General features: G+C 48.1%; 1 protein-coding gene and 2 long non-coding RNA genes across 15 annotated transcripts; 2 read left to right on the top strand and 1 right to left on the bottom strand.

Annotated features, from left to right (window-relative positions):
* Nucleotides 1–39,489: 39,489 nt before the first annotated feature.
* TSKU (tsukushi, small leucine rich proteoglycan) lies at nt 39,490–59,025 on the top strand. 13 transcript variants are annotated; one of them, XM_030042960.2, is made up of 5 exons: nt 39,490–39,766; nt 41,193–41,665; nt 42,347–42,428; nt 55,622–56,656; nt 57,396–59,025. In XM_030042960.2, the coding sequence occupies exons 2-5, from the start codon at nt 41,635–41,637 to the stop codon at nt 57,496–57,498; spliced, it is 1,251 nt and encodes a 416-aa protein (XP_029898820.1). In that variant the 5' UTR covers nt 39,490–39,766; nt 41,193–41,634; the 3' UTR covers nt 57,499–59,025. The 13 variants fall into 13 exon arrangements, with proteins under 13 accessions (XP_029898820.1, XP_029898818.1, XP_029898817.1 ...); XM_030042958.2 differs by having other exon boundaries at nt 40,985–41,665; XM_030042957.2 differs by having other exon boundaries at nt 40,955–41,665.
* On the bottom strand, nt 40,829–42,333 carry LOC115353481. The gene is made up of 2 exons (XR_003927586.1): nt 41,883–42,333; nt 40,829–41,725 (listed from the first exon to the last, which is right to left on the bottom strand). It is a non-coding gene; the product is annotated as an uncharacterized LOC115353481 (long non-coding RNA).
* A 1,767-nt stretch (nt 59,026–60,792) lies between the features above and the next one.
* On the top strand, nt 60,793–62,778 carry LOC121232456. Its single transcript, XR_005930912.1, has 3 exons — nt 60,793–61,080; nt 62,072–62,246; nt 62,708–62,778. It is a non-coding gene; the product is annotated as an uncharacterized LOC121232456 (long non-coding RNA).
* Nucleotides 62,779–70,638: the final 7,860 nt, after the last annotated feature.

Raw genomic sequence — 70,638 nt, 5'->3', positions numbered from 1 at the left:
CAACCATCAGAGTGATTTGATTGCAGCGAGGACACAGAGCAGTGCAGCATGCTGGAAGTGTAGGGTAGTCAGAGCTTTCCTCTCTCCTTTGTGAGGCACAAGTCCCAGGAAGAACTCAGACTGAAAGCCCTTGGGGGTCATTTATATTTGCTTCCACATTTGCATGTTCTCGTAAAGTCTGCGATTAATCCCAGAGTGCAGGTCTGGATGCCAGTGCAATATGGTTTTCAGGATAAAACCAGGGAATTTGGGGATTTGGAGCAATCAATACCTGTGAATACTAACAGTGGCTGTTAAATTTTACAGGTGGGACTCAGGACAAGCTGTAAATTACCTTCCTGTTGATTGATTTGGGTGTGTTTATGCAAAAAAATGGTCAGTAGGAAGGATTGCATGAGCTGCTGATGGAGTCAGCCCATGATGCTGAAGGTGAAAGGGACATATTCAGAACTGCCCTTCCAGGCACCCAACTGGGCTTTCAGTCACTTTAGCGTCAAAGCCCAAGAGAGTGAGGACAGACTCAGACCTGCTGTCACCTAGCTGGTTTCTCTTCAGCCACATGTGATGTCCCTCAAGCTACCTGACGGTAGCTGGGCCGAATGCAGTACATTGTGCTTCAGAGGTCTCAGTGGGTTTGATGTAGAGCAGTAGGTGCACCTCCTCGGGCAGCAGCGTGCCCAATGTACTTGAAAAGCTTTGGCCCTGCTGCCTACATATCTGCCAGGATCCTGGAAAGCCAGGCATGCCACTACCAGCCAAGCATTTCCATCATCTCCAACAACTTTCTCAACAACCTTTGCTGCTGAGAGAAGACCAGGAGGCTACAGCTCCTCTATGGACCTCTGGGAGAAAAGGAGACAACAGCATTATTCATTGCTTCTGTCTCCCATCCTCTGACCCGTAAGTCTAGGTTTCTCTCACAACTTTCCATCCCAGCTTTTTGTCTTCTCCCTTCTCTCTCCAATGGAGTGAGCAGCCCAGCCCTTGCAGCAGTGATGTTTGTATCTGCTAAGAGGTCTGGAGTCAACCAAATTGTGCTCTTTCACAAGAAATACTTTGCCAAGTGCCTGAAGCCCAACACAATTCAGATCAGGTAAGGATTTCCTAGGGCATGTTGCTGGGGACCTCAAGGGATCACCAGCTGTTCAAGGATATCCTTCTCCCGTGATGCCGATATCAATGGATATTTTTCAGTGAAAAGATATAATATCAGTCAAACAAAAAGACGACAAAGAAAAAAGACTAAACGAAAGGTGTTCGCACTGGGACAAAGCAGTCTCTGCTCAACCAGGATAACTTCACAGGTGCAATCTACCCTCTTCCTCTCCCCTCCTTCCCATACACAAGACAAAGATTTCCTTATGGGATAAGACAGGAAATGGAGAAATTGCCCATTTGCACAAAATTCAGACCAATTGCTTCCTGCTCTGTGTTTGACCAAAGAGGTCCAAACACAACAGCTTTTCGGCACTTAATGCTGCAGCTCCTCACAGACACTTCTGCAAAGCCCAAGTGATGTTCTAACTGATGGAAAAGCCATTTCCAGCCCAGGAATTGCTCCTATTTGCTGGCCAACTTGCTAACGACCCAGATCTGTGAGCCACAGATCTTTCCACTGCTTTCCCAGAAGAAAAACCTCACTGGCAAATTAAAGCTACAGAATTGGCCCAGTGTAAGGGTTAAACTGAGGGATAGATCCAAGCCAGAATAACCACAGAGCTCTCTGGCCTCATTGATTAAACAAAAAAATTGCAGGAAAGGAGATGTTCACAAGGAAGAGGAAGTTAACCCTCATCTCCCTTTCCGTCTGTGAATGCCAAAAGATGTAGCAAGCGGCAACAACAGTTGGGAGGAGTGAGATCAGTGTCGGAAAGGGGGAAACATTATTGGCTTTGAGGAGAGACCAGAGGAGAAAAGCATTGGGTTTACTGGAGGAAGAAGAGGAGCAGGGAAAACGGTGGGAGAAGTGGGAAGGGTTGATGGTAGATGAATGGTTGGGGATCACCAGGAGAATGGAAGGGAGCAGGTCAAAGAGAGGGGAGTCCAAGGGGCTGAATATTCCCCCCATATAAATTGCAGCTAGGAGGAACACCAGTCTCTAGCAGAAAGGGCACTAACATACAGCAGCATGTCTCCTTTTGTGGAATAGACCCTGTATCATTCTCCTTCACATGCTCAGGATATTAAAGCAGGAAAATGGGCATGTTGGTATGATGCTGGTTGACACATTTTTATGCTTACATAGCTACACTGAAGAAGACCGCTAGAAACCTCAAAGAGCCTCTTAATTGGTGATTCTCAGCAATTTCAAACCAAGAAGCACCTAAATTGCAATAACAGCTGTCATGTGTGATGCCACACCATGTTTTCCCTTTGCAACGAGATTCTAATCTAAAATTGTCTAAACTAGCATCTAATCTGAGCTTCTTGCCAGCACAGACAAGAAGAAAATTGTATTTCTGCCTCTCTGCAGCAGCTTTGAGTGTCCTTTTCTCCCATCTCCTCATCAGCCCTGCTTCTTTAGGCTAGACAGCCTCCATTTTTCATGTTTTACCCCCAGAATGTGCTCTTAGATACCCCTCCAAATCATGTTTGCTTCAGCCCAGGTAGAGCCAAGTTCAATGCACATTCAGTCAATGCTGCATCAGATGGCAGCAGCACAGCCCAAAAACTCTCCTTTGGATGGTTGGCTTTCCTCTGAACAGGGCTTTCTGCTCATGCCAAGAGGGCAGGAGTGTGGAAAAACCCTGTCTGCCAGGCAGCACATGAAGAAAATCCTATCTAGTCTTCAGTTAGGACCACTGGGACAACACACAATCTCAGGCTCCCCCTTGTCTCTATGTGTATGAGAAACCAAGGCAGGAGAGATCGCTACGGTAAAACCACATGCCCAGGGAGAACTGCAGACTTGGATGCTTTTGCCAGGACCACATTGCAGATGAAGAAGACTAAGGCACCCTCGGAGATGATGGAGACAAGAGAGGAAAAGAGGAGGAAGGAGCAGAGGTCTGGTCTGACAATATCCCAGAACCGCTGATGAAAGACTGCAGGGACTCCACCCCACCAAAAAAAAAAAAAAAAAAAAGGCATCCCTTTTTTTGTAAATCAAGCTCTGATAACTTACTGCTCAGGTAAGACCCCTGAAGGCCAGCAGCTAGATTTCCTAATGGCAGGACACCAGCATGGGAAAAATCAGCACAGCTGTGAAGTGATAGCATGAGAAGGTGGTTTGTAAAGTGGATTCCTCTGTGCAATCCAGAGAAATGGGCCTCTGGAGCACTTACTGTGGCAAAGAGAACAATTTAATAGATTAAGAACCAAACACTACTCCCTTCCAGCAACCTTGATCAGAATTGATTCTACTTCTTCCATGAAACTAATCCAAGTTTGCACCAAAATCACCAAGGTAGACTTTGGCCCTAATCCTTTAAAAGCATTTCAAAACAAAACTAATGAATTATGTGCAGAACGTATTCACAAACATCACTTTGTGTAAATCAGATTATTTTCTGCCTTACAAGGAGCTATCGTCGAACTTGAGTGATTTGCTCCCCTTTGTCAACAAATTGCAAATTGCCAGAGAAATAATTTTACACTCAGAGCAGGAGGAAGATCAAGTTTGCCCCCCAATTAGGAAACGCTCTTGTTATACTTAAGTGATTTTAAATGAGATCCACCTGATAAAGAACTCTTTTCTCTGAATCTGCCTTTCCTCCAAGACCTGAGGTCAGAGATGCTCATGAACTAACTGCCAGAACAAGGCACTTTCTGATCCTTAGGATGGGTATTGAAATCATAAATCTGAACACAGTGAAAAAAATTTGCAGCCTAAACAAAACAAAACCCATCTTCCAAATGGAACGAGACTGTCGGATAGAGCAGCCCTTCAATTTCATGGTCTTAAGAATCAAAATTTCCCAGTCATGGTTTTGCTTAGTTATAACTGAAGATGAACACGTAAGTGAATCCCTCTTTGCAGCTGGGGAAGTCAAACCAAAAAGCAGCTGGTACATGGTTTGTTCAGGATGACACAAGGAGTCAGTAATGGAGCCTGGAGAGCCCAGACTCCTAAGATGATACGTGTTCCTATAGCAGTGTCCTTGGACAACTGGGCTGTATCACAGGCAAGGAAGCCTTTCACCAGTACAGTTGGCATTCATGAAATTCCTTAAATGCTTTGAAATGCCTTAGATACTTGCATATTGCTCCCTGTCCTTGTTTAACCACACGGTAAACAGGAAGATGGGCTCCTGTTGATATCTGGGCTTGATCTGGAAGGATATTGCAATAATAATCATCCAGGGCACTGGCCCAAAATATTATGCTGAGCCAAGCAAATTGGGATTTTTCCCATCCTGCAGCTATTCAGGCTGAATCAGCCCAACACTTCCCTGACCGTAGTGTTTTACCACATGCAGTGCGGGGACCGTTGTGCCAACATTGCTGATCTGGAGGAACCCTTCCCTGCATCCCCCCTTTCCCCAGGCTGGATAAAAAAGGAATCCAATTCAAGGAACTCTGGCCCCTTGGAATAAATGGGAAACGTTTTCTAAATATGGGAAATAGATGTATCAAAAGGAGGTCGGCTGGGTTAAATATTGTGCATGATGTGACAGTACAAGTGAGGCTGAGGAAAAGGAAGGGAAATAAGAGTTATTCATATGGAAGGAAAGTGCTTGCTGCCAGCAGGCGTATGTCAAAGGAACTCTGTGTTTAAAGGCATGAAGAGGCTGTGCAATTATAAGAGCCCTGTTCCTAACCAACACTGATAAAATGGGAAGGGTTTTTAGCATGAAAAAGAGGCATTTTTTCCTGCTTTTTCAACACCTCTCTAGACCTGGGCCATGCTTTGTAGTGCTCAGTTTTCCCCATGAGTGCAGGCTCCTCTCTGCAGGAGTATGGTACTTCCTGAGCTCCTGCCATCCCCACAATGTTCTCACAGTCACGTTCTTCTTTCCGTGTTTTTAGTACAGGATTATTAAATCACTCACTCAGAGGCTAGAAATCAATGACAGGGAGGGTCACACATTTGTAGGCTTGAGTCCAAGTTTCCAGCTAATGACTTGAACAGAGGTATGGCAGTTAGGGAAGGTCCCTTGGAGACGGATGCTGGAACAGCAATGGCATTTTTCTGGGAAACCAGAGGTGTGAGATTCAAGCTGAAATCCACTCTGGTCAACCCCAGTGAGCAGGCACTTAGCTGTAAAGCAAAGGAGCCAAAGGTGTTATATTGCCCATCCAGCCCCTCCATATGCTCTTGGCTACTTTTTTTCCTTAAGGGTATATCCTTTGGAATAGTGTTTGAGAAGGACTTTTAACTGCACAAGAAAGGTCTGCTGATCTAATAGGGAAGGGTGCACTGGCCTGAAGGTAGAGACAGAAATAACAGAGAAGTGATTAACTGTTGGAACATGTGATCTTTTTCTTTTGGAAATTAAAAGTTGGTATTTTCTCTGAAAACCTGCTTAGGCCAATTACAATTTACTGGGCTCAGTTCAGAAGTAAAAGTGCAGGGTATACCATTGCCTAATTAATTTCTCTGAGATGAACATGTAGGAAACCAGGGTCTTGTTTGTTTTCATTTCCCTGGTGTTTCACATTAAAGATCCAGGGAAGTGTCCGATCTTGCTCACCTGAAGGATGGGAACTGCCAGAGGATGGGGACGAATCTAGACGGTCATGAATGAAGATGGTCATGAGGAGAAAAGGGCCACCACCATCAGTTCCTTCTGACAGCACAGGGTGCAGGTTGGCTTTTTTTGGAGAGAAAAGGGCAGGTCAAGTTGAGTTCTGGGCCCTTTAATACAAGTTTCATCTGACCATGCCCAGCAGCCATCAGGGTTAAAACCTAAATACAGCTCCAAGTTCTTCCCACTGCATTTGCAACAAGTGGCTCTCACATCCCAGGGACGTGGCTACCCTGGGCCAGCACAATTCCCAGTCAGTTAGGGTTTGATTTTGCAAATCCTCCTCTAACCAGAGCTTTCTCACACAATGAATCCTTTGACCTCACTGGGCTCGATGACGTGCGTCTCAGCAATTTGCGAGGCCTCAGCCCCTGACCTGCCAAAAGCATAGGAAAGCAAACGTTCCCCTCAAGGGCATTTCTACATAGGAAGACCAAGGGACCTTGAATGCTACAAGAAGGCCACAATTTTAACGCCGTGAATAAAGTCTCTGTTGGCAGTCAGCAAAGAGCACTCTGACACCTCAGGGCTTTGTTGTCGTCAGTGTAAAATTAACAACTTCATCAGGACAGATAGTGTATATCTGTCCCTTTTTATTTCTTTTTTTTTTCCTCTCCAAGTCCCCACTGGGGAGATTTCATTAACGCAATGTTAGACCATGGGTGCTAGCTGCGTTTGCAGCATATAATTAGCTGGCAAGGCTGAAATAAGGTATCCGCTGTAACCTTGGCTTCTGGGCTGCAAGGCGCTGTGAGCAAATTTTAAGGGAGATGCCGCATGGGCTGTGGAAATAATGATTTTTCCCCTGAAAGCCTGTGGAAGCTGTTCTTTGCTTGCATGAGGACTTCTAGAAATTACGGGTCTTTAATGAGCGGATCCCAGGTAATAAATCAGAATGGGATATCTCCATTTCACAGTACCACAGGCAGCCTGCCTGCTGTATGACCAATGCTTAAGTAAAGGGAAAACAAGGGGCTGCCCCTGGGGACATTCCCACTGACCGCACGGGGAGGGCAGGATCCCTAACTGGAAGCTGAGAAGATTTAAGACCCGAGGGCATGAATGCCTCTGAGCTGTATCCAGGGTACACATTTTGTAATCTGACTATTCTTGACAGCCAGGGCTGATTCAGCCCAGACTATCTCAGTCAGCTGGGGAGAAGCTAGTGCCAGCCACGAACGCTTCGAAGGGCATTTATAGGGTATATCCACAGGCTTGTATCCATCCCTGCGTGGAGCAGCAGGTTGGACTGGTACCTCCTGATGTCCCTTCTAGCCCAAATTATCCTGTGATCCTATGAAAGGTGGGACCCTCAAGCTGAATTTCTCCCCTTCGGGCAGACAGTCGGTGGGAGCTAGGCATGTCCTGAAGGCACCAGGAATGGAGGGGGATTGGTGTCACCTGGTGCCAGCCCTATACGACGAGGCAGCAAGCCTGTTCAGGCTTTGATTGCTGTTACTGGCTGCAGACAGGGCATGAGATGACGGCTCTTCATGGCCTCAAAGGGAGTTTGGGTCCAATACTGCACGCACATCTGCATTGTACAGACCTGAGGGCAAATCCCTTTTGTGCTCCTCAGGCTCCTGAGTCTCTAGATGTGGGCTGCTGCAGGATCGGGACTTCTGTGGACATCCTCTGATGGTTCATTTAAGTCACATTCTAGGTACATCTTAGCTTAAGGATCTTCAAAACAGGATGCGATTATTTTGCAAAACGTTCCCTCTGATGTGCCTCATTTTCCTACATGAAACAGAAGCATTTTATATCAAAAGACACTCTGTAGGTTCATAAGTTCATTGCTGGTGGTTAAAGAGCTCTCGGTGTATTTGCATCACTAATTGCAAATGCGCTATTTGTCTTTAAATTGAAACTTGGTCTGAATTTTCCCTTCGGTTTCCAAAGGAGAGGAACACAGTTTGAACTCCGGTGATATGCTTTTGGTGAACTCTCCTGACACAGCAGCTGATGGTTAAACAAACAGGACTTCTCAGCGTGAACTTTGTAAAGGAAAAGGTCCTTGTCCCACCACTTCATCATCAGAGCTGTCTAGCAGAAAACACCCAGCACGTTCAGACCACTTGGAGCTCTGCAGCCTTGAGCAAAATGCTGTATTTACAACTGCTATCTTATCACCTTAACCTTTGCAATATGATCGTTTGATACTCAGACATGTGTCATTGGCCTGGCAATTTATTATCTCGTAGTCAGTAGAAAGTAATGGGTGCTTCTCAGCAAAGGGAAACAGCTGCTGTGCGTGCCAAGCAGCTGATAAAACTGATTTTTGCTGTTAGTTCAGAGATAGCTCCTTCTATTATCAAACCCTGCTTCTTTACCTCTTCCTAGGTGAGGAGGGAGGTGTTGCTCAGTGTGACTAACATGAACTAACCTTTAATGTGCTCAGATGTCACCAAGAGACATGCAAACTCTTGATCAGGATGGTGCTTTTCAAATAAAACTTTGATTTCATTTGTTTCCTGAACAAATTGAATGGGCATCTTCAGTGAGAGCATGTGTGCCCCGAGCCAGGTCACCCAACCTGGATGCTGGCAGGGGATGCTTGGACATGTGTCCCTTCTCCCAGAAAGCCCCAGTGCCCCCCAGTTAATGTTTTAAAGCCTCCCTCTCTGCTCTTTTCACTCAGAGTAGGACACTCTGGGGAATTTTCATCTAAATCCTGCTTGGCATCTTGGCATTTGAGGTCACAAGAGCAAAGGCTGAAGATTGACAGAGGTTAACCCAGGTTGTCTGAACACAGTTCAAGGCAAACAAAGGGCATGAAACACCAACTGAGCCAAAATGGGTTTGCAATAGAAGGAGTGTCTTATTACCCACCTGATATAGCTGGAGAAATTAAGCAAGATGTTGGGTACACCAGCTTCTCTAGGGCTAAAGTCAGAGCAGCAAACTTTGAGAACAAGTGTCTTGCATTTCATTAGACTTGTACCAGTTAGACCACCTCGTACCTGTAGGGTAGAGGTGATGCTAATAAAGGGGAAAAGTGCTTATTTCCAAGAGACAAGGAGAGAAAATGATATGTGGAGAGGAAGGCTGAGATCATGCTTGCGTCCCAGTTTAAAAATGCCTGTTGGACTGGTAGAGCAGCTGGTGCTGCATGAAGTAGCGTGATTGGACAAGATATATTTTTACTGGAAATCTCAAGAGTAAATCTTGCTCGCTCGTTACTTTATTTCCTTCATAAAAACTGGTTTGTCAAGAGCCGAGGATGTGATGCCAGTGCTTTCTTATCATATAGTTTTATAAACCAGTCAAAATGTTTTGTACATCTCCACACCTACTTTTTCTTCCCTCTCTCACGACTATCCAGGTACTTACATGGCCTTTATTCTTCTATTACATAAGTATTTTGCAAGCATGTACAAATTCACTGATAGTAAACTTTTATCTTGGCAAAGTGAGCGCAGCAGTGATTTTGCATTTTGCTTTTATCAGCTGACTTCAGCCTAGAAACTTCACAGCCCAGGGTTAATCTTCCATCTCGTGAACTTCATAATCTACAGGCAATGGGTCAGGAAAGTTCACAACCGTTTTCATCCGCGTTGCTAAATGCAAATTTCACTACCAGAAAAAAAGGGCGCTTAAATAGAGCAGATACAAGAAAACAAGGCTCCTGAAAAGGGCTCCTTCGGGAGTGTTTGGCTGCAGAGGGGATGCATTGGAAAGGGTAGGCAGCATTTTCACACCAGCTCTTCTGGTTTTACCTCATGTCTGATGAGCCTGGAGGATTCATTGCCACAGGACTCACTCAAGAATAACTACTGCATGGGGAAGACTAGCAGGGTTCAAAGTAGGATTAGGTATTTCTAAGGGGAATGGGAAATGACAGAACTACAAGAATTTAATAGGGCAAAGAGAGAGATCACAGGTGTGCAGAAACAAGATGAGATGGTGAAAATTTCACAAGCACCATAGATGCCGATATGCTTTGACCACCAATAGCAGCCTCTGTGCTGCAGGATCTACCCTCTGGGTAGACGGTTCTGGCATTACACCGTGGAGCAAAGTCCTGCACCTCCCCTGCTTTGCCTGAAGGCATCAGGGCTTTACATGTTATCCAGGACACAGGAGGAGGCTGAGCGTTAATCTGCTCTCATACGGCAACTGCTTTGTTAATACACGTGGGGCCAAACTTTACTCTGACACTAAGATCTTCAGAAGAGCCAAAAGAGCGAGGAGGAGCTTTGTCTCTGGCTATTGATTGGTGCAGATCTGCGGTGGTCTTCAACACTCGAAGGTCCCGACCTGCTGTTGGTACCTTGAAGATGTTCAAGACATACCCTTAACCCCAATAAAGGTCTTTAAGAGGAAACCCTGGAGAGGATCTGTGCTGTCTGCAGTGGTCTTCAGGACTGCAGCAGACCACCTGGCTTCTCCAGGAGATGGGGATGAATTCCCGCCCCCTGCCACAAGCAGCATCTTGCCCAGGGGCATCTCATCTGCCACGGGGGCCTCCAGACATTTTCCACGCTACAAGTAACACAGCTTCATGCTTGCAGATCCAATGCTGTCTAACTAGACCAAGTGATCTGTGTATTCCCGGTGCATCCACAAAGATGTGTAATTACCCTTGAGTAATTTTTCCTGAGGGCATTTGGGGAAGTAAAGCATGATCCCACCTAAAGCTTCCCTCCTTTGGGCAAATTCCCACATATTTCAAAGGCAGGAAAAAGAAATCAAAAAGAAAGATTATTATTTGTTTAATGAATCTGCAGAAGTGTATTTCTTTCTGGGAATCTTATTAAAAGTCCCTTCCTTGTGGATATGTGGTTGGTGAGTAGGTACTTTGTCAAGTCAAAAAGAAAAAAAACAGATCGGAAGTCTAATCACATTGAAACCATATGTGCAGCATATGTCATCAGTTACAGAGAGCTTTAGAAAAAACAACTACAAAACCTCGGCCTCTGACTTCAAAGGGGTTTTAAAAGGGCCAAAATTTTGATCACTAAATTTCTGCCCATTAGGGAAAAGTCATGGGGATTTTTTTTTTTCTTTTGTATGTGTCTCTTGTTGTGAATAGCTTTGCTACAGAAAACTAACCAGAGGTCCCTACCATACAGAAAAAATCCTACCAGAGCTGGCTTCCTCCCTGGGACCCTGCAGATCCCAGCACACACTGAGTCAGTCTTTTCACAAGCCACGGCTCTGTTTTTAAAGCCTGGTCCTGCCTTTGAAAAATGGCTTTATTCAAGAATGGCACCATGGGGCTCTGTGTTTCCTGCCTCCCCTGGTTTCAATATGACAAGCGCGTTGTTCGTCTTGCAAGGGCAAATGGTCTTTCCATCAGCAGTCGAGACCAAAAACTCATTGTGAGTTGGAGGAGTTAACACGGGCCCTTTCCCTTTTCATCGACAACCATCTCTTGCAACGCTTCAGCATGCAGGTTGGTCGTAACACCCCCTTCATGGCCTTAATTTTCTTCTTTTTTGATATGGAGTACCTTCATTGCAGGAAGGCACGAGTTCTCATCACAAACCAAAATTGTTGTAGTAGGTCCTGCACAAACACGGGTGAAATCCATAAGCCAAATGCTTGGAGACCTAAAGGCAATCTGTAAAGCAAGGTGGGGTCAAACTCTCCTTAGCTCCTGGCTTAGCGGTCAGCACACGCCAGCTGTGTCTGCAAGCAGTCCTTGGTGATAAGGGTCAGGGTTAAGTCCTCCGTGGAAGCCTTTGCAGTGCTAAAGCAGACACGCGACTTGTGATGGCTCAAGCAGAAGGAGGTGCACGGGGAGATCCCAGCTCTCCCATCAGCTACGAGCTTTCTCAAGGAGAAGACAAAGCCCCTTCCCAACAGGGTTTGGGGATAGCACAGACATGAGAGACACGGGGATGTGCCAACACGGAGGTGTTAAAAGCCCAGCAGGATGCGACTCATTGGGGAAACTGGTTCTACCAGGATGGTGCAATCTCAAACACAACCCTTTTTCCTCCCACTCGCTCCCACCATGAGGCTCCACTGGGCCAGTCGCATGTGTCTGTGAGCTGGAAAATAGTAATTAGAAACCTCTTGGAAAGGAGGTGGTGGAGAAATCAGTGTAGTGAAGGTGAGGCAGCTATGTGGAGTTTTTTAGAGGCTGCCTGTGTATGTGTGGGTATGTGTACTCTGCATCCTGGAGCCGTGGCAAAGGACACATTTGGGAGGGCACACTGGAGCAGATAGGATGGACAGGCAACAGAAACTGGCCTCTCAGCCAGTCCCAAGCCCACTGAGATGCTTGACTTACCCCATATCCCGACCCTGCTGCTGCTCTGTTGAGTAGAAGATGGAGACACAATTCAAGACAGGGTTCCTAAAGATGCCTGGTGTTGCAGGACATGACACGTTGAGAAGCAAAGCTCAAGGGCAGACTTAGGGAGCAACCTGAACATGTGGTCCCTGTACAGACACGGTGTACCTAGGACCTGGTCATAGCCAAAGATTACGGTGCAAAGGCTGGAGAGCGCTGACTGAGGGGAAGTTTCTATTAGAGATTGTAAATACCAATTGCATTTTTTGCAGTCCTTCTTAGTGGCAGAGGGTGCAGGGAGAGGTCATCTTCCCTCTCAGGGGCAGGGGCTGGGAGCAGAGCTCCTGCCCTTTCTCATGTGGCTGTTCTCCAGCAAGCCCCATGCACCATTCTCTCCTCATTCGATGTCTGTCAGATATGAATTCATCCTGATATCCCAGATAACTTCCCCTAGCACACATTCACCTTTTAAATTCCACACAGCACACACCATAGAACCCCATCTGATCCTTGCTTCACCTAGCCTTCAGCTTTGCTCCTCTCTAGCACCAAGCTCCAGCAGATACATCTAAGGGTCATGATCTTCTACAGTCCAAAATACAGACTTAGTAATTTTTTTATTTTCTCTGCTGCTGTTTTCAAGGCTCATGAGAAAGCCTTCAAGTTGAGAAGCTACATGGAAACGTCCCTGACATCTACTGACTCTCTGACGCAAGATGCCCCACCAAAAATGTTTGTAAATTCAAGCTGGTGTGAGACCAGAAGGGAACAAGGACTACCCTTTTGGTTTGTATTATGACTTGTCACTACTGTTATGCCCTTAAGCTTGCTGTGTTCCAGCAGTGCCAACTCACCTGGTAAAATACATGGCATTTTATTTAAAGATCCAGCTGCTTGATTATCTGCAAACATTACCTTCCATTTTGAAAATGAAGGATATATCGACCATTGAAAGCCGCTGAAAAAAAGCTTAAAGAAAACTCTTGAGGCTCAAGATCTAGGTGAAGTTTTAAAAAACTCTCTTTTGTTTTTACATTCCCTTTTTTTTTTTCAGGAAAAGCTGTTTTATGGTAGCCTGGTCCATGAGTTCAATGCACTTGGGAGCCAAACACACTTCAGTTTTGGACATGGTCTGCAAGATTGTAGAAAGAAGTCCAAACAAGCCCAAGGAAAATGAGTTAAGGATGATGGTTGTGACTCATGAAAATAATTTTGCATGTTTGACCTAAAGAAACAAGAGCAGATAATGCCATATAATCACTTCACGTATAGAACCGTAAGCAGAGGGAGAAGGACTGCACAGGTTTGCCGCGGTGGATTGAGCAAGGAAGGGGAGATTAAATTTAGCTGGCTATTAGGAACAATTTCCTGAGAGTGAAGACAATTAGGCAGTGGAACTGTTTTGCCTGGTGAGGTAATTACTGCACAAACACTAGATGGACGCAAGCCAAGATTTGATAAGTATAGTGGAAAATGTAGTACAAGGTCTCTTCTGATGAGCCCAGAGGGTCTGGCTTTGCTGGCAGCGCGCCCAGCCGAGCGGTTGGAGGAAACTTTCCCTGAAAAGTTCTCGAGACAACAAGGGCTTTGCTGGGCCAGGGACTGCAGGACCAGAGCCCGCTCTCTTGTCAGGGCAGAGAGTAATGCATCAAACCCCCCTGCCATAAAAGCTAGCAAAAGATCTGAGGCAGTTGTTAGGAAATTAAAGTAGAAGCAAAAAAAACCTATATAGTTGCTTTTTTGGGGAGATGACTCTTATTTAGGTTCCTTGAAGCCCCTTTTTGTTCCATATGGGGCTTGGGTGTTTCTACAGTTGTTGATTCTTGCTTTTTTCCTCTATTCACTGACACATGTGCAGTGTTTGCAGAGTCTGGACCCAGGATTGCTCCCAGAGCAAGGGGACAGATTTTTGGAAGGGGTCACAGCCTTGAGAGCTGAGCACTTGAAAATCTGGACTGCTGCAATATTTCCCAGAAGGAGGAAAGACAGCTAATCCATGCTATGGCTATTTCAGTGCTTTTCCCCACAGTGATGTAAGCACTAACTCATAAGGGACGGAGACTTTAAAATAATATTCACACCCACCATGGAGCCTGCCTGCCCATAACAACACCAGTACACTCCACCCCCCAACCTACATAATGAAACAAAATCTACAGCTCGCTTCATTTGTCCGTGCGATGCTTCACCTGTACAATAATAGATAAAACCAGGACAATAATAGATGTTTTTCTATGACAAAATGAAAATATTCATAAGAACAGGCTATTAGAGGGATTCCCTGGCAGGGCAGGGCTGCCTTTAATATCTCCATGCCCACCTTTTCCAGTAACTCATGGGACAGGGACAACACCGTTGTGCGAGGAACTCTGCCTGCTGGAGGAGTATCACTGACATTGATTCCCACCCTGAATCACTAGGTTTAAAGTCCTCTCCAAAATATATTTTTCTGGGCTATGACAATACACGGTAACTCCTTCTCCTGTAAGTAGGGTGAGGGGATGGGAGAAGGACCCTGTCCCACTGACAGACAAGGCTTCATCTCAGCAGAAAACCCCAAACATGACCCTGGACCATGGCTGAAGTCTGGAAGAAAAAGGCAGCCTGGAGAAAGGAGCAAGCGAATCACTTTGGGTTAGAAGTAGAACATCATGGAGGCACAGAGTGATGCTTTTGGGGTACCCAGGGAACCCTTCTGGGTCCCACACAGGGTAACCTAACCCTGGGGCCGAGCTCTCTCTCAGGTGTCCCTAGAAAGTCCCAGGAGGGCAGCAGTGACTCCTGTTCAGCAGCTACTCTGTTACTGGGACATCCCTGGACCTCACCCTGCTATAACCCAGTTAGAGGTTGTCCCAGCTCAAAGAACTGGCTGTGTAAGCAGGTACGAGAGACAGAGGAGAGCATGCAGGTGTAGGACACCCACCCATCATTGTACAGAAAGGATGGGAGCAGAGCAATGCCCAGTCTCAGCCCTGGGTTTTATCTGCCAGGTACTCTACTTAATGCAATATGTTGTCAGGTGCTTTACACTGGAAATTAGGCCACTTAATCCAACAGCTGTGTTGTCCAAAGGTTTTTATAGCAGCATATTTACCCACTATATCAGTAGGAAAACTCCTGTATTTATTTACCTGCCCCTTTAAATAGGTACAACCCTTTTCAGAGAGAGGGCAGAAGGCAACCATTCCCCGCCACTGTTTTTAGGGGAAGTCCTCCAAAGTGGGAAACTGAGCAAACATGATAAAGGATGCTGAGCGGCCCAGGAGGCAGGCAGCCTAACACCACCCTGCCTTTGTCCCTCCGTGTTTGACACGGAGTCGGGAAGCAGAGGAGCTGAAGCACGGAAGACGTGGCCGGAGTGATAATTACGCACGTGAGGTTGCAGCACAGCTGCCCCGCGGGGTTTTCCCCCAGAGGAGCAAAGTGAGGGCCGTGCCTGCCCATGGACCGTCCTCTCCTCTCCCTGCTGCAGCACCGTGCTGTGCCTGGGCTCTTCCTTCTGCTCCCCAGTTACCCCAGCCTGTTTTGCACAGCAGATGGGTCACGGAGGGTGAAGGAGGCAGGAGCACACAAACTCTCAATGTTGCTATACAGGTCAGGTTTTGCAGGCAGACCAAGGAGTAACAGAGCTGCTGTTGCCCACGCCAGTCTCTGGTGGTCAGCAGGGACCTTGCTTGTACCAGCTGGTCCTGCTCTCCACCAGGTCCCCGCAGGAACCATACCAGGGAAGGTGGTAAAAATCCTCCGGGAAGCACCAACACGCATCCTGAAGCCGCACAAGTGACATCTGTCAAGTACGGTTTGGCTCCTTATCTCAGTGCAGGACCTTCCTTGGCTTCCAGCTCTAGCAGAAGGACAGAGACCATACTTGCCCCATTCTGCTATGGTGTAAATCAGGGAGAGCCTCTACTCAATTCAGTGAAGTTGCTCCACTGACATGTTTTGGCAGGTTTTTGCATTAATTTATTTGAAGGAGAATCAACTGTGGGACCAGTCTCAGACTGAGACACTACACCACTACATTTTTTTTTGCAGTAGCATCCAAAGATTTGCACATGGGTACTATCAAGCCTGTGGACTGGAGCTGCATTTGGGCAACCTTCAGGTTAGCTTGCAGAAGACTGATGTCCCCCATCCCAGCAGTGCTGGTTAAAGCAGCAACAGGCTGTTGACCATGTCCAACTCCAGAAGATGCTCTCTCCCACAGTCCTGACACACCTCAAGCTCAGAAAAAGACGGAGGACTCCTGTCATGGCCTGTGGTGCAATCACACCAAAGTTCCTGGGATGTCGAATGGCTCCTCCAAGCAGGATTTAACCAGCACTGCCTAAAGCAGCTTGTACCAAGTATTTAATGTACACTGTGTTGCCCTAGGAATGTAACCCAGCCTCATCTCTGCTGCTGCTTCTGCTCCCTAACTATCGTCTGTTCAGACACTTCACAGATATTTTTACCATGATCCCAAATTCCTTTCCTGGCTAGTAGCCCACTTTTGACCTTCTTCCTGTAAAGCAGATGTTTCCCTCCCAAGTGCATTAGTCTCAGCTGTTTCAGGGGCTGGATTAATTCAGTTTGTCTGGGCTGGCTTTCTGTTGGCGTGCTTCTCTTGAAACCAGTGATGTTGGTCTTCTTTAAATTGTTCAAACAAGTAAGGGTTATGTGACTCCCGTGGAGTTAAATCAGGTTGAACACCCCAGTGTAAAGTGCCAGGACAACTAGAGATCAGCTCTCAGCCCCTCAAAACCCACGCTGAACCTCGTCCACACGCTAACCAGCCCTGGTGCCTCCCTCCTGCCCGTGACGCTGCCATCCCCTGCCTGGGGTACCCAGGAGGGGGCTGCACGAAAGGTCCGAAGGGCCTCCCCAGTCTCCTCCTTTCCGTGGCTCCTCCATTTCTCCTGTGCCCCAGCTCACCACGCAATTTATCATCCCACACAGAAGAAAGGGACCTGCCAGACCTGAGGCTGTTCTTTAATTATTGCCTCACAAACTTGTGTTTCATTTCACTCATACGACACTCATAATATAAGCCTAGCCCTTACGTACTCCTCTGGGACACGGTGATGCCTCAGCCAGGCACCACTGAGGCAAAAACAAGAAGGAAAGATCAGTCATGCTTCGAAACGCTGCAAAGTCATCCTGAAGCTGCTTACAGAAGGAAGCAAGAAGTGCCTGTTCATTGTGGCCACCGTTCATCAACGCTGCCTCGGCTCTTGCTAATTTACAACCCAGGAAGGCTAGATTGGGCAGGTTAGGGGAGTTCATGATGTGAACTGCTACCTAAGCAAATACAGGCCGTGTTGAATAATTAACAGGAGCTGTAATACTGAACTGTCCAATGAAGGGTGGGAAGGAGGAGGGAGAATAAAGAGAGAATATCAGGCTTATAAAAAAGCAGCATTACCTGACCTTAATTCTAAGACTGGACTCTAGCTGTTCTGCTCATCTCTGATCCAAGCAGAAGCCAAAGTTCTTCTCCCAGGGATATCATTAGAGGAGAGAGGCAGAAGGGGTTTTTTGTGACATGCTTTGCAAGGCACCCGGTGTGCTCTGCATATAGCCAGGTTTGCCTTGTGCAGAGAGGCACAAAGAGGGGGTGTAAGGATCCTCAGACATGAATTAGGCACCCAAGTTCCCATTTACCTACTGCTGGGGGGGCTGAATGCCCCCTTCGTTCCTCTAGAGAGCTTTTTCCCAGAGCTGAAGTTCCTGTCAAGATACGGCCAGGACATGCCTGCTAAAGCCAGCTCTGAAAGGCTATTGGCATGAAAAAAATGCTCTCTGCTCGAGCCAAAACCACCAAGTTTAATATTTTCCCATTGCGTGCATTTTGTCTTTGCTCTGTTGACTCAGAGCCACGTTTCCCACCCCAGTGGGAAGGAGCCAGTGTCCATCTACCACTTCAGAGCAGCCTGTGCATCCCTGGTGAGGTGCCTGCTAAGGTTTGGAGAGCCCCAAAACTTCCAGAGATGCTCATGCCAAGAGACCGGTGTGGTTGAAGGAGGCACCTACCCAGCAGACCAGCCTGGCTCCCTTGGTCCTAAACAGGAGCTCACACACTGACCCATTCTCGTTCAAACCGTGCAAGGGTGAGCATGCTTCCCACCTGGGGCTTCAAGGGTTGTGTCCTGGGGGCCTGAGAACAGGCAGGCTTTGCAGCTTGGTAATCAGAGACCCCAGCCTGCAGTTTGCTTTGCTTTTTTCATGCAAAGAGCTGCTCCTCCAGTTCACTCTAGGTACTTTCTGCAGCTGCTTATGGCCATTTTTACCTCTTAAGACACCTGCTTTTGCCTTGAGCAATGGGTTAAAAGTGAATCCAAAGCTTCTAGCAGCAGCACCAGCAGCAGCAGCTCATTTTCTCTGCCCAGAGAGTGCTGCTGATAGAATAGAACAGAATAGAATAGTAATAGAATAGAATAGAATAGAATAGAATAGAATAGAATAGAATAGAATACAACTAGACTATTTCAGTTGGAAATGACCTACAATGATCATCTAGTCCAACTGCCTGACCAGCTCAGGGCTGACCAAGTTAAAGCATGTTAAGGGCATTGTCCAAATACCTCTTAAACACTGACAGGCTTGGGGCATCAACCACCTCTCTAGGAAGCCTGTTCCAGGGTTTGACCACCGTCTCGGTAAAGAAATGCTTCCTAATGTCCAATCTAAACCTCCCCTTGTGCAACTTTGAACCATTCCCATGCATCCTATCACTGGATACCAGGGAGAAGAGCTCAGCACCTCCCTCTCCACTTCCCCTCCTCAGGAAGCTGTAGAGAGAAATAAGGTCACCCAATGTCACATGGATTAACCCTTCTCAGCTCCAGGGTAGCCATGCACACAACCAGAGCCCCTGTGGGGTGAAAGGTGGTTTCCATGTTCCTTTGATGCTTTAAAATCTGTGTATCAGCATAGCTGAGCAGCATGGTCCTTAGCTCATGCCTGCCCTAATACACCAGGTAAGTGTTTTCGGGCCGTCTGTGCCCAATTCAGCCTGCATTTCAGGGCATGCTCTCCAGGGCTGGTCTGCACAAGGTGCACCCTGAGATGGGATTTGCGGGAACCATGCTCATCAAAAGAAGGGGGTAAATGTAGTTTAGCATTTTGGCTAGGCTAGTCATTGCTGTAGCAATTAGCATTTGCTGGTGAAAAGCACAAGGCATCCAAAATACAGGAGGCAAGGAAGAGTTCTATACTTTCTTTGCAATGCTTTACCAAAGAGGCATATTTAACCTATTTATCTCCTTATTTCTTTCATAGGTTATTTCATTCCTTCAGGCTAAAAATCCTACACCTGCTCCAGCATTTGGTGGTGCATGTTTTCAGTTCAGGTATTTGAGTCTGTTCCACTGCCCAAACAAGACAGCTTTCCTTTTGGGCTGGAAAGGACAAACCATGGCTCTTAGATTTAAGAATTTAAGATTTACCTACAGTTTCTATAAAGAAAAACAAGACCCTGCTGTAAGAAGTTTCCAGTCTTTCTCATAACGCTTCTACACATGTGGAGCTGTATAGATCAGTGAAGTTTTTTGATCTTGTATAATTCAGAGTCTGGTTTCTGCAGTCACATACAAATGAAATCACAACTGCTTGTGCTTTCTCTCAGTTTCTCCTTCCCTCCCCCCCACCCCTCCTTCCATCTACCTCTGTGACTACGTATCATCTGTGCTGTCCTTGCAGTAACTGAATACCTTCCCCAGAAATTCCATGGCAATGGAGAGGTTCCCAGTGAGTTTCCTAGAGGCTGTGGAAGGGTTGACAGGGTTAAAATGCTTTCTGTGGTCAGGTTCAGGGCTTGGATATTGAGATTCAATTAATTAATTAATTTCAAGATTTAATTTTCTTCACTTCTTGATAGGTTTTTATTGGGTGAAATCAACCTACAGAGTACGGAGAGTTTTACAGAGAGTATGTGCCAGTCCTCACCATCGTATAGATTCCTGGGGGATTTTATCAGAGGTCCTGAACCAAACTCATTGCTGTTGGTTGGATGAAGCTCTGTCCGGTGGGAAGTCCTCCAGTCTTGTGTTGGACGATCGCCTCTCTGCGATCTTGTTCCCTGGGGAATTTCCACTGCTTTTCATATTTCTTTCTGGTCTGAATTTGTCAAATGTCAGTTTGGCAAACTAAACTCCTTAAGCAAGAGAAACAGCTTGCTGGGATTGGTATCAGTTTACATAGAGGTGCTGGGGCAGAAGACAGACATTGTTTGGAGTACTGGAAACAGCAAGGACTGGAGCATAAGAGGGGTCAAGGCAGGGTGTAGGAAGGAAAGATGAACACCGGCTTATTTTTCTTTCTCTCACTGAGCAATAGCACTGGAAGGAATCAGCGAGGGAAGATGTGACCCGATATGTGTGTGCAGAGAGCTGCACCAAACTTGGAAATGGAACTGAGGAGGCTCTGAGGTGCCCAAGTCTGAGGGATCTGGGCTCTGGCTGGGCTCTGTCTGTAACCAGTGCTTGGTTTTGGAGCTTGGTTTTGGGGTGGGATGCAGTTCTCACTTAGCCACCACTTAGGGCTGTATGGAGGGATGGGAACCACCAGAGAGACCCTCTAGCAGCTACCCTCCCAACCCAGCTAATCGCCCTCTCCTCTCTTCTGCTGTCCTGTTGGCATTGCAGCTTTTCCCACCTCAGATCTTCCGATCTCTTCCTAAATCTGGAGCAAAGGATGGAGAAGGTGGAGGAGAGCAATGGTGGGAATGCTGTCAGCACTGGGATGCAGTAGGGAGAGAGGGGAGTTGAAGAGCTAAAGATCTTTTAGCCCTCCCTAGCACACAGTGGTTTAAGAGATGCTTTACACCACTGGTAGTTCTGGAGCCAAGGCAGGAGTGGCCTGGATTGAATAATGTATAACCCCTGCCCACCTGGGCTTTTCTCCATGCATGTCCCCCAAAAGCCAATGTACACATCTGGCTTGCCTACAGGGCGCTGGGGTTTTGGTGGGGATATGTTTTGCTCCTGCTTTTTTCTCTGGGGCATGATGAGGGTAGGTCGGTAGGACAGGGAGAAGCACATGGTGAGCCAGGGAGGGGGTAAGAAGAGAAGAGGACAGGGAGTGCTAGGGGACATGCAGGGAATTCTTTGTAAACTGCAGAATTTTGTGGTTTCAAAAGCAAAACATCTTTGTTTGCATTTGTCTTGCAAACAAAATATGTGTGACTGTTTCTCCTTTATTCCTGATTCGGTGTATAGAGGCAGCTCCGGCTCCGTGAAAAGCCAGGAGCAGTATTAGTGCTCCTGGTATGCGAAGATGAACTTGTGGTCGAGGGCCAGGCCAAGGAATCTGGCTCCTCTGCCAAGCCCTGCAGCGGGCTGGCTGCCTCGGACACACAGCGTGGCAGCCAGCATCCCTGCGGCTCGAAACGCTTAACCATCAAGCAGCATCCAAGGGCATCTGGCTCCAAGGAGAGTGACAAGAGGGAAGGGACAGCTTGCCCCTGCCAGTTTGGAAAATGTTGAAGAGCGGCTGAAAAAAAGCGTTTTCCTGGTCAGTTGGACACCTTTTTATGACGAGGGTTCACAGCACCTTCCGATCAAAATCTTAACCAGAATATATGCTGAGACTTTGGGCATCACTGAATTTAAGAGAAGACCCGCTCTCTTTATGAAGGTCAGAGCCTAAGTGCAGTCAGACATCAAATACCTAATTCTCTTAGGCTCACCTATCATTCCCTAAACCCCGGCCAGGGTCTCCTGGCCACATCCTGGTGCTCCAGAGCTGAAGGAGATCTTCTGCCATGTGGTTCATGAGCTCTCACCTCCATCAGCTTCAGAGAGGAGCTGAGATGACAGCATATCTTGAGATCACAGGTCGTTAGTGTATTTTAGCTGGTGGCCCCTGTATTGTACTTTATGTATGTGTCTATGTGTCATGTTTTGTCACGTTAATGCTTGCAAAGCCCTTGAGACCCTTAGGAGTAAAAAGGATTTGGGGATCAGGTGATTGCACACATTGCTTACATCAATTTGCTGAGCAGGGAACAGACTTAAGGCCAGGTTTAAGGGAATTTTAGGCTTAAATGCACACTGAAGACATCCCAGTTTGTTGTTTTTATGCAGTTCTGCTATGACAGCACCTGCTGTAATATTATTCACTGCATTATTCACGCCAAAACTTAGGAGATCCCTATATCTGTAGAGTAATACAGGGTGGTATTTTCTTTCTGGTTTCTGTTTCGATTCCTCCCTCCTTACACAAGCTGTTACATGTGGGCTGTAAGCTGCAGGCTGCCTACTTTTCCCTCTTTCTGAAGGTATCACTGCTATTTCAGGTAGAGTTTTCCTTCCATACTCTCTGTTTTTATTCCATGTCAGCAGTTGGATTAATTTTGAAGGGTTTGATCTGCAGGGGGGTAAAAGCAAGCAGCCACACAGACAGGGAGATTTCTGAGCCTGGCAAGCCAAAGCGATCTCTTCTTTCTGTATGCCTTCCCATGGTTTTATTGTTTGCATCAGCCAGGCTCTTGGTTCCAGCTGCAAGTTTTTATTATTCCAAGAATAACTGTTTGGCTGACAGAGACCTCTCCCTGCAGACAGAGGGAAGGAACAACCCAAATTGATATTGCAGATGGAGGTTTGCTTGGATCTGCTCACAATACCACAGTAAAATAGAGAAAGCAAGGGGCTTTTAACAGAAGCATCCACTTTTTTTTTTCCCCTAGTTGGCATTTCTTTCTCCCTTTCTCTCTCAAAAAAAAGATAACTGGAAGAAAAGAAACATAAGTGGATAACTGCATAACTGGAAGAAAAGCAGGAGGGACAGACCTTCAGGTCCCCTAAAAGGCAGATTCAAATCCAGTGCCTTATAGCATATTTGGGTCAGGTCCTTTGGAAGAAATGGAAAAGATATCCAAGAGAGGCACCTACAGCATTCAGTTACTATGGGTTGTTGTGAGTCCTGGAACGGCTGAATGGCTCCTCACTCCTTGAACAGAGGCATGAGAAAAGGGGTTCTGAAAATGGCCCTTTTGCCCCAATTCCTCACCCATCAGGTGGGAGTCATCACCAACACAGCAACGGGCACAGGAGGTGGGGGGGCACCAGTTACTATGGCAGTCAGGGGGTATGGGTGCCCAGGACTGAAAATGAGAGCTGTCCTGGATAGGGAAACATTATTTGGTCATGTTTCTCTTTGGTTAAATGCCTGGGTTTGCTGACCAGGTTCATTCCCTTCTCTATGCAAGGTTAGCATTAATCCAGAGCAGCAGTGCTTCCCTCCAGCCAGACTTCTGTCATTGTACTGGGGAGCAGAATACATGTCCAAAGTGCAATGCCTGTCAGTCCCAAACAGGCTACTCTGCCTGCAAAAACACCCAAGACTTCACTTTTCCTAGAGCGGTCTATAGTGCTGAGGTCCCCAGTGCTCTATCCTGAGTTATTGTTGCTAATATGAACTCTACACTTAACCCACAGATCCCAGTTGCTCTCCACAAGGGATCCAGATGTATTCCTAGGCTCTGCAGACTTCACTTTTCCATAGTCACAGCTGCATGACTCAGTGCTGCGCAGCAGTTTTCATTTCCAAAGTGTTTTGCAAACACGAGCTGACTAAGCCTTGCCAAACCCCATCCTTTGCCAATTGGATTCAAAGGGCCTCTGAGGAGCACGGCTGCAGCTCAGCCCAGAGGTGCAATTTCATTTTCAATTGTATAAGTGTTTTGGGGGAGGTTGAGAGACAAAGGAAGTTGTTGTTCAGTCGCTGCTGAGATTTCATGCCTATTTCTGACATGCATTTGCCATGTCTACTTGTTCGAGAATGCAACGGCATCCTAGGTGCTGGTAACAAGCTGCCCTCAAAGCATGGGAAATTCTGGGCCCCACGCAAAGTCAAGAAAGGTGATATTTAATGCCTCTCCAGTTTTCAAATCTGTGACTATAAGAAAGCTGATATCCTGTTTCTAAATCTGTAATCCATCTTCCTCATTCCACCTCTACCCCTAAGGCTGGAGAGAATTAGAGCAGGGGTTGCAGTGTGTGCAGATTGACAATTCTGGCTGCAATAGATCCAATGGAAAAGCAAGCTCTGGTCTCTCGGACTTTTTATGCCATAGCCTCCTCCTCTCATCTTATACCACCTGGAGACCCTCCCCTTGTTGCACTGGTGGGGGCACCGCATAGACAGACCGGTGATGTACTGGGAACAGCACAGCATGGGGAGACCATCTCCATTACGTGCCTTCAGAGTTATTTAATGATTTTAGTCTTTTAATGACTAGTAGGATCCCAAGTCGGAATCAGCTGAACTTGCCACTGCGACAAGAGTTGGCCCGGTGGTTTAATGCATAGAAATGTGGGCCAGTTCTAGGGGCTCTGAGACTGAGATAGGAGATTTAAGTGCTCAAATCCCAGAGAAAGAAATTCCCTGTATGGCTTCAGACCGCTTGCTTTGCGTCTCTGCAAATAGCTGGGATTTTCTGAGCGGCCTTTGTATTTAGAGGTCTGTTTTAATAGGAAACACACATGCAGATGCCCACAGGCAGCTTGAAAAACCTCTCCTGTGAGTGTTAAGCTTTACAACTTTTAATGTGTTTTGATGGAAAAAGGAAGAAGAAAGTGTCACTGAAGTCATTTCCATTGGAAACCATGAACCTTCTTCTAATTGCCATCACAGACTTCACAGTATAGCATCAAGTAATGCTGAGCTATGCTGTGGCTTTCAATAACACTTGCTGTAATTTAATTAGGCATCCTCTGGGTATTGAAGTCTGTGGGCCAGTGCTTTGAATATGGAAGCCCCAATGGTCTAGATGCCATCACTACCTTCAGTTCTCTCCTGCATCTGTTGGGACGGTTCAGTTTTAGGGTCTGTGAACTGCAGCTCAGGAGAAAAAAAAGTCTCTGCTTAAAACACTGTCACAAGATGTGAATCTTTCTAGAAGAAAATCTCAGTTTCATCAGAGAAGACTTGGCCTGGGCAAGAGCAAGTCTAAGCAAACCATGGTCTGGTCTGTTCCATCTTGCAGTCTAAGTCAATGAATGCATTTGTATCTTGGCTGTGCAAGGTGTCACTCAGAAGCTCAAGCCACCCCTGAAGGTGGAAACAGAAAAGAACAATCAAGGAAATCACCAGAAGAGGAAATCACGTGTTGGCAGCTCTCTGGTCTGACCATGGGTTTACTGGTCATTATGTCCTGTAGAGTAGCTTTGGCAATTTGATACTTTTCATTGATTTTCCTAAATGCAGACTCTGAGCTATGTTTTTTTGAGAACTGTCTATCAGTTTCTTTCATAACTAAGCATATATTTCTATTTAGGTATTGACTGGTCCTGTAAGAGGCTGTGAGTCAAGAGTGGGGGTCTCCTGAGAAGATGTGCTCTGGCATAGTCAGTCCCGTATCAGTGGACTTCATAATGAGTAAAATTTTGTTGCTTTAATGATGCAGCAGGTCAACTTAGATGATCACGCTGGTTCCTTCCAGCCCTGGGATCTCTGAACCACTGTTGGGACTTTGGCTATGGCTGGTTAAGAAAAAATATCAGTTACAGATGGTTTTGTCCTTCATTGTCCTATTCCAGCCCTGGTTAGGCCCAGCTGTGCTGTATATTTTAGCTGTTAAAGAGGGAAGGTAATATGCAATCAATATACACATTGGCAGTAATGGCTCACAGAAGGGAACAAACTCTGTGATCACAGAAAGATCACAGCTGATCTATATTTGCACCACTCGCCTTAGATGTATTTCTCTTGAGAAACACCAGTTGCATGTCGCTTTTTCTGCACTGAATGCAATGAAACATGGACCAAGCTGCTCTGCTCATCACATTCCAGCTCTTCCCTCCATACGGTATTTTCGGGTATGCTCCAGTTGTTCAGAAATGCCATTACGGATCACTACTGTTTCTAGTTTACTGAGCATTTTGAACGCTACGGTCTAGGATCCCAAGGAATGTCTGTCTGCAGGATACCAGTTGTGGCTAGTAGGAAATTCCCAGTGAACCTCTTTGAAAATTGCCCTGGACTTACTCATTTGCACCCCACAAAATGAGTATCAAAGACCACCATTCGGGCCATATCTCTTACTACTTTGCAGTGGTTTAAGTCACAAAGCTGAGAGCAATGCAATGGTGATTTGGGCTTGGCTGTTTCTGGGAGGATTCTACAATGAACTACTGAAAAATTGCACTGAGTGTCCACTGTTAATCCAAACTCTGGATGTTTCAAGGTGGTAACAGAAGAGAGTTACTTTAAGCTGATGACATCATTCCTTGAGGTAGCTGACTTCCCTGTTGCACCTTGGTGAGGCACAGTAGCATAAGTGTCTCCATGGGCATCTGAGACTGCACCACAGTTGGCCGAGATTGGGTCTGCACAGTTGATGGGGCTGCAAAGGGATCCTGTTGCCTCTAAAACCCAACACCTGTGTTTGCTTAGCTGAATCTGGACTACTTTGACGGTGTTGACTACAGGTTCAGCTAGTGCAAATGAAAACCCCGACTGCCTTTTGAGGTGGCGTCGGGTATCTGACACGTCCACATGGTGCCGGATGATATGACACAAGACCTGTTCGCTCCTGGCCCCTAAGGGACTGACAGCTGTAGGGCAGCAGGAAAGCCCAGCCGGCATCTCACAACTGCATTTCTATTCACTGCTGTGGCAGCTTAGATGCATATCTCACATGCAGACACCTAATGCAGACACCTAAATGTAGGTAATTTAATTTCAAACTGAATCCCATCCTTTTATGTCCTCTCCGTTCACTATGTTTTCTACTTCAGAGTATTTTAATAAACATCTTACCACATATCCCAAAAATTAAAGGAAGACAGGTTGCTCCTTTGCCAGGATACAGACTCTTTGCAGCACCATATTGAGGTGACGGATGGGAATGACCCGGAAATGTCATGTCAAATATTACTAAATAAAATGTCATGAATTTGTCTAAGGCAAAAAAAAAAAAAATTTCATCTTCTACTAAAGCAGTTCACCTTGTCTGGGCAGTCTATGTAGGCAGAGGAAAACTCAAGATTTTAAGTCAAAGCAGTCCAAACTTCAGTTGCGGAAGGCAAGATATGAAGATGGCACTGATACCCATGCCACTGAGTCCTGCAAAGGACGGTGAGGTTTTCACAAAAACCAGACAGGCATAACCAGTCATTATATGCAGAACTTGTTGCAGGAAAGGTTTTGCAATTCAATCTGACTGATGACCCAAACACATGGAAACGGTCATGAAGGTTGGAGAATGGCTGAAGGCACCACACAGCTTCTGAGATGGGCTCCTGGACCTCCCTCTCACGCCAGACCAGTGAGCAGCACAGCTGAGCTACGCATCCACGGCTGCCAAACTGGAGACACCCTGGAGGCACAGGTAATTTGGATATTGTGCTGCTTTTTTTTTTTTTCCCCAGATGAGTAATATTGCCTCCATGTGCAAAAGGAATAAGGACTTCTGTGAGCAACAGGAAACTAATGCCTGAGAGGATCATCACAGCAATATTTACTGCAGTCTGCAGTAATCTCTGCCTAGCTGTGATTTGCTGTTATGCACCAAAACAAGTTGCAGAGAAGGGAAAATATAAATTTTATCAATACAGTGTCTGAAACGAGGCCCCAACTTATGAGAGAGTTGTGAAGGTGAAAGCTGGGAACATGGAGGATGAAAGCAGAAATAACAAGCAAAAGAATATGCTGGGCCACGTGGGACTGGGAGAGTTGAACTGGTGAGAAGTTGAGTAGTTGCTGTGAGGTGTATAGTCTGATCACCGGTGGTGTTTGGCTCCCTCATGGATTTATAAGGGGTCACCAGCTGGTCACACATAAAAACAGATGGACCACATGATTGTCTGCAAAAGGCACAACAGAGTCACTGCTGGATGTGAAAGTCTATAGCAATGCTGAAGGGCAGCAGCGATCATGAATTACTTATCGAAAAGATGACAAACACATTAAAGCCTAAGGGAAAGATGGGTGACACTGGAGCTAAATTTGATCCTGCAAAGTTAAAAGACAAGTCTGAGAGAGAGACAGAGAAGGTAATGCTTGGAGAGTGTTTCAGGCCATTAATCTGGGATGATAAAGAAATCTCAGTAGAGACCAGATGGGAAATATTTAAGGAAGCAATAGAGAAAACAGTAGGGAACTTATTGGGAGGCCTAAGCAAACAAGGAGAAGCTGGACAAACATCAAAACAAGAGCATTAGAGGGGAAAAAGCAAACAGAGCCAAGGATTATGGGACAGTGGAAATAAAAGCACAAAACAAAGCAGAGGAAAATTTCCAAAGGCAAGTAAACCTTTTCAGGGTATAGAGAAGCACCAGGAAAACAAGGTGTGAAATTGAGACGGAAAAAGAATGTGTTCGACGGGAACAACAGTGTGCCTGTGCTAGGAGCACCAAGAGGAGTCCTGGTGGCCTGAGAGCAAGCATGAATGAGAAGGTGGAGCCATGGAAAGAGTATTTGGCTGAACACTCTCATCTGCCTGCATACAATCACGCCAGACCAAGATCAAGAGCATAGCTCGCAAGACAAAAAAGCCATCAAATCTGAGACAATGTCAGATAATGAAATAGAAAGGACTATATAGCAGCAACAGTCCCTTCCATCCTTTTAGCAGCATATGTCCCAGAACTGTTAGACATCACCCCATGACTTAAGGAAAAGAGAAGGTATCAAATGATTGGTCAAAAATAATGCATGTTACTGCCACCAGTGAAACTATAAAGACATACATTATAGGGCAGCGGGAAAAATCACAATGGAAGTAATTGTTGACTGATTAAAGTAAATTACATAAGAAGCAACGGGTGGAAAATGCTAAAGTGTGGGAGTGGGTTAGATCAAATGTCCGTGCTCTGACTACGAGTAGAAAAAGGGTGAGAATGGTGATTAAAGGTGCTTTTGAGCATTTTTTTTTTTTTTTTTGAGAGAAGCACCACAGAAAGTAACAAAATCAGACATGTTCCAGCTAAAAGCATTGTAACTACAATTGCTATGTGGAGCAGTAAGAGCAGGGAGAAAGTTAAGTAACTTCAAGTCAGAAGGCTGCGCAGAGTAACTGTTAACGTTTCATCATCTTCCCATACAGTGTCGTAACAACCCAAGCTGAGATGAATCTCATGGCAACGGGTGTTATACCCTTAAGATCCTTATCTTATGCAAATGCCACCAAGCAATTGGCAGACATATCAGAATTGGTGATGATGGTCTTCACACATAGTAAAAATACTTTTGTTAACACAAACTTACAGTAAAAACTGAAGTGGCTGGTGCAGGGGTAGGGACAGCAATTGGAGAGAGAAAAATGCAGGAAGAGAACAAAAAGATTAATTTGTATTTCTCAGGCAGCATAAGCGTACCCGAGGACTTCCTCCAGAAGGAGCTTTTAAAGACATATTCCTTCGGTGTGTTGCATCGAAAGTCACAGCTTCAGAGACTCAGGGTGTCTTCATGGAGCTGTATCAGTCTGAGATACCTACAGCATTGCCCTGGGCAACAGGATCACCTGCCTTCAGTGGAGAACCATGGATGTCTTTGGGCCAAAGCAGATGCGAAGCGGAGCAATTTTAAGATTAATAAAGAAGCAAGGGGAGAGGACTCAGGTCAAGAGAAGAGGAGAATCAAGGAGCAAAGTGGAACAGCTGAATGACGGTGGAGGTAAGGCAGAAAGCAAAGTGATGGCAGAAGACCAAAGAAATACATTCAAGCTTGATCAGCGTGGCTTAGTCAAGAGGTCATCAATCACTAGCAGTTATGCACTCCAGCTCCTATGAGTGACCTGGGTTATTGGGTGGGAGTGGACAGAAAAAGGGGACTAAACCCCAGCATACATAAAGACCCAGAGAAGTATCTGTCTGCTCTGCCCATCCTTTGGCACTTGCTTACCTGTGTTGCCTACAAGGGCAACATTAACACTTTTCCAAGCATTCAAGAAAATCCACCTGAATGAGTATAAAAAATAATTTTTCATGCATCGTTCTGATCGGACCCTATCTGTGTGAACCCTGAGGAGATAACACATATTCACACCCTCCTAGGAGCTGCAGCACCAAGGCTGCAGCTATCACTTAATAATGCTTGTAAAGTGCCAGTATCGCTATTTTTTCTCATTAGTGACACCAGGAATTGACACATGGGTGGGAAGAAACCCCAGGCTGTCCCAGCCATGTCTTACCCACACCGGGAGGAAGAATGCGACAGAACCCCTTGCCACCAGATTTGGGAGCTGCCTCCTGTGATAGCACGGGCTATCTCCATTTAAAATGAGAAAAAATCAATTTACAATCAGGGAATGATCAGAGAACGGGCCTCCAGGAAGCTGCAGTCCATCTGAGGCCTTTCAACCTCATCACACTGTTCAAAAGACAAAAACAATGGAGAAACCAAGAAAGTGCTAGGGACACCTCTCCTACTGAGATGGTCTCACCACGTAAGTCAGAGCTTCTCCTTGCTCCTAAGAAATCTGTGTGTTTAGCCTGTTTTTCTATGAAATTAGGTTTTTGCATCACTTTTCCTCTCTGCCTTCTCCCATCCATGCGCTGTTGGCCAACAGCACATCATTGTTGGCCAACAGAGGGGCTCGAGAGTAATTACATTTCCTTGGGCTTGGAAAAAGCAAGCTTCCCCTGGGAAGCCCAGGTCTCAGCTATTCACTCATTCACCCACAATAATGTCTAAAATCGTAAACAATTTGGACAATAGAGTCCAGCAGCCTCACCAAAACACTCCGTGGGAGGAGGTTATAGGCAGAGATGGCAGAAAATCTTTGCATCATTCAAGGGAAAAAATAATCCGCCGAGAGAGCCAGCTCTGTTGGAAATACAGCCTCATTACAGCTAGCACACACCACCGTGTGTTTCTACCTTAGCAGGAATAATATGCACAAGCCCCACCAGCCCAGCAAACAGGCACTTGAGGTGTTTATATGTCGGAGCACAGTGCTGATTCCCGCAAACATGCCTCCCGGTAAAACAGAGCTGCCTTATCTTCCTCGCCTTTTTATCTCAGGATAACTCGGGCACCTTCCTTACTCCCATAAGAAAAATGCAGCTTTTCTCTCCCGAAGAGCCCACTCTTTGCTGCGTAGCTCCCTGGCATGCTCTGAGTCATCGGTGTGCTTCAGAGGAAACCATGGGGCTCGAGGTTTGGGATTTGGGATTTGGGTGGGAAGTGAGCTCCTGGGGAGCTTTGCTGCAGGCAGGAGGGCAGAGTAAGAGTAAAAGGGAGGTAAGGCAGGGAGATGAAACCCACCAAAGAGATACAGTTTTGCCCACAGATATGAAATTTCTAAAAGAATTAGCAAAGCCTTCTGGGCCATTATATCTACGCCTTGGTAGCTCTATCTCACAACTTGAGACAGAAAACATTGCATTCCCAACTATAATACATTTCTGCCCCATCATATCCAGTTGTTCATTTTCCAGAGGCAGCTTTCAGCTTAACTAGCTCTTTTCCATCCCCAGTGTTTACATCCCCATACATTTAGGTAGAGCAACTGTATTTTCATTCAGCTTCTGTTTGGCAAGGCAAGGCCAAGCCAGGCTTGCTCCTCTAACCTTCGTGTTTACTTCTTGAGGGGGAGAGGATGAATAAAAAGAAGGCAACACACCAAGCTCAGTGCTCAGGAGGGGAAATGAGAGGACCTTTATTTGCTGCACAACATTATGGAACCGGCATCTTATTGCTGGACTTCTTCAGGTGACCCTGGCCAAGGTTGGTGTGAAGTCAGGTTGATGGCAGGGACTTCAGCAAGTCCCTTTCCCTCTCTGTGTCCTCTTCCCATCTAAAGCTGTGCGTGCCTGTCCCCGCTGAGACGTAAGCTCTTTGCAGAAGGCAGCGTCTCTTACTAATCCAGCTGTCATCTCAGCGAAGGCTTCTGGTGCTCTTATCTCTTGCAGTAGAAATAAAGTCTACTTCTTGTTGAGGGACTCCAAGACAGCTGTGAGGGACTCCATGGTCAGGCTGTTAGCAGCTGATACCACCCCACACATCCTTCTGTGATGGAGAAGACCAGCTTCTGCCTTTACCATGAAATCTTGAGCTTTGTCTGCAGCTAACTCTTTGTAAGACGATGTAACTCTTCTAAGCATTGCTGACAACTCTCTGCTTGTTTCATTATGACCCTGTCCTTGGGTTCGCAAGGCTTCTGGGTATTGATGGCTATGTATTTTGGAGCATGAACAAACAGCCAATGGATCAACGTCCGCTGGTACAAACTTGCTGAGATAAAATATTGGCTTCATTTGTTAAACTTTAATGACTGACCTGCCTGACAAAGCCAAGAATGCAATAACTCCCATTTCTCTAGGCACATTTAGCATTTGGGTAATTATACTTAAAGCTCAATGAACATTGTTTCTTTCAAAATATTTTCTTGCCACTCAGTTAAAAATACATGTAATTAAACCTCAGAGGAACGCATCACAAATTTATGGTCCGTGCGAAGCTGGTTTGAATGACAACCCACCAGGCTTCGCGGCGCCAGCGGTTCAGCGGGTGAGCGTGGCAGCTGCCTGCGAGGAGATGCAAACCCATGAAGTCAGCGTACGTCCGTCCTTTGGGGAACTCGGCAATGAGGGAAGACTGCAGCCTAAACAGAGGAGCTATGAAAGCAGGAAAAGATGCATATGTCATCTTGTCTGTGATACATACCGTGCTCGGTTACCATAGCAATGGACATTATAGGTAGCTTCAGAGGAGGAAGAGAGTGATTAGCAGACAGATAAGGGAGAAGACTGTGCTGTACTCTCTGCAGTCAGAGTATTTTCATTAAGATTACAAGAAACAGGATCTAGACTTTAGACAGTAGCTATTTTCATTCTTGTCCTAATCTAACTTCAAATGTATCAGCAATAAGGGCACCCCTTGCTTCCCTTGGCAGGCAATTCCACCAGATGAAAGATTTTCCCAGTATTTGGCCTCCTGTTGTCTTTATTTCCCACTATATGGTGCTTAATCTTCTCAAGTGATAAGCAAAACCACCCCAAGTCAATGTTGTCTATTGAAATTTGGCTGCCCAAAGAATAACTTCATCAAGTAATGATTTTGTGCTTTGGGCTAAAAACTTGCTTCCAAGGCTTCAGTGCATAGGTGAATTTTATCTTTCAAATTAAAAGAAGGAAAAAACTTTCATAACCATTTTATCTTAGACTGAGAAAAGCAGAAGAATGGGAAAAATGCTGCCTTTTATTGGGACTGGAATTATTTTGCTCTCCTAGCCTGGTTCCTGAACAAAATGATGCCCATGTGGTCTTTTGCCTAGCTATTAAGCATTAACACTTTCAAGCCTGTTGGCCAGTATCACCCCACTTTCAGAAAAGGGTCTTTGCCACTCTGTGGGGGTATGTAGTTCCTATAAGTTTCATTAATACCAGCAACGAGGGAAATGAGAATTAAAGGCAAGTTAAAGGAGAATTAAATGCCAATTAATCCATGTTAATGGGCCCACTAATGGAAAGACAATTCCTTACTCATCCTGCAAGGCAGCAGCCAACTGGTCAGTCAGCAAAAGCCTACTGGTCCACCAGCTGGTACCTAAGGGCCCTATCAGCAATACTGTAGGTTGCCCTTTCCTGACCAAAATGGTAGTGGACACTGGGAGAAACTGGGAGTACTGCAGGATGCAAATGTGCAGGGGATTAGGAAACCAGGTTTCATTGCTTAGGGAGCAAGAAAAGTACGTCAACAGCTTTGTCCAACAACAGCATTTAAAAAATATCTAAGTATCGTCTATTGTTTCCTTTTTTTCCACAACACATGTCTCTGCAGGGCTTGTTTCAGCAACGTACTTGTACCCACACATTCAACATTTAAGGCCACAGGTGTTTAGTGAAAATCACAGTCCTCTGCGGAAGTGAAGTCAATGGAGCTTTAGCAAATGCAAAATGGTAAGTGAGTGTTTAAGAGCTTTCTGGGATGAAAGTTGGACATAACTTTGGAGTTTTGGACCAAAGACCTCCAGAAGTCCCTTCCAGCCTAAATTATTCTTTGAGTTTGCATCTTGAGAGGTGTCTCTGTAGTCTGTATGCACGGTACAAAGCTCTTACCTTATTCCTCCTTATTTCTCACCTTGTCAATGCAAATTATTCTTATTTTCCTGACTGTCCTCCAAGAGGACTTTCAAGTCTCTGATTGTCTGGACAAAGGGCCTCAACCCATGCTTCAATATTGTTTTGGGGGATGAGATGACCAAAGTAGCTTGCAGCATCCAAGTAGGGTGCTGGCTCCCTGAATACACCAAGCAGGCTCTTTCAGTATGGATTGACAGGGTATATATGGGCCACATATTCTGGCTTTGATTTTCAAAGATTTCCACCTTATCAAAGGGATTCTGATTCCATCCAGTTTACATGGGAAATAGAGATGAAGAAACCTCTGAGGATTCAAGGAGCCAAAGGCATGGAACTGAGTGGAAACACCAACATGGCGTTAGAAAGATGCCAACATCCCTTCAATCTACAAATTGATCTGCTGATGCCAATGTGAAGCTGTTCAAACAAAACTGAGAAGAATAAATAAATAAATAAATAAATAAAAATCCCTGTGCTTTACTTCCTTCCTTGTGTGGTCTTATGAACCATGATGACTCCAGGTAGCATTCAACACAGCTGAGGATGTGACCTTTCATGAACAGAATGAACTCAATCTACAAATATCATTGCAGAAACAGGTCTTGAAAGCATGACAGGGTTTTCCTACCCATTGGCCCCAGGGCTTAACCATGAATGATAGCAGAAAGAGCTTAGGACACATTGATTTCATCCAAGTAAATCTCAATATTTATTAACTCAAGAGCTAAATATTGACTGATGTCAAAGGGAAGTCAATATCTGCAATGAGAGACTCAACATATATAGAAAGGAAACAAACAGTCCAGTGAGCAGCTTGCTGGGAAACAACCACCCGCTTGCCAGGATCAGCTAATACAGCCAGATGGACAAAAGCCCACACGTCCCTTGGGCAGGCTATTTAGGCTCCACAATACCTGAAAAGTAGATGCTTGGCCCCAGTGTGGTGATAAAACTATCTTAAGTGCCCATGCCTCCTCTGCTGTCCATAGAGAGAAAGAATCTAGTGATTCAGTGGACCTGAATGAGACTCTTTTTCCCCCTCAGTGGATGGGACCTAGGCAATCCCATAGGACACTCAGTGCTCCTGCATGATATTCTGTCAATCAGGCTACTGAATAGCAAGGGGAGGGAGCTGCCCTCCCTTCCTGCTGCTGAATTTTTGTCAAAATGCAGAAAAGAAGGCCTCCTCAGCCCAAGGGAGCCAAAATCCATAGATCCCACTAGCCAAAACAGTGTCAAATCCACCAGGCTATGGAGCAACTGGGGTGAGCGGACAGCAGGGACAGGGGATAAACAGTGAGGAAGGGGGTCTCCTCTGTCCCTTTTGCTCAAGCTGGGTCACCAGGCACTAAGGAGAGCAAAATTCATGCGGCCAGGCAGGAAGAATGAGCAAGAGGAACCTTGACCCTTGCTGACAGCCATGGGGCTTCCACCAGGAGGAGCTGAGTTCTGCCTCCTTTCCCAAATATTCTTTGTGTGGTTTTTCCTACTGGCCCTCAGTCAAGAAAGATGTAATCAACACGGTGAGCAAAGAGTTGACCCAGTTTTTCATACAAGTCCATTGGTCAACACAGACCAAGTGAGTTGGCTGCAGTCAATCACTAATGAGTGGGCTTCCATCCATAAGACATGGTCCAGTGACAAAGGGTGAGGCCAGACCTATAGAGCAAACTGTATTTTTGACCAAGGCTGTATACAGTAGAGTGTGATGTGCTTCCAAGATTGCCAAGCTCCCCTGAATGCCATGGGCACAGCTGCAGGTGGGTCGTTTTTTTTTTTTTAAGTCTTGCTTGTTACAGGAGTTCAAAAAATCTCTGCTTCTTGTTCTGACTTACTACAGGACTCCCACAAGGATGGGAAACATTCACAGAGCAGACAGATAGACCTACCTCTTTCACATTTTCCCAGTGGGAACTGGTGGTGGTTGTTTGCTATTATTGTGGGCAGCTTTTTTCCTAACTTCTTGCAATAACTAAAGTCTTCCACAAGTAATCATGCTGGCTGCTGCTGTGGGTGCTTCTTTCTGAGAAATCCCAACAAATGCAGTCAAGCTTGGGCAACTTCCTAAGACATCTGCTCTATCTCAACCACAAAGGAGAGAGATGAACAATCCCTTGCACAACAGAAAGGGAAGGCTCTTTCCTCTGCAGGAATACCCAGGGAGGGGGACACGTGGGGGAGAAGATCAGAGATGGGGATTGCAAGGCACCCATCTGGCTTTGTGGCTTTTTCCAAGGGTTTGGTGCATGAGAAACCTCCTTTCCTGGGATTGCATAAGAGGAAGGGAAATGAGATCTCAGGGAGGGACTCGAACATCGTGGGGCAGAACTCCAACACTAGCTCTTCTTACTAATCCAGCTTATGTCATCCTCATTCACTCTTTAACGCCTTTTGCCTGATATGTGCCTATTAGAATTTATCCAGGAGAAACTCAGAGTGACTCAGATATCTTTCCTTTGGCTTAAGAATCGTCTGGATTTTAACAAGCCAAACCAGGCATGATGTTATCAGCTGTTGAGAAACAAGGAACTGAGCTGGTGTCTTCTGGGAACGGAAGGTCAGAGGAAGGCTCAGCATGACCCTGGAAGAACCGCCCTGGGAGAAGATGTCTTATGGTCCCCAGACCTGTCAGGGTCTCTGCAGCAGCGGTATATGAGGGCTATTTGGAGTGATGCTCTTCAGGGCCGCAGGGCCAGCGAGAAAACTGAAGATCAATCTGTGCTGGTGTGGAGCTGAGCTGGAGAAATGGGCCATTAACACAGACCAAACCCTCACACCTGGAGACAGCAAGAGGGGAAAGAAGCTGGGCTGAGGGACAGCATAGCGATCTGGCGCTCAGCTTTCTGATGTTTCAGCACGGTGCTGGCAAAATTATTATAGCTAGACCTTTTTATCAGGGTGAAATGGAGTAATTTTAGCAGAACCGCCCTCATCTGCTTTTCCAAAGCGAAAAAGGAGGGTAACCCATGGCTACAGCACTGCCTAAAACCCCGAGTGAGGTTCTAGCATCATTTGGTGCTGCGTGAACTCAGGCAAATCCCCTTCTATTTCCATCTTTCATCCTACCCTGGCATATTTAGGCAGTGAACTGCCTGAGACAGGTGGGGAAATTTGTCCAAACACAACGTGGCAGGCTTTGCATGTGAAAGTTCAGCCCGTGGGACCACACAGCTCTGGGAAAACCCTGGTTTATCTTTAAGAAAACGTGCTCCCATGTGCCAAGGAAATAGAAATAGTAATGGTGGGAAACGTGACCTTAAGACTAAATGTCCTCTAAAAATGACCTTGGTGCAGTCATGGGAATTAACTGGGTTTGATTTGCTGGGGGGAGCATCCTTCTATGGACTGTCCATAGAATGATGAGGACCTCATAGAGATGAGGACCATGGCAGCACGAGGCAGCATTTTGTCATCCATCTCTGCAGGGCACGGACTGAGCACCAGGAGGAGGACACCCCACTTTCAGAAGTGCAGCTTTCAGTGGGAGACGGTTGAGGGAGCTAAGAAGCAGAGATGGACACACACCAGGGCTAATTTTGTGTTAGCATCACACCAGGGCTAATCCCTACCCCCAGATCACCCAGAATTAAATTGTCAGCCCTCTCCCCGGCATGATTTTGGCCAACTCCATCACACTGGGGAAATTTTGTTAAAATCTCTCTTAGCATTAGAAGCTCAAGCCAGAATACCTCTCAGTTGATTATTTTTTCATCTGAGCAACAAAATTTCTGACTACACAATTTTCCCATGTCCATCTACCAGCAGCTATTGCAAAGCATGCTCATTTTAGGCTTCAAATAAATAAAACAAAATTTAAAGATCTTTCTTGAGCAAAATTCAGAGATTTTTAAGCCAGGTTCATGTTTTTCAGCTCTTCCTTTCAAACACCCAGACCTGGCAGTGCTGACCCCTGGCCTTTATCTCAGCTAAAGAGTTTAATTCCCAATTCCTCCAGCTTCAAACTGGCATTTTGCTTTACCGAGGCCAACTTTGACATGGCAGGAGCCTAACACGAGGCATGGAAAAATTAACAAAATGGAAAATTAAACAAAAGTTTCCAGCTTAGCAACTTCCCCTACCCAGAGCTATAAAAATGAACAAAGACCTGGGTGAATGGATCCTTATAGCAGACTGTTCATGTCTGGAGATATCACCACCACCTCTACATGGAAAATCACCACCCAGATTAAGGGGTTTTCCCAGGGTTTTCCCCAAAAAGCGCTTGGCTCAGCTGATTCCTGAGCACAGATTTCCTCCGTCTGGCTCCCCGGGGCTGCTTGTCCCCTCCTTGGCAGAGCTCTCACACTCTGATGGTGATTCCCGAAAAGCAGCTCCTACGACGTGGGCGCAGAGTGAGCACATAACCCAGATAAAACGTGCTCGGAAATTGGGAGGGTGGAGAGGAACCTCTGCCATCTCCTCCTGATGTCCCCGGTATCTTCTGATCAGAGCTGTGTTCACTGCGGGGGGATCACCCAGCAAATCTTCAGGCAGGCCGTGGGGTGATGCGCTCGGGGAAAGCAGCTGAGCGGAGCAAAAACCTGCCTTTTCGCCACCTTTTCATCACAAAGAGATGCTAAATGCAAATCTCAGCAACACGCTTGCTTGAAGGTCGTGGTCTGAGCAAACTTCGATCATTGGTATGGGGCATGTGCCATATTTCAGAGCACCAGCGCTACTAAAAGTAAACACAGGGAGCCTGGTGGTACCTTCTTAACCTAAACGTATTAAGAAACAAGCAACCGCACAGCTTGGGACCTGGCACAGGCCACTAATCGTGGCTAGCAGACGAGGCGTGAGGTGTGGGAAGCCACAGCCAGCCGCAGGGCGAGTCCCCTGCCACTCACAGACCCCTGAGGTCCTTTTTGCCTTGTCCAGTGTCACAGCACCACGACACTAGGTAGGCTCCCGGTTCTTTTTCCAGTACCAGCATCATGACTCGAGCCGCCACCAGGCCATTACACCTAATAGTCAAGAAATTCTGCTGCGGGGCTGCTCTTTCACAGCCTCCTTGGAGAAGCCCCAGAGACTGCCCATCCCACAGGGATGGGGTCCAGACTCTCTGTTCCCCAAACTGTGGATTCCTACCTGCTTTTTTTTTTTGCTTTTTTTTTTTTTTTTGCTTTATCCTATTTCAGGGGTTGCACCATACAATTTATAAGCCCCAGTCTCCCGCCTGCTGTCATCGCTCAGACCTTGGTGCTGCCTTGTCCTACTCTGCACCCTGGGGTGACGGAGCTGACCTTGGCCCTATACGTCTGGAAAACTGGGTGACGTTCAGGAATAGGACCCACTCCTGCGAATACAGCCCTGCAGAGGTCAGGGCTGGAACCAAGGCTGTGCTGTGAGCGATCCCCAAGAAAGCAAAGGGACGACAAGAGATTTTACCCAGGGGGGAAGCAGAGCAGCAGGGAGGGGGAATGTGTGTGTGCAAAGCCGGCTTGACACCCCCCCCCCCTGCTTCTTTTTCCCCATAAGGGGGGTCTGTAGCTCAGGAGTGGCACAGCCGAGCGTAAGTCCTGCCTCCTTCCTCCTCCTCCTCCTCCTCCTCCTCCTCCCAGATGTTCCCTTGTGTGCAGCCATCTGTTGAGCTCCCTCCTCCCTCCTCCTGCGGGGAAGGGGGCAGCCCGCTTGCCCGGCCAGCTGCACGCCTTGGACGAGAAAGAGGAGGAGGAGGAAGGAGAAGAAGAAGAAGAAGGAGGAGGAGGAGGAGGAGGAGGGAAGAAGGGGACACCCGGCCCCAAGCCTCGCTGCTACCGGCTCCCGGCGGAGTCCGCTCCCCGCCGTGAGAACCGGCCCGGCGGTGGGAACCGACCCCGGCCCCGGTGAGTCCTTCCCTGTCCCCCCCCAGGCTCACAGGCGGGGTGTGCAAAGCCGTGGGGTGTTGCAAACACCCCCCCCCCCCCCCCCAATTTTTTTTTTTTGGGGGGGGGGGCTGAGCCCTCCCTGCTGCCTGCCCTGGGAGCTGGGGATGCTCCAGCTCCCCCCAGGCCAGCCCTGGGGGTGTCTGCTGGGGAGACACCCCCCCCCCGCCTCAACCTCCGAGTGGGGAAACTTTTTTTTTGGTGTGATGAGTTTGCCTCGCGTGGGGGCTCAGCGGCCGGCGGGGCGCTGGGGGGGGGGGGGGGGCATGGGCTGCAAAACACCTCGGGTGAGGGGCGAAGGGGGGGGGGGAGGACAGAGGTCTCGGGTGGAGGTAAACTACTTTTTCCCCACCTCTGGTTTTGCCAAAGGGGGAATTTTGGGGGCGAAGCGGGTGCGTACGGGCCCCCAGCCCGGTTCACCTCGTCCCCGGAGGGCTGCAGCCCGAAGGATGGGGGGGGGGGGGGGATATGAAACATCTCCAGCCGGGATCTTTTCCCCTTTTCCTTCCCCCGGTGCAATGGTGGTTTGCAGAGTGCTTGGGATTGCCACGGCTGCAAAGTAATCCGAGCAGCAGCTGGAGGCTGCGCACCGCCTCCCGTGCCCGGCTGCCGGGCTTTGATTTCACACTGGGCTCCCTGTCTCCCCTCCTCTCCCACCCACCGCCCCCCCCCCCAAACCCCCCCTGCCTTTTTCCCGGCCCTCCCTTCCCAGCACGGCGGGCTGGGAGAAGAGAGAGGCTTTTTTTGGTCGGGTTCTGGTGCTGGGAGGCTCGCAGGGGTTTGCAGCTCGCCCAAGGTAAGGGGAGAAAGGAGAAAATTGGGGGGGGGGGGGGTTAAAGCTTAGAGGGGTCGCCTGGATGGGGTGAAGAGGCTGGGAGGTGAAGAGGGGGGTCTTCTCCCCCGGGTTGTGGAGATAAAAGCAAGGCAAAGCTCCCTGCCTGGGAATTTCCCATGCCTGTAAGTGGATTAAGCTGGAGGGGAAGGTGTGTTGCCGGGGGGGGGGAAGAAGGGAGAGGAAGCAGATCAGGATTTATTTGTTCTCTTATTGCAAAAAAAAAAAAAAAGCTGCTGGTTGTGACTTTTGAAGCAGGAGGTCAGAAAGCACGGGGTTCCCCTGATAACGCACACACCCTGTAAACTTTTAAGCAGCTCCATGGAAACTTGTTATTAATGCTGCAGTCATTAAAAGGCGCAGACCACGGCAGATTTATTAGCCCAGTAAACCACAACACGTGCCAGCTCTCTGGAAACAAAAGGGTCCGTCAACTTTACTCCTCTGCTTGGGATTTGGGAAGGCTGGGAGGAAAGCGGCGAGGATGGAGCCGGTGGCTTGTGTCGTGGGGAAGTGGCATCGCCTCCGTTAACCGACGCTCCCCATCGCGGTTAGCTAACGTAATTTGGTGGCAGCGAAGGCGTTCGAGCACGGGTGGAACGAGAGCACGGCGAGCCGCGCCGAGCTCACGGCGTTCATCGCGGCAGCCCGGCGAGGAGCCTCCAGTCTCTGGAGTCGAAAGATTTCCCCGGGTGTCTGCCATGATAAATCAGCTGCCGTTAGCCTGAATAACCGCATTCACTGAAGTTACAGTAGGAAACTTGTCTGGGTGGACACTGTGCCATTGCTCTGCAGAGAGCAGCCGGTGCTGATCGCTGGCATCGCGCTGAAATATTGCATTGATCGCCGCTCCAAAGCTCGCTTGGCAGCGCGCGGAGCTTTATTGCAGCGGTAGAGAGCAGAGCGAATACCGGGAGAAGAGGCACTGTGGACAGGCAGGGTTAGACCAACGCCTCGCCGATCTCTCCGGGAATAAGGAGCGCGCTGGATGTGTTAGATGCTGGAAGGACTCGGAGGGAGCCTGGTAGGTCCCTGGGAGAATTTGCAGGCGAAACTCGGCCGTGCCGCTTGCCGTCGGCAGCCGGGCGCTGCAAAGGCAAAGCGGGTTGGTGTCTGCCGTCGTCCTGCCGTGGGGCGCAGCTCCCGTCCCTTCACGACCCACGGGAGCCAGTCCCCGTCCCGGAGAGGGCACACGGGAGGCGTTTGCCCGTACGTGGGTTATAAATGACCCGGCCAGGCCCTGACCTGTGCTCAGCCGTCACCCGTCTCCGACGCGGGGGTCCCTCTCCGGAGGCGGGGGGAGCGATGCTCGGGATCGGGGTGGGCAGGAGGGTGGGTGGCAGCACCCGGACGGGTTTTTCCCTTGCGGCATCCCGGAGCGGGAGCGCTGCGGGGAGATGCTGTTGGTTTGTGAATGAATTTGAGCAGCTGCTGGTAGAGGCAGTGGGGAGCAATTACAAAATGCCCGGAGGGAACGAGGACGTGAGGGACGTCCCAGGGGACATTAATTTCTGATGGTGAGGTAGAGCGGCAGGGAAGGCTGCGGGGTCGGGGTGAGGGTCTCCCGCACCCTTATTCTTTAAGATTGAATGCAAGGAATAAAACAGCATTGAATGGGTGGGAGGAAATTGGGAGAAAAGAGCTCTAAAAAAAAAAAAAGCCATGCAAAAGTTTTTTATTTGGTTTTCTTTTTTTTTATATATATATAGGAAAAAGCATCCTGTGCTCCCCCAGCCCTGCAGCGAACAGCAGCGTGTGCCGCCCCGGCGCGAGACAGAGCTGGAAAAAAAGGTGAGCCACCGTCTTCCGGAGATTTAGAGTTTTCCCTCCATCCCTAACTGCTTTTTTTCCTCCTCTTTCAGTCTCTTCTCCCTCCTCCTCCTCGCTTGTCAGCTGGTTAGTGGGGAGAAGCAGAGGCTGGAGGGTGGGATAAGACAAGGCATCCTTGTCCAGCAGCCCTCCTGACCCCCGGCACCCCCGGGCCGTGCGCGGTAGCCGCAGCGCTGGCCTCCTGGCAGGCTATCAAAAGAAACTTCCGAACGCCGAGATGTTGAGGGCCGGGAAAAGATAAAGGCTGGCTTGAGCAAGCCGTTTCTTGTCTTAAAACTTGGCACCTGGACCTATCAAGGGGAACGTATGAACGGCTCAGCCATTCACTACACGGAAGCCTTGAGATTTTAATTTGTATTGCAATTTTTTTTTTTAATTTTTTGTTTTCATTTCCTGGGAGTTTCCATCGTTCATTCTTGGAGTATTCATGATGTGCAGCAGGGGGGAAGGAAATACGTGCTCTGAGAATTGCCCCGGCCTCCCCCCCTGCTTGCAGACGCTGCAAGAGATTAAACCAACCTGGCTGCCTTAGCACGGGACATTCCTGAGTTGTATTAACCAGGCTGGAAATCTGCCTGTTGGAGCAGTGGCAAACTGGAAAAAAAGCACTTTATCTTTGCCGTAGCTGAGCGCACGGCCATGTGCTGTGTGTGATATCTGAGCGCTGGCATCTGTGGGTTTTCTTTTCCTTCCCCTTTCCCCGCTCCTACTTCTTTTTTGCTGTCCATGTATCTGTGATGCTGACTCCTCTCCCTTCCTCTGATTCATGCATGGCAGCTCAAACCCAGGGGTGAGGAGAGAAGCAAAGACCTTTTTTTTTTTACTTTGAATAAGATAACCCTTGTCAAGAAAAGCTGAAACTTCAAGGCAAAGCCCTCCTGTGGCAGATGGGTCAAACCAGATGTGATTCCTCACCCCCGTCACGTCTGAAGTGACAAATGTGCGCAGAGCTCGCCAAGTGGGGCAGGACAAATCCCTGACCCCAAAATCACCCATTTTCCTCCCATCCTTGAGAATGAGATCTCTGTAGCAGGGGGCATGGCGAGGCCAAGTTTCACACACCCTTCCTCCAAAGCCCTTTAATCCCGGTGCAAAACTCAGTTCCCACCCAGGGTGCAGCCCCCGTATCTACCCAGGATCGGAGCGTTGCAACCTCTTGCAGGAGATCTCCAACTCAAAGGATTACAGGATCATGGGGTAACTCGTAACCTGGTCAGTCCCACGGCCGGGGGGGAGCATTGCTCTTCTGGACTGTCCCCAAAAGTCCCGTGGTGATGTCCCCATCTCCTGTGTTTGCAACATGGTGCATGGTGACCTCCCGTGGCTTTGGGGGAAGGAACAGGGTGCAAAGGGCCAGCGTCATGTAGCCCATATGGCGGGCACGTATGAGGATGCCGTCATTTGGGAATTTTTACTCTGCCGGTCAGAAAATCAGGCCAAATTGGGTTAGGAGGTGGCTTAATAAAGGGTTAAACAGAAAAAGAAGATGTTTTTGTGCATCCTGGGTGACTTGCGGCATCTCCATGGCACGGCAGAAGTGCCACAGAGCTGCGCCAAAACCAAGGGGACGGGGATGGGCACAGGATGGAGCCAGAGGAGCTGAGCAGCGTGGTGGGCAGAGGTCCCTGGAGGGGCAACCCTGCTGTTGGCAGCCACCGGGACTGCAGCCATGCTTCAGAGTCCACGAACGCTGATTTGAGAAGCACATAAGATTCTTCTCCACCACGACCACCTCCCCAAATGTCCCCTTCCCTGTCCCCCAGCCTGGCTGCCCATTTTGCAGAAGGCAAAGCAAGGCTGGTGTCCCCAGAGTGTCCAGACAAGGCAGGAGCTGGACACGGTACACGAGGACACTGGTGGCATTTGGCTGGACCGGTTGTGACAGTGGCTTCTGCGCGGGGTGAGACTGGGGCGTCTTGGCTTGTACTCCACTCCCAGTTAAACTGGTGGGATTTGAAGCTGGGGATGGTTCAACCATCACCCCAACCCCACAGAGGAATGAACACCTCTCGGTCCTGGGGTTAGTCGTCCTTAAGGTGTCAGGAGGGAAACTGAGGCACGTGAATGGGGACTCGTGGTAACATCAGCGGTGAGAAATGGGTCCTGCTGGGGATGTGGCTCTCCCAACCAACTTTAGATGAGCTTTCTCTCCAAAATCCTGCACCAGGCAAGAGGGACCGGAGGATCCTGGGCCAGGGAGGGGAGGCAAAGACCTGAGGAGATACCACAACACCGTATCACTGGGGCAATAGAGCATCATCTGGACTGGGAACCGCCGCGGGGACAAAGCCCTGCTGCTAAACCCTTTGTCAGCTTTACCCAGACCCCCTTCCCCTCCCCAAATCCTCCCTTCCCAAATCTTGTAGGAGACCCGCTGGGCGTAGCGAATGCCTCGCGCGCTTCGCTGGGGTGGGGGCAGCTCCTGAAGCCCCGCTCTACCGAGCGGTTTCGCTGGCGTTCATTGTTCGCAGAGTCACATTGCAAGAATTATTGGGGGGGGGGGAGAAGAAAGGCCGGGAGGGGAACGAGACGGGAGCCTCCAGCTGTGCTGTTTGCAACAATAATGGCCAGGATTGTATTTATTATCTCCTCGGTGGAGGGTCTGCAGCTGCACGCTGAGAGCCACAGGAGGCAAAGAGGCCTGGAGATTATTGTGCACGAAAAAAAATCCCAACCACAAAAATAAATAAAAAGCCCACAAAGAAGCCCTGGGCCGGCTGGGGCAGTGCTGAGGGGCACCCAGCCTAATGTTGCCTCCCCTCTTTGCCCTCCCTTACTGAAGCCAGGAGCCCCGCAGGGCTCTTAGAAGAAGGGAGGTTGGGAGCTGCTGCCTTTCAGAGAGCTAAAGCAGCATGGGGTCCTCTTAAAATCCTTCTGCCATGGCCAGAGGCATTGCCCAGCCGAAGTCCCAGCGGGGCAGATTTCTTTTCCCTCTGCTTTTCGCATGATTTTGGCCGGTGCCAGCCTCCCCTGCTTGCTGGAGCCGGGCAGAGCACCGTGACCAAGGCACGCCGTCAGCGGCAGCGTTCGGAGAGTTGATTTGCAGCCGCCTCTGTTTCAAGGAGAAAGAGCTGGAAAGCCCTTAGAGACCCAGGATGATGGGGCTGCTATGAGCTATTCGCTCCTGGTGGGCCGTGTCTCACCTGGAAGGGAGAAGCATCACCCTGGGATGTATCGCCTTCCCCTGGGACCATCCCTCCTCTCTCTTCCTTCCTTCCCCCTGCCCAGCTCATCCTTTCCAGGGGAACCCATCCATCTCCATCCACGCAGCGTGGTCCTTCTGCAGCTCAGGCCAACCCACCGGGGTGGTTGAAAGCAAACTACATTGGGGATGTGGGGTACATCCACAGACGTTGTGCTTTTCCCTCACGGACCAGACAGCCGCTGGTGGGTCCTCGCAATCTCTGCTCTCCCGGGGTGGGATGTGGCATGTGCCATCCCAGGGACATGCATGGCACGTGGCATTTCCCAGCCAGGCACAATGATACAGCCGAGAAGCTCTACTAACAGTTAAAACCAAGAAGGGTCCATCGTGGGTAGGAGGTTTCCTCTCCCTGTGCTGGACCTCTTAATGTTTCTCACTGGCCTGGTGTATGGTGTTCGTCCCGGAGTGCATTCCTCTGGAATTATATCACGTCTCTGGGAGCCAGAGTGCTACAAAAAAGTATCGTCGTAGCAGGAGCCGGCGCAGGAACCGGCTGGGGCTGGGGGTCAGGTGTGGGAGAGCATCGTCAAAGGCTGAGGCTGTAGGAGGAGCACGCTACGATCATTTTAGCTTTCACTAATTGACCAGCTAAGAGATAAGGTCCTGCCTCAGTTGTTTTATGCTTTAAAAATTCATGTCAGCTTGTTGGCTTTCTTAGTCTGACACCAGGAGAGGTCAGAGAGGAGGGGGAAGCATGTGCAACCCTGACGTTGCAGATGAAGCTGTGATCTATCATTTTTAAATTGATCTTTTGCAAAGGGGGATGAACCCCTGAAGAAGGAGAGTTTAATCTTCCCAAGGTTACCGCTGTGATTTGGGTAAAGCCTGGGTATTTGCAGCCTCCCTTCGTGCATCACAGCGAGCCCTTGGGCATCGGAGATGGTGGGGCAGGGGGATCTGTTGGTATCTTCACCAGGTTCCTCTACAGCAAAATGCATTAGGGCTGGCGTAAAGCTTGGTGCAAACCTCTCCTTTTGCTATGAAATTTCATGCCAAAGGGCTGGTCTGTCCTCCCGTTTGTGTCAAAATAAGTCCTCTGCAACGCAGACCTCCCATTCTGGGATGTGTCGCTGGGTTTATGATGAAGATCCTATTTGGGCTGAGTTCGAGGCGGTTAAGAAAATATTTGTGTTCCTGGCTGAGATGAGGTCTCCGTTATGCTCAGCGAGTGCCGGGATAGCGAGACCTCCTGTTCCTGGAAATGCTCACGGTTAAAAAGCAGAGGGGGGAGGATGGGAAGCAGGGGTTATTAGGGGTAAAAGGATTTGGGGTGGTCACCCTCGGGGTGATGCTGGAGGAGGAGAAAGCCCTGAGCTCCTGCATCCCTTGCGGGCACCTTGTTTGATCCCGTGCATCCCGGGCTGCTGGGAACCAGCGTGCGGCTGCCGATGCTCCCAGTTTGAACGGTCCTGCAGCTGGCACAGCCAGGAGGCCATGGTGGGGCCGGGACGCTCACGTCCCGTCTGCTCACGGTGAGACTCGTGAATACCTCTCGGTGCTGCCGGGACGTGCCACGCCACTCCGACGCCTGCCTTCCCCTGCCCGCAGCTGCTCCGGAGGCTTGGCAAACTTCAATTTCCTTTCGGGAACGCCTCCTCCAGGCACAAGCACAGCTCGGCGTGAGGCTGGCGAGCAAAATTGCTTTCCAAAGCCATGGGAGACTATTTCCCCACCCTGGATAAAACCACTATTAACCTGAGAGCTTCCTGGGCTGAGCAGGAAAGGGGGATTTTTGTGCAAAACCCTGGTGCTGCGGTGATTTAATTTCTGATTTGCTCATGCTGGAGGTAGCACTGACCTTTTCCCACTTGAGGTGAAATTCCCGGGAGTTGGGCTGCAGTTTGCTTCCAAGATGTGGCTTTTCGAGGCACGCAGCTCTCGAGGTGGCAGAAATTGTCCATATTTCAGCCATGGATGTAAAGCATCTGGAACTCGCTGTATGGGCTGGCAGACCTGCCCGCACAGGTTTCCTTTTGTCAAAGCCCAAAATACACCGCACGGCATCTTGATTCCCTCCTTGGGCGGGATGAGGGATGCTGGGGGAGAGATTGCACAAGTGGAATAAACGATTAGCTGTTTAAAGACTAGGATGATAAATTACCCATGGCTTCTTGCAAAGCAGATGGGATTTGTGATATTAACAGTTGGAGCAAAGATTATTTTAATAGGTCTCTCAATTTCTTTTATAAAGAAAGGATAATTTATTTTTATTTTATTTAAAAAAAAAAATAGAGCAGAGGCTGTTTCAGCTGAGCAAGAGTTGTCACATGTTTGAAAACAAACCCATAGTGAGAAGGGTTTGGAGGTGCTGGGTTCCCTCTAGATCAATCCCATATGTCTTCTCTGCAGCCCGCATGGTGGGTCGAGTGGCTGCTTCGTTCCGGCTTTGGCGTTGTGAAATGCTTCTGATGCTGAACAATTTGGCTTTGCTCTTGCTAATCTTATCTATCCCATCCCCTGTAACGTCTACAAAAATCTCCCTGAAGGATGGAGAGCATGGGTGGGATGCTGGTTAATCATTGCGGTTTTGGCTCAGCAGTTTCTCTATGTCTGGAGCTGAGAAAAGCGAATGGAGATAACTGACATCTGGGGAAAATGAGGAATGGTGTCTTGTTTTTTCCTTCCTCGCCCCTTCTGGCTGTCTACAACGCAAATTCCATGTTTTTTGGTGAGATGCAAGTCTTGCACAGGCAGACTTGATGCAGAGCAATGGGGTTCTTGTTCAGAACTGGGAGCAGCATCTCGTCTCTGTTTATGGCAGTTTTATCCCCTCTTGAAATCACTTGAACAGGGACAAAGCACCCACAGAGCAAATAAACCACTGGCTCAAGATCTGCTTGTCCTGGCTACCTCCTGTGATCCCTGGGGACCCACAGGTCAGAGAGGGTAAATCCCGTCCTGAGCTCACCCATCCCCATCACGCCGCCCATCCTGGTCTGCCTTAAATACAACCGCATCTCTGCTTTGAGGGAGGAGAGACAACTTTTTGTTTCCATCCCCAGTTTGGTGCCTATTGTATTTTATTCTTCCATAGCCTGGTAATGTAGATTCCTGATACCACTGGGTTAATTACTTGCTAACAACTCCTCCTTTGGTGATGGGGCTCTTGACTGAATGCAGAGGAGGTGCTTTTACATCCATTATTAGAAATCATTAAAGCAGAAACAAATTCATAGAGAAATCTTTTCTTTTTTTTTTTTTTTTTTTTTTTTTTTTTTTCCCTCATTCCCTGCATTTAATTCTGGTTTTCCCCAGTGAGCGGGAAGATGGAGCAAAAAGTGTTCAGGCACCTGCAGGATGATTTCAGCTCCTGTTCATGCCCTTGATGTCTCTTTACACTGAGCCATAAGGGCTAAAGCCACCATCCCAGTGGCTGAGTTTCCCCTCATCCCAATGCTTGCATGCACTGGTGGGGGAAGTAGGGTGAGGAGAAGGAGAAGACTGGGTTGCACATCTCCTTCTTTATATCTTGATGGGGATGCCTCTGCTGTCTAACCAGCTTTGCACTTCCCACTGATAAAACCATCAGTGTGAAGTGAAGGGTGATAACTTATCACCCCAAAGCGACTTGTGCAATGGCTCCTGATGGAGGGCTTTGTGAAATCAAGTTGAATTTAGAAGAGCCAAGGCACTAATTCTCATCTTGCTGTCACTGACACCTAGAGTAACTCCACTGAACTCCCCCAAACCCATCTAGGCAAATGCAGGTTCAAACCTAAATAGCAGATACTTCTTGCATTCTCATTAGCTGTCCTCTCCCTAAATCCAAGAAGTCAGAAACACTGAGTGTAAAACCGGGACCGGTATTTGCAAACCATATCCCAAACCAGTAAACAACAAAAAATAACAAATGGGTCAGAAAGCCCTGTTCCCATTTACACCAAAACTCCTTTGTGAGGAAGCACTAATTGGCTTAATAAGGTTTATATAGAGGGGGTAAACACAGCTCTTTGATGCATGCATGTGCGAACCCCTTCTGCAGGGGAAAGCCAGTCTGAAGCAGGCAGAGCAAAAGCCTGGATGACCTTTACTTTCCATGGATTCAGACACACACACACACAAAAAAAAGGAAAAAAAAAAGAGTAACCTTGTCAGCAGCAGTTTCTTTATCATGTGAGGGGTGTGTGCCTGCGAGTTAAGGGATTAATAGTCTCTGATTGTAGGCTGGTTTGAACCAGCTTTGCTGACTGCTCACGTTGGCACATGGGATCTGGAGACGAGGCTGCGATTGCGTCATTTGGACCGAGCCCGGGACAATCCATACTGGAAAAGTGTAGCTGTTGCTAGTGCTGCACTGTATTCAATAATTATTCCTATTTTACAGAATAATTAATGTGAGGAGAGGGGGGAAAGGTCTCTGAAGCAATTTTGTTGTTGGAGAAGCAACTGGGGAGCATCCTGGTGCTCTGGAGCTGCCATCCCAGCTGCCTCGCAGAGCCTCCCAAGTATTTAAAGAGAGAAAGAGCCAACTATCTCTTCTTTTTTTTTTTTTTTTTTTTTTTTTTTTTTTTCCAGTCTGGAGGATTTATGGCCTCTATCATAACCTATGCAGCTTGTTTTGCTTTCCAATAGCGTTCCCTTTTCCCTGCCCCCAATTAGCGAATGCAGCCAAGTGGGCCTCGTGGGCCTTGCTATAAAGACTTTGCCTTTTTTCACTTGGCTGATGCAAGAGACAGAAGACAATCCCCAAATTTTCTTCCTGATGAAATATTGTTGCTAATCAACTCCTCCCTCCTTTGCTAGAACAGCAACTCTATTTGGGATAGGCGGACTCCAGCCCTTCCTTTTTGCCTCTTTCCTTTAAAGGTTGCTATATTTGTTGTTAATCCAGAATTAATCCAGTAGCACGTTGGCAAGAAACATGGAAATTACCAGGATCAGTCCACCACGCCTTAGATACACGGGGGTTCATCTCTAATGGTGGGCTGGTGTTGAAAAGACAGGTCCTATTTTCCCCATTCCTGTGTCAGAGCTGCGGCTGGGCAGCCCAATTTGCTGGAAAACTGACCCACCAAAGAGGAAAAAGGAAGATCAGGGGGTTTTTGTGAGCTGAACTGATTCATCCTGGGTATAACTCATTGCTGGGTGGGACTTGGGTTTGGAAGACGCAGCCAAGGATGGGGTGGGAAGCGGTACCCCAGGGAGACGGGGCATCCTGTTCCGCCATGGACAAGGGAGAGACGGGGCATCTCCAAGGATGGGTCTGGTCTTAGGTGGGTTTCATCCCCTTCTGGAGCAATTTCTTTCTCTTCACTCTACCGGAGAGACAACCTGGGGTTTCTGCACTTCTTACTTACGTATCTTAAGCTTCATTGGGTGAGTTTGGGTCTTCAGCCCTGACTCTGGCTGCATTTCAGCTGAAGCTTTGCCAAGTGGCATGTTCAGGGAGGCTGAGGGGTGCAGCATGAGGAACGGGGCAGCCGTTTCCCGACTCCGTCAAACAACAAACTTTCAAATACCTCCCCCTCTTATTATTTTTTAATTAGTCCTTGATTTTTGGCTATAGGGATTTCTGGCTTGGTGGTTGCCAGGGCAAATGGAGGTAGCATCCTCTTCATCTTCGCGTTCCCAAGGTGGGAACCAGTCCCCGAGCAATGGGTTTCCATCCAGGGCAGGATGTGTTAGCACATCTCCCTTGGGTGGGAACGAGGTGGAAAAGTCTCAGCTGTGGATTGGGGAAGACTAGTGAGAAAAGTCTTTAAGGAAGAGGAGAAGGAGGAAATCAAGTGCAGTGAGAAGCGTGAATTTGCAACAACACCGTAACAAGGCTTTCATCTCTCCCACCCCACCCCCTGACCCTCAGCTGAGACCTGGGTTTCCTTTACAGTCTGGTTTTAAAATCAGATTTTAATGGTTTTCTTGGCAGGGAAATCTCAGTGTGAGGTTTCTGCCCGGGTCCTGCCACATGACAGTGCAGGGTATGAGCAGAGCAGGGAGGAGGCATCCGGGCATCTGCAGGCTCAAGGAGAGATGTGGGATTTGGGAAGAAGGCTAGCACCCTGCTAGGAGCTTGGTCCAACCTTGGCTGCATCATCCACCACTGAATCTCCTTGGGGTTGTCTCAGGATATTTTCCGTGCAGAAGGGACAAGCAAGAGGTAAAGAGCAGAGCCCTGCAGCCACCCCAGGCACCTGAAGTGTGGGGGATGCTGCTGCACCCCCAGCAACTCCTGTTGAAATCAGTGGGTGTAACAAGCCCCCCAGAGCTGTCAGATGGCCAAAATTTATCCCTGGGATCTCTCCACAGCACAACAGCCATAGAAATGAAGAGGTCATGGTCATGAACCAGCCCAAGGGTGGGCTGCTTTCTCCCAATGGCTTTCCCCTTGCCATCCCAGGTGATGGTGCCAGTGGTTTCTGGTCCATGGTGTTTCCTCCAGGTGAATCTCCCCAGTGCCGCAGGAGGATAACTCATCTTCCTTTTACGAGGGGATAGCTTGGCTTCCTGCCTTTATCAACAGAGCAGCTCGTAGGCAGCAATCCAAAGGCAATTTGATGCGGTTTCAAAAGCACGCTGTACACAGATGAACTGTAAATGCCTGCGGCATGTTTCTTTCCCCATTTCAAAGAGCGCTATCGATTGCTCCATGCGATGATAAAGCATGCCTGTACCTGACTAAGCTCTTCGTTGATTATCTGGCAATGCAGGAGTCTCTTGGACTGGAAGATGACCAGTACCTTTATTTCTCCTATATTTTATCAGACCTATTGGCCAAGGGGCTTGTTAGCCTGTGAATGCTTCATGCTGCTCTGTAAGGAAGTTTTTAACTGGTAGTAATGGATTGCATCTCATCTGCAAAGCAATTGCAGAGCCAATAAGGGAGAATTTGGGGCAGTGCTGTGAGGAGGGAAGATCCAATAGATGCTGTGCAAATATCTAAGCTGAGCTTTGCGTACTGCATTTCAGCTGTGTAATGGTTTGTTCTTGCTGCTGGCTGGAACCATGGATGTTGCAGCGGGAGTCACTGTATCTGCCCACTTCTGGCCATCATTTTTGAGGCTGATTGGGAAGGGAATTCCCATGTCAAAAGGGGTTTGAGCAGCCACATATCGAAGCCCAGCACTGGCTTTAATTCTCCTCTCAGTTCATATAATCACAGAATCACAGAATGGTTTGGGTTGGAAGGGACCTTTCAAGGTCATCTCGTCCAACCCCCCTGCCATGGGCAGGGACATCTTCAACCAGATCAGGTTGCTCAGAGCCCCGTCCAACCTGACCTTGAACGTTCCCAGGGATGGGGCATCGACCGCCTCTCTGGGCAACCTGGGCCAGTGTTTCAGCACCTTCATCATAAAAAAATTTCTTCCTTATATCTAGCCTGAATCAATCCTCTTTTAGTTTAATACTGTTACCCCTTGTTCTATCACTACAGGCCCTATTAAAAAGTCTGTTCCCATTTAAACTAGGACTTTGGAAATTGCCCTCTTGCTTTTCTTCAGGTGGCCCAGCAGGAGCCCATGAAGGTCTTAGCAGTGCTCAGAAAACCAAGTCTCACACTGATGTGTCTTTGGACCTGCTGGAGTCTGATCCAGCTCCCACCAGAGCCAACAGGATGCCATAAGGAACTGAGCTGGGCTTTCACAGAAGTTAGGAGATGCTTTCCCTGTTGAGACATCAAATGGGAATAGCCACTGGGTGGGATCTGGAAGAAGAAATACCAGTAGACTGAGTTGACACTAATGCGGGTACTTCCCCGTATGCGAGACATTTAACATTTGAGTTTTTGCTTTTTTAGTTTCCAAAGAGCTCCCCACTGCTGTAATTTCCCCTGGTAATAAAACACTTCAGTGCGTTCCAAATGCAGCTTCATGAAAAGAAAAGTAGTATGTAGTTTAGGAGAGACTGCAGAAGGGAGCACGCTATGGTCTGTCTGCACAGAACCAGAGGGGATCAGCCTTGATGTCATTAGGAAAGGGATATCTGGAAACGTGTCTGCAGAAAGGAGCTCTACCCCCTGCATCCCCTCTGCACACATATGTGTTTTCTCAAGCAACAGTTGAGATGGGCTGGGACTAGGGCTCATCTTACTGATTTTCTGTTGTTTCTATAGAATAATGGACCCCAGAGGGTTGCGTGTTGGCCTTTAGCAATGCTTTGGTTGCAGGCACTTTGGCCAGAGTCCCAATCTCTGCTCTCTGTTTGAAGGAGATCTGGGAGTTACCGCCAGACAAGTCATATCAGTGATCAGGACAATATTTTTGCAACGCTTTTTCCCCTTTGCACTTCTTTTGCACATTGGCAAGTAGTCCCTGATCGGTCTCCTGGGAAAAAGCTCAGGGTCAGGAAGACCGTGCTGGAAAGGGAGAGAAACTGCTGCCAAGGGGTGGGTGAGGGAAGATGAAAGGAAGCATGAACTTCTAGGAAATGGTCCTGGGAAGGTGTAAGAGCTGTGGGGAAGGCGCCTCAGCCAGATCAAAGAGTGTGTGGGAAAGATGATACTGCGAGGAAGTCAATAAAGTGCTTTTAAACAGCGGTGGGAAAGGTGAGAATAGAGACCAAGGGGGCTGAGGTGGGGATGGGAACACACGTTTAAAGGGGATTTTTTTTTTTTTTTTTTTTTTGGCTAAATGAGTGCGTGGCATGCGAGCCTCTGTTTATCACCAGCAGCGTAGCCAAAGAGTGGTGCTGATGGATCTGCTTGCCTGCTTTTTGTTGCTGGCCTCCCAGAGACTTCGTTTGTAAGGCACGAGGAGCCATCACCCATGACTGCAGTGGGAACCAACGAGGACAGCCCTTGCTGTCTCTGCTGACCTGCAGGATGCTGGCACGCTCCAGTTTACCCTCTCCAGAGATGCAGAGCTAAATGTTTTTTGGCTGGCTCTTGAAAGCACTCAGCTGCTGTTGCCCAGAGTTGTGCGGAGGAGCTGTTAGGATGTGATCTAAAGAGGTCCAGCACGCCGGTGAGGTGCAGATCAGCTCTCTTCCTCCCTTGGCTGCAATGATGGAGGGACAGAAACGTCTCAGCTGGAGAAGGGTCAAAACCAGAGGGGTGGAGAGAGCTCCTTGCTTGCTGGCATCGTTAATCAGAGAGAATACTTAATGTAATTAGCAAAGACTCCCCAGAGGCTCTGTGTGAAATAAATTGGCTCTATTCAGCTGATGCCTGTGCAGGAGGCTGGGTCCACCACAGCAGAGTCTGGGTTAGACTAAGCAGTCCTTGGTTCTTCTGCTCCAACAGACAAGGAGCCAAGAGGCTGTTGTCTGTCCTACCTGCCACCAGCCCGAGGAGCGTTGGTTTTAGCCACCTGCTATAAAGCAATGATCCTACCTATCTAAACACGTCTAAATTTGCATCTGAAGTCTAAGCAAGGGAGACATGCTGTCCGCTTGGGCGGTAGGCAGCTGGCCTTTCAAGCCGTTCATCCTGGAGGATGTTCTGATGATGCCATTATCTCTGTCATCTATAGGAAATTTGAACAAAGCTTTGGTTTTTCCTTCCCTGACAAGGGTTTTGGACGCCTAAGGGTCCCACCGAGCGCACAGCCTAAATGATTTCTCCAACCTGTCAATGCAGGGTCTTGAACCGGAGCTCCCAAATCTCACATGGATGCCCTGACGTGAAGACCTCTGTGTCCTGAAGTTTGCCAGGCTGTAAAATGACTCAGTGTTTGAGCTGTCATTTAACCTCATGCATGGTCCAGTTGAAAGGGTGTATGTTGCATAGATTTTGCTTTAAGGCAGCCTACTGTTCTTACAGCTAATTTACAGTTGTGTCTTAACTTGGTTATATCTGCAAAGACTGTTAACCCAATTTTTCTTTCTCCATTAATTTCCCAGTGGGGTTCATAACATGAGAGACAAAGTGTTTGGGACATCCATGCTATTTAAGGGTGTACTTAATCTATTCCTTTGGAAAGACAGTGGAGAAGACTGCATGCCTCAAACTGTTACAGATCTTCAGTAATTTCTGCAGCAATTAAATCTATTTTCATATTGTCTTGTTTTCTAGGTCAACAATGCAGTTCCTAGCCTGGTTCAATTTGCTGCTTCTCCTTCCTTGTTTCGGTACCACCAAAACCTGCTTCCCCGGCTGCCACTGCGAAGTGGAAAGCTTTGGTCTCTTTGACAGCTTTAGCTTGACCAAGGTGGACTGCAGTGGAATAGGCTCACACATTGTTCCTGTCCCAATCCCTCTGGATACCTCCTACTTGGATCTATCATCAAACAAACTGGAAACAATCAATGAATCGATGCTTACTGGCCCTGGATACACCACCTTGGTGAGCCTCGACCTGAGCTACAATAAAATTGCCAAGATTTCCTCCACAACCTTCTCCCGGCTTCGGTACCTGGAGTCCTTGGATCTGAGTCATAACTCTCTGGAAGTCCTTCCAGAGGACTGTTTCTCCAGTTCTCCTCTGGGCGACATAGATTTGAGCAATAACAAGCTTTTGGATATAGCAATGGACATTTTTGCTTCAAAAGGTCAAGGAAAACCCCTGAATGTGGATCTGTCCAATAATATGCTCAGCACAATTACGAGGCACCGTGAAAAGAGCATCCCCAACATCCAGAACTTAAATCTTTCTGGAAACAGGCTAATGTCTGTGCCAAACCTTCAAGGCATTCCTCTCCGATACTTAAATCTTGATGGGAACCCTCTAGTCAAGATTGAGAAAGGAGACTTCACGGGGCTGAAAGATTTGATTCATTTATCCCTCAGTGGCCTGCGTGGCTTTGGAGAGTTTTCTCCTTATAGCTTCAAGGAACTACCAGCCCTCCAAGTTTTGGATTTATCCAGCAATCCTGACCTGAAGTCACTGACTGCTGAAGTTATCTTTGGTCTGAACGCCCTACAAGAGCTCAACCTCTCTGGGACAGGCGTGTCATCCTTGCCAAAGACTGCGCTGAAATACCTACCTTCCATCAAAAGCATCACCTTGGGGAAGAACATACAGTGTCTTAAGACCATCAAAGAAGGACAGTACCACCGACAAATTGGGCTGACCAAAAAAGAGGTCCTCAGTTGCCACGACAGCCACGGGTCCGTAGCAGCAGCCCCTTACGTTTCGTGATGAAAGCTGGGGAGAAGGGGTGGGGAAGGGAGGGTGGGGGGCTGTGGGATTTGTACAGGTGTCGGACTGAGATGGCTTGCAGTGTGCCTTTTGTAAAATTGTCAATAATTTATATATTTGTATATGCCAATACTTGATTGTTTGTGGATTTTATAAACTCTCAAATCCTGGTCCACATCATCTGCAGGCTCCAGATTTTGCCCAGAGCGTTGAGGTCCTGTATGCAGCCCGTTAGCTCAAGAGCAGTGATTCTGGACAACGGGGACCAAGCTGCTCTGCAGGTCCCAGGGCAGAACAGCCGGTCTGGAGCAAACCTTTGTGCCCCAGACACATTTGTAGGAGCAGAGCTACGTCTCCAGAGCACACACCAAAACATACCAACTCCGTAGCTGCTTGCTTACAAACCCATGCATCATCCTTTTTTTAATTATTACTCCCCAAGAAGTGCCTTCTGGATCTTGCCTTCATTAGCAGCACCCTGTTCCCTGTCATGCACTTTCAGTCTTGAAGAAACATTTCCAGACAAACCTGAATACAGGGTGCTCCTAATGTGCTGCTTTTTACATGTTATTTGCATAGGTGTGCAATGAACACTGAGTAAGTCGAGAACTTTTCCCACAATTTTCTCCCTGTTTTCCCATCTCGATCCTTTTCATGTCAAATTACTTCAGGTCCAACCTTGGCAACCTCCTGTCTTTCTAACCTTAGAGAGCCATTGCTCAGAGATGATGTGCAGCAGAGCAAGGGAAGCAGAGGGGTCTGCCAACAGCCGCATCTCACCCAGGAACCAGCCTCCGATGAAGCAAATTAACTGAAGAGATCAGGTAGCCTAGCTTAAAAAAAAAAAAAAAAAAAAAAAAAAAAGAATAAAAATCCCTCCTCCCTTTCTGGGGAAGCTTGGAAGAAAACCTTGACAGGGATTCTCGTTTTGACGACCTTATCAAACCAAGATGCAGACCCAGAGGACGTGAGAGTAAGCTGCTTCCACGCTGACGTCCACCATCTGAGCACAACATCTGCGACTCAGCTGGGCTCGTGTGAGGCAATTTCCAGCGCCGAAAAACTCTCCAGAACATGCCAGGGGAAGAATTAACACTGACGCCTGGGACCCTGGAGCGCTTTGCCTATCGGGGAAAAATCTTGGGGGGTTTTTTGCAGAGTTGTGGCTTTTCTTTCTCTCACACAGCTCCTTGGCTGCCAACTGAAATCTGATAAAAAGCCTCAGAGATTTACTCCTTTTTTACTCCATTGCTGAAATGCTGGCAAAGTAAAGGGGAACCCCTCTCGTCCCTCTTTTCCAGGCTAGGAGAAAGTGGGGGAAGGCAGCACGGCATGACTCAATGCCATGTGGGAAGCCTTCAACTTGCTTATAGGAGCTCCTGCGATGGAGGTGTCTGGTCCACATCTAGCACGCTCCATCCTGGGGATGGGAAGGGATGTTGTGGATGGGGGTCCTGCTCGGGTTGGTCTGCAGCTTGGTCTCTAAACCCAGCCTTGCATCACGGCAACCTCCAATGTTTGAAGCTGGTTTAGGGAGGTCCGCGCAAAGGTGATACAGATATCAATCCATCCCACAACCCTCCTTGGGAGCGTTGGGAGGAGCTCAGGCTTCATCCTCACACCCCCAAAGGTCTTTGCGAACGGAAACCCTGTTGCCCAAAGCAGCTCTCTCCAGGGATGGTTGAAATCTACTGACCCCATAAAAGGCAGAGTCAACACCTCACTTTGGATACTGAAATCCCTCTCTCACATTTTCATCCATCTCCTTTTCAATCATGGATCTTAGGGTGGGATTTTAACCCTTTATTTCAGTGCTGAAGGTTTTCCCTCTCTACTGAGCCTTTGCAATGCTCGACCAGCCTTCACAGTCACAGGAAACATTGATTTTCTTAAAAAGGCAATGGGACTGCCTAGAGGCAGGGATCTGGAGGGGAACAGTAACCAACTACAGTGCAAGATGGGGGCAGTTTGGGAGGGAGGAGGTGTTTTTTAGTAGCTCTTGCCTTTTTAAGAGAATTCTTTTCTGCTGGCAGAAAATGTAATTTTTTTAAAAGTTGTTTAATTTTATAAGTCTGTACGTAGATGAAATGTTTCGGGGATCACGTACTGTCAAAGTTACTGTCTTTGCACCACTGTGGTAAGTTTAAAACCCAATGTGACAATCCAATTGAAGACTGCAAGATTTCCTTGTGTAATCTCACACTAGCTGCTAGCTAAACAAGTCTTAGCAAAAGCTGGCAAATACCGTCGCTGTGTTTGTTTTTTTAAAGAACCTCTGCAGCATTGTAAGGCTTTGTGATTACTCACAATATAATAAAGCGATTTGGAGGAGAATAAACCCAGATCCCCCGGATTTATTGCCTTAGTGCTGGGAGGGCGACAGCTGTCGCTGGGTCCCAGGTGCAACGCGGCTTCTCTCCTTGCTCTCCTCAGCCCCACCAGCCTCATGGGTGTTGCATCTCCAAACTGGGGGCAGGATTTGTCCCGCTGCGTTTGGCTCGCTGGGCTCCCTCACTGGCAGAAAGGCTTGAGAGCTGCACTGGCTGACTCAAAGGAAATTACGGACACGTGGCAGTGAAGCAGCACAAGAGTATCTGGAGCAAATTTCCTGCTCCAGGATCTGCTCCAAAGCTTGTCAGAGATGGTGGGGATCTCTTCATGGATTTTGCCAGTTTGGGACACGGTCCGCTAGGGTTGAAAGGCTGGATTTGCAGAGTGGGTGATGTGGGGAGAGCCCACGAGCTGTTTCACAAGACCTCGGGGGTGGGAGGAAGCGAATGGGCGCGGGAGCGATGCCATGGCATGGCAAACCACACGCTGCCAGACCGCAGGGCTTTTGGCGGCGAGATACACGTGGTCCAGTCTCAGCACTGCTCTCCGAGGAGCGGGGGGCTGCTGCGTGGAGGGCTAAGAGCATGCAGAGCCATTGCAACTGAAGAATAAACAGAAACCTCTCAGGAGGGCTTTGCCTGCTCTTAAATAGAAAAATTTAATTTGAAGCACTTCTCGGTGCTGTGTATAAAAGCAGCGCAAGCAGAGCCCCAGTGAGGAAACCGCCTCTGGGCAGTGTTCCCGGTCCTCCCAAGCCTGAAGGAACAAATGCATCTTCCATCCAGGCAGAGAGAGCTGCAGGCTGCCTGGAAAAGACTATTGGTTCTCCGTTTGCCTTCCAAAACTGCCCTGCCCTCCAGGATGGCATGCAAGGTACAGTCAGACTATAACCTGGGGGTTGACATTGCCAGGAGAGGCCAGATGTTGCTCCCAGCAGTATAACGGGCTGTAGGGGAAAAAGCCATCACCAACCCTTAGAGATGACTGCTCCTCTGGTGTCCACCACAATGGCTGTGACCATTAGCCTACACCACCACGCTCCTTCTGGATGGGATCCCTCCTGCCCTGGGATGCTGGAGCGGTGGAGAGTGTCCTGCTGTCCTGGGGAAGGACTCCGTCCCAGGAGCGATGGGTCTGAAGCTGGATTCTCCCACTTCCTTGTGAATGCCCCACTTACATGTGAATGCCCCACTTACATGATGCTCCAGCGCTGTGCTGGACCTTGACCCTCCCAGTACTCCTTTGCCTTAAAGTCTTATTTTGCTAGTGATTTTTTATTATTGAAATAGTCTTTCCGAAGCCCCCTGGATGGGAAGAAGCATGCAAGGCTCTGTCAGCCGCATGAGCCTCCACTTTGCCCACACATGACGTCCCTCTCCACCACAGAACGTGGACACCAGAAACACAGCACTAATGTCCCCACGGAGGAGGAAAAGGCACGCGGTGGCTTCAGGCTTGGAAAAGTGGAGGAGACCCTCATGCCAGCTTTCCGAAGCTGCTGTCAGCTTGATAACATGGCGCGATGGACTATAAACCCCGGTGTCAGACATCACCTCAGCCACCCATGCCAAGAAAGCTGGCCAGGCTGGTTAGCTGCAAGCTCTGGCTGTCTCCAGGACCAGCTCAGCTCTGCGGCCGGATACGTTTGCCCCGGCAAGGCAAATGGGCGTTTTAATTAGAGGCTGAACATTTTTAGAAGCAGGAAAACCTCAGTGGAGGCTGGGCAATAAGGATAGGCTGGGTTAGGGAGGGGAAAGTAGTGGCTGAGCTGGCGTTTGCTTGCAGCACTCTGTCTCCTGGAGGGCTATCATCATCTCAACCCCCTTCCCAGCATGTTGGGAAAGACATTGAGGGTTGCTTTGCCCCATCCGCCTTGTGAGCAGGGCAACATCGACCGGACAACCTTCTTCTTCTTCTCTTTATTTGAAAACATGAACCTCTTGGTACCCAAAAGCTCCCATTTTCTTCTCACCAGTCTGCTGGAGCTGTTTCTCCTGACTGTCAGCTGTCAGCCTACAGAAGTCCCTTGCTGACTGATTATGAGACTGACTTCATAGCAGCAGTAAGTGCTGTCCCTTTTAAAAATAGCTGCTCCTCTGTACGTTTTCCATTTTGCAGGAGGTTTTTATTTCCAGCACGTTTATTCCACACACCCTGACTTGGTCAGGCTGGAAAGCACGGATGTACTCTTGCCATGCCAGAAAATAATGCTGCATGGCTGGGCATAATCCTTCTGGCTACCCCAGGATCTGCCTCCTGGGAAGGCTTTGGGGCAGCGAAACCCTCTGCCCCGTGCATGTTTCTCGAGGCAGCACCATAGCATTATTCTTGCCCCATCGTCCCCGAGACATCCCCTTTCTTCCCTTTTTGAGTGGACAAGCAGACCTGGGAACCTGATTAAAAGGTGGAAAACTGGAGCTGAAACTAGGCCATCAGATAAATCCTTTCCTGTAATAAGCAGGGAGTCGGAGCACCGGCCCTTAATCACAGTCTTTGTCTTCTAGCATTTGTATGCCTGTGTGCACGCGTCCCTCAGCGCCAGAACAAACCCTCCCCCCTCCTGCCCCCTCCCCACCCCTGCATTGCCTTTCATTAATGGCATTAAAATAAAAGTGGTTTATTCTGCCACGGAGGAGCACCCCGGAGAAAGCAGCAGCCCGCTGTGCCAGGCGCTGTGCATCCTTCAAAAAACCCTGCCAGCTGCCGAGGGGGTTTGGGCAGGGGGATGTGTTGCCACCCTGCCCAGCTCCATCCCCTCCAGTGGTCCAGCCTCTGCTCTGGGTGCACCTCAGGGGGATTAAAAAGCCTGAAAAAAACACAAATTTTTGCCCCTGGAAACTTTCCCACCACCGTGGTGATGTCCTTTGACCCCCGCCGCTGCCCGCCTGGACCTCCGTGCCACGTGCTCCCCTCCTCTTCCTCGTTAGCGGTGGATGTGTGTCACGGCGCTTGCTGGTTAATTGACTGGGGCCGTGCTGGGAATTTGAACCTACATTTCAAAGAGATTGTTAACCTCCTTTTCCTTCTCTTTGAACTGCTTTGCTTTATTGTAGGTTAAAGGAAACACACGGCTTCTTCCTCCCAGAGCCCCTTTTGACAGAATCCTGGCACATTAGAGCCGGTGGTTTTTTACCAGCGATGGTGTTGGCGGCAGCATGCTGCTAAGCGGCGTGTGATGATGCATTTTGGTGGGATCAAGCTGCCCCTTGATTTCTGAGGGGATTGCAGGTAAAGGAATGGTCCAGAGATGCCCAAGGGACTGGCAGAGGCACGTAACATCCCTGTGCCGGCAGCACGTGGGGGGGATCTCAGCCAACAGAGGACCAAGGAAGGGCCACAGGTTATGGGTCGCTCACCCAGATGGGCTTGGGTCCATGAATGACAACTTTTTTGAGGTGTGTTTCCATGGGTGGTTTAAGTCACCCTGTGACTGCAGGGCAGCAGAGAGAGGTTGTCCTGACCTTCCTTTCCATTACATCAAAGCCAGCATTTGTGGAGCCCTTCACTGTATCAAAAAAAGAAAAAAGATGACCAGTTTTCAGGCAGATCGGTGAGCTGAACCAACCCATCAGGTGGCTGCTAGCAGAAATGCACAGCAAGAAGAGCACGGTGCTCTGCACAATGAGCACTCTGAGTCCCTCTTCACAATAGCATCTGGACTCTATAAGCAATGTCTGCATCCATTTTAGGTTCAAAACAGGTGGACTGAAGGCTTCCAAGTACCTCTGAGCATCTTGCCTGCTTATAACCTACAAGTCGGCCCTGGTTGGCCTGCTTTGAGGATAAATGTATGTAGGACTGTGAGGTGTTGGACTATTAGATTAGATGATGTCCTGAAAGACAAGCTCTGCACCACCAGAGCTGACACCTGCATTGGTAGGTCTCCATTGATAACTGGGGTCATCTTTGGGCCTATGGTCCTAAAATCCTTGCCTTGTTAATGATGCTTTTTCAGCCCACATTAGCTATCCTCTTTGCCCCCATAGTAGATGCTCTACCAAGCATTTCTGAGGGGCTGGAATATGTTCAATACCCATCTTGTTCAGTAAGTCTTTAAGAGGAACTATCTCAACACCTTCTTCTTACCACCTGGGACAGGACTGGGTATGATGGGAAGGAAGAAAGTCAGGGATGGAGCAGAGCTCTGGCATGACCCCAAAACTGAATTTGGGGTCCTTCATGGGGCACACACCTCTATAGCTCTGATGAAAGCTATAAGGCCTGAAGCACTTTCCAGCCAGTGCTTTTTTTCATCTCATTTTTACTTCATTTCAGCTGCCCTTGAATTTGGAAGGCAAGTCTTCCATGTCCTCACTGCTCTACTACTGTCCCTAATTCAACCACACCAGGCTTTTAAGTCCCCTTCCGCCAATGATTGGCCTTACCTTTCTGTAGGACTCACCCATACAATAATTATCACAGCTCAGAAAATCCCTAGACTTCAACTGACCAGTTATAAGCTCTTAGCTTCAGCTTTTGTGAGGGAGAGCATGTCAGTATAAACTTTAGTCAAACTGTTACGCTAATATGTCTTACCTCATGGTTGCAATCAACTAAGTGCATATATTTACCACAGGTCAGCCAGCATTCATAAAACCTCATTGCGTTGATCAAACATCTGAGAACTTATATTAAAGCATAAATCAATCTGTGCTGCTCCATAACCTTTAGGATATTTCTGAAGAACAATATTCTACAGTCTTTTTTTACTTTAACTGTACTCACTGCCGTCATTTCTTTTATCGCTTCAATGATTACAAAACCTGAAATAATGGCTAGATTTATTTGCTGGAAGAACTGGGCATCTCTGGAGGTAATTCTTAGACCTGCTAATCTGCTGTCTCTGTCTAAGGTAAGAAACTTCTGAAGAGGGAGTAGCTTTTCCTGTGAGATATGCCGAGGAAAACGGATTCCTGTTTGGTCCTAACCTGCAGCCTCTCTTGCAGGAACACAAGGGGCAAGATTTTTCCCTGTTTTGCTAATAATCCTGTTCACCAGCATAAAAATTCTCCATTTTCCCCAGAAGTATTCATTCATAGATTTTTTTCTCATTTGTAAAGTGATTGCTTGTTTTCAAAAAAACCGCAGCCAACAGCTGTCTGTTTATCATAGTGCCATCTGGGACCTGCATCCTAGAGACTACAGAGGTGAAAATCCCCTTGAATAAACAGGAAAGGATGAGGGCACAGAACATGTCCCTGTGATATCCCATGGCAAATGCCTGCATAATCCATGGTGGCAGTTGTGCCACAATGCTATTTTTACCACTGTTTCTTAAATGTCCTGTGGCAGCATCCTCAACCTCCCAAGACCAACGCTCCTCCATGGCTAAATTGGGAAGGATCCTTCCACAGAGATCCTGCAACCAGAGAAGACCTCCAAAGAGGATATTATCACAGAAATACAGGAAATTAGGACTGTGTTTGACTCAGTTTTCTCAAAGCCTCATCACAAAGCTGTATTTTTCCCTTGGTTGCTTTAGGAACCCATATTGGCCCCATCTAGTCCCTATCTGCTTGCTGTAAGATTGCCTTTATGGTGTGTCAAGCCTTTCAACAAGTCCAGTAGGCTTCTCCCTTTGGAGGCTATTTCACAGCTGGGTTTGAAATCACCAATGAGACACCTTTTCACCCCAAAATATTCCCCGTAAAAATATTCTTGACTCTACTTTTGCTCATCAGCTATTTCTACGTTCACACACAAGCAGGCCAATCTCTGCTCCACAGGAGGAGTGTAGATACTTGGTGATGCCAGAGAAAGAAGTGCTGTCCTGGGAAAGAGCACTACCAGGCTCACAATGGGTTTGGGTTTCATTGCTTTGGGGGAAAAATAGTGCTTTTCTGCGGTGGCTCTGCAAATACTGTTTGCTGGGTTTCAGCAGGCCCAGAAAAGCCGTGGTAGGTACCATATGCATGGACAAAATGCCCCAATCACAGCCTGCAGTCCATGAGCAACCAATTTAGGCAGGCAAAAGCTCTGCCTGGAATTGCTTCAGCTTCCCTCTTCCTGAAGCTAAAATCAGAGCTATAAAGTGTGCGTTGCGCCAGCATCCCAAAGCAGAATGGAAGCACCACAGCTGGCAGGGACCCCACCCTAGAGTCACCAAGGTGATATTGAAATTAATTTTTCAAATGATCAAAAAACAGCCCCAGCAGGTTGATGGAAATGAGGTGGTAATTCCTTCATTTTCTCTCTTCAAGCCACAGCAGAAGAGAAGGGCCCCAGGACAACCCTTGTGTCAGGACATGTCCCCGTTTCAGTGCCACAGGTCCCTGCATTATCTGCTGCAGAAGGGAAGCTGGTTGCCCCGTCTGAAGCAGCAGTTTCACACGACAGAGCAGAGCTATGCAGTTCCCAACAGAGCTCTGGAGCCAGCCAAGCACCATTAGCCTAGTTTTTCATCCAAGCAAGGCAGTCCTGGCTCCTGGCAGGCTTATTAGCTTTGGCAATGAGCTCAGCTGACACCTGGCCAAGGCATTCTGGCTGCAGCTGGACCTGCCTGGCTTCTATCCCACGAGCTTGGGTCTCTCCTCATCACACTTCCCTACCCTCTTGGTTCAGCATGGACAGAGCAAACTTGTGCGCCTGCCCAACGGAGCAATGGGGATAGCTACAGGCTTGGGGGTTAGAGGGGCTGTTCAGACTCCAGACCTCTTTGTATATCCAAAGATCCCTGAGATTCAAACAGTTCCTTGCAAAGTACTTGATTGTCCAAGAACAGAGATTTCCCTTCTATCTGACAAAAATGGTGCTGGGCAGCTGGGCACAAGGAAGGATGAGCAATTTGTTGTATTTGCTTTTATTGCTTATCTTCTCTCCTTCATATGCAAGATATGCTTGAAAGCATAGAAGAAAGTTGCATGGCTCTTCCCAGGGATTGAACTAATCTCATAAGCAGTTGGAAGAGAGGACAAAATCCTAGAAGCTGGCAGGCTCTGGAGATCCAGTACCTGGTAGATTTTCCCTAATGGTTGCAAAAATCTACACCCTATTTCTTAACCCCCTTCGTGACTGCTAGTGAGAGGGGAAGACAGCCTGTGCCCATAGCAATCCCACCTCTCTTTTCTCCTGGTCTCTTCCACCAGAGTAGTCCTGGGCAGAAGTACCTTTGGGGTGGCAGAAAGGATTTTCTCTGCTCTAGGAGCCCAAAGCAAGGTATCACATTGCTGTTCCTATCACAGTGCCTGCCCCATTGCTGTCCCCATCAAAGCCAGCACCTGGCTGGGCAGAGATTCTTTCCAGGGTTCATTCCACCACAGAGAAAAGACACTGAGGATATCCCCTATCCCTCACACCCTTGACCCTGTTCACATGCATACAATTTGTGAAGGCCACAGAAATGCTCCCATACATGGGAACGTTTGCTTTCAGCATGGGAGCTCTGGGCTGCAGGGATGTTAAGGGCTGACAGCATACCCCAAGCTGTTTGCTGCATCTGCATTGCTCTGTTATAGATAAAGCCCAGCACCTTGGCTCAAGTCCTAGAACCAGGGGCCTCAATGGCCAACCCACCCATCGCATCAGATTGGCATCAGCCAGATTTACTCTTTCGGACAGAAGTGTGTCTCCACTGCTCTTGCAGACCTGCAGCAGTGGAGGTGCCGTATCCTCTCTGAAGAAGCAAATTTCAGCCTTTGTTTTGCCCTTCTCATCATAGAATTATAGAATCATGGAATGGTTTGGGTTGAGAGGGACCTTTAAAGATCCTCTAGTCCACCCCACCCTGCTGTGGGCAGGGACACCTTCCACTAGACCAGGTTGCTCAAAGTCCTGTCAAACCTGACCTTGAACACTGCCAGGGATGGGGCAGCCACAACTTCTCTGGGCAACCTGTGCCAGTGCCTCACCACGCTCATAGTGAAGAATTTCTTCCTTATGTCTAATCTAAATCTACTTCCCAGCCTTTAACCCGAATCTTCCCTAGCTGCAGCCTGAGCAGGTGACTCCTTGTCCTTACCTCCACAGGGGTGGTGACGAGGTCACAAAATTAATGACTGACAGGCGACGATGCTGCGTATCAGCTATGTTTGAACTGCTGAGCCCCTGATGAAGGCTGGTTCCCTTGTTAACCACCTTCCAGCACCAGGCACAGCCTGGGATGCAGCAGATAGCATTTTTATCAGCTTTGCAAGACATTAACCGCAGGACCTGCTCTTCTCCCAGGCACCTGCTACGCACTGCAGGTTAAACAGGGAGCAGACAGCATGCTCAGAAAACAAAGGAGATGATCTGTTGGGAGGAGATAAGGACAGAAATTGCCCCACGACGGTGACCTTGGACAGAAATTGCCCCATCGCTAGACAAGTAGTGCTGGCAAGAGGCAGAACTTCTGCTAGCCCCAGTCAGGATCTCTTTGGGCTGGGACAGGCAGAAGTGAGGTTCAGAAGGGACTTGGGGTCTGGTTAGGGTGGCAGCCTGCAGATCGATCCCCTTCACAGCCACTGCAGCGAAGCGGTGCTGCCAACACATCGAACTGCCAAGGGGCATGTCAGGGCAACATGGGTTATTGCTGCCTGTTCCGAAGTTGCATGCATTCAAGGGGGGAAAGAAGTGATTAGATACCACTTCTTTCTGTAAATATTGATACCTCTTCTGGCCTTGAGATAACTTTGTCAGGATGACATGCCACTGCACCTCCTCGTAGTGGTGGGTACGAATTCTGCTGCCAGGAGGAGGGTCCAGTGTTAGCATCATCAGGGATGCAAATCATTGTAGAATACAAAGCACAGCAAGTCTCTGGGCATTCCCAAAGCAAAAGCCTGGAGATCTAGTGTGTGTGTCTGCAGATCACTTTGTCAGGCAGTGCCTGCAACTTTCCTGTGACACCTGTATTGACGTGAGTCAGATAGATCACCAGAGAACTCGCATAGCCACCAAACTCATCCATGCAAAGGAATGGCACTTCACCAGAGAAGAACACATCTATCGGGGCTAAAGTCAATGGCACTGGGAAATGGAGGGGACCACCCACAATCCTTCTGCCCTGACGACAGGCAAAAGCCCTTTCCACCTGATGTATCTTGTCCAGGAGGGCTGATTTTGCTGGGAACAGAGAATGAGTTGCAATTAAAATTCAGCCCTTGGCTCAGGTTAACCTCTTTCTGGCAGAAAAGTTTAGGTGAGCATGGGTGTGAATTCCTTTAAATCCAGGTTAGATGTTCAGCTCATTCGATAGGTCCTTGATGGGGCATGACAGTCTGGCTCGGGGTCTGAAAGCTCCAGGCCTGAGGTTCAGAGGCATCTTTTTAAAAATTTCACACATACAAAAAGAGGACAAGGTCAGGACTAGGCTGATCACTGGATGTGCTCAGCAGGCTCACAACCAGTGACTCAGAAATCCCTGATAGACCTCTCTAGTCCCTGTTTGCAAGAAGACACCATGACAAGGTGGATGGAGCAGAAAGCTAACCATCTGCAGCAAGGGAGAATTATCTGCTGTAATGACATCTTTCAAATCAATAGGCCTGGATAACTCACTGCCAGGAGCCGTCAAGAAATGACCCAAAGAGCCATTAGCATTAAATCTAACAAGTCTTGGGGAACCTCAGGGAAAAGGAATGAGCTGGCACAGGCCTTGGGTCATGGCAACATGGGCAGACGAGAAGGGGACAACCAGAAGGGTAAGCACCATCAGTTCTTAGCAAAACAACAGAGCAGTTAATTTGGGATTTCATCAACGAGCTTGTAATCTGGACAAATGCACATATGTCTATAAACACAGTCAGATGGCAGAGCAGAAAACCTTCATCAGCATTCATCACGTTTCAGCCTCTGAGCCTCTGCTGATAAAGGCAGCCGTGGCAGTTTAATACATCGGAGTTCCTCCAAGGCATTCTGCTTTTTTTCATTCTAAACTGCATTAGATGAGATTAACAAAACATGCATTAAATGGTGTCAGAACTGGGCCCCTGACAGATCTTGAAACGTGGCTGTAAAGGGATGGGGTTACAACTCTTCTCTTACGAGAGATGGCTTAATGTGGACAGCAGTGGAGAAGCAGATGGAAGCAGGTCCAGGCATGAAGGATTAAAGAGCTCAAAGCCCCAGGGCAGGCTCAGGAGCATGGGCTGGGGAGGAGGCACTGGAAGGAGGTGCAGAAGGACTTTAAGGGGACTGAGAAGTGGACAGGGTTTGCAGGAGCAGTTCAAAGGTCTGTAGGGTGGGAAACGTACTGGGCTGATACATAGGTGCAGGAAGGAGAGAGAGTCAAAGGGGTGTCAACCTGGAGGGCAAATACCCTGTCAGAGGGTGTTTCACCCCGAAAAGGTGAGAGACTGCCTTGAAGTCTCTTGAACACCCCTTGAGTTGGGGATGGGTGAGAGCCAGCCAAGCTGATGTGCCAGAATAGGCCCACAAAGGTCTTGGGCATCCAAAATGAAGAAAGGTCCCGCAGAAAGGACACCTTCTTGCCTTAGTAGACAGTAGGCTAGGGCTGCTAGGAGGTGACGGGTCAGTTCTGCTGGCCATGAACCAGAGGCTGGGGAAATAGCAGAAGGCCAGGGATTAGACACACAACCCGCCAAAGTAAAGATTTAGGAACGTAACCTTATTCATCAAAGAGAAGGCTAAGAGAGATCATTACGAATGGGTATTTACATAGGGGAAAGCTGTCTGATAGTGAGGCAGAGAAGGGGAGGTTCTTCAGCCATGCTGATAATGGGAATGAGAAGACATGATGGGTGGAAGATAGCACTAGATTAATTCAGCCTTTGAAGTGGACACCAACTCACTGCTATGAAGGTAATTAAATATTGGAACAGCTTATCAGGGAGGCTGCCAAGTCACCAGTGCTTCTTATGTTGAAATAAAGATTAGGTATCTATGAAAGAAGATGCTCTAATCCAATTTCTGGGAAAAATCTACTTTCTGTATACAGAAGGTCAGATAAGATGATCCTCGTGGTGTCTTTTGACTGTGCAGTCTGTGAATTTAGGAAGCATAAACTCCCCTGTGTAAGGATCCATCTTCATCTGGTACATGACGTGTCAGGCAAATCAAGGGGAAATACGTAACACAGGCTGAGATCCCAGCTCAAGAGCATGCAGCCAGTGCTGGGAAGAGAGCTCAGAAATTCCTGGCTCTTATCCCATTAGCCGACTGGAAGATAGATAAGCCTCCACATTTCTTCAAACCTCATATGAATCACAAAACTACTTAGAGGTTTTTGGTTTTGCCTGGTATTTATATTGTAACAGCAATAAAAAGACGCAGTCTCACTGTGCTAAATTGATAGGGGATGGAAAGGTGTTCTCTGCTCCAACAAGGTTTAAAATCTTGCTGAGGACATGAAGCAAGCAAGAAAGGACCACTCGGCAGTGGCAGCCTGCAAAAACAGTCCTCCAACAACTGAACAAGATCATGCAACCCATTCCTCCACGCCAGAAACAGGAGGAAGAAAAGCAGGCAAACCTTGGGAGAGCAGATAGAGTGGTTGTGATGGAGAAAGGGGTGCAAGCCCCAATGGGATGTGGCCAAAGCCAAGATCTATCCAAACAAGGCAAACTTCTGGATGGTGTCATCTCCAGGGAAGAGAACGGCCAAGAACCACCAAGAATAAGGGCTGAGAGTCATCCAGCCACATGCAGGAGTGCCAAAATATGCCAGATGATAGAGCAACTCT

Source organism: Aquila chrysaetos, chromosome 19 (genome assembly GCF_900496995.4).
Source record: "Aquila chrysaetos chrysaetos chromosome 19, bAquChr1.4, whole genome shotgun sequence".
In the NCBI taxonomy this organism is placed as follows: domain Eukaryota; kingdom Metazoa; phylum Chordata; class Aves; order Accipitriformes; family Accipitridae; genus Aquila; species Aquila chrysaetos.
This window is presented reverse-complemented; position numbering and strand designations above follow the sequence as displayed.

Excerpts from the sequence above, each read along its gene's own strand:
- TSKU (XM_030042953.2), top strand. The coding sequence starts at position 40,274 with ATGAAACATCTCCAGCCGGGATCTTTTCCCCTTTTCCTTCCCCCGGTG. Across the intron at positions 42,429-55,621 it reads AGACAGAGCTGGAAAAAAAG|GTCAACAATGCAGTTCCTAG; the intron begins GTGAGCCACCGT and ends CTTGTTTTCTAG. Across the intron at positions 56,657-57,395 it reads AGTTGCCACGACAGCCACGG|AGAGCCATTGCTCAGAGATG; the intron begins GTCCGTAGCAGC and ends TTCTAACCTTAG.